At 43.1% G+C, this 72,089-nt stretch overlaps 1 protein-coding gene across 1 annotated transcript; it reads right to left on the bottom strand.

The window, feature by feature from the left end:
* Positions 1 to 19,608: 19,608 nt before the first annotated feature.
* SPCS3 (signal peptidase complex subunit 3) lies at positions 19,609 to 56,906 on the bottom strand. The gene is made up of 5 exons (XM_089684062.1): positions 56,640 to 56,906; positions 42,204 to 42,277; positions 38,111 to 38,187; positions 24,130 to 24,245; positions 19,609 to 20,206 (listed from the first exon to the last, which is right to left on the bottom strand). The coding sequence occupies exons 1-5, from the start codon at positions 56,780 to 56,782 to the stop codon at positions 20,074 to 20,076; spliced, it is 543 nt and encodes a 180-aa protein (XP_089540188.1). The 5' UTR covers positions 56,783 to 56,906; the 3' UTR covers positions 19,609 to 20,073.
* Between the last annotated feature and the right edge of the window lie 15,183 nt (positions 56,907 to 72,089).

The raw sequence follows: 72,089 nt of genomic DNA, 5'->3' as shown, positions 1-72,089 counted from the left end.
CATAGTCCAGTTTTCTCTTTCGTTCCTTGACTCACACAGCCTCTCCATATTCTTAACCAGACAGGGAAATCCCAAAGCAGTGCCATAAAGAGGGGTGGGCGAAGAACCCAGAAATCAAACAGGCAAAATGTACCAACACGCCAAACAACCCCAAAAAGATCCCAGGCAAAAAGTTCAAACAGTAGCCTGCAAAACTATGGCAAAAACTTACATTTGGGATGCCAAAACAACAACCTTGTAAAATTTTGTAAAGGTGTGCACAGACGACCAAGTCGTTGTCTTGCAGACCTGGGAGACAGATGCTTGATGTCGGAAGACCCAGGAGGTATTAATCGCCCTGGTGGAATGTGCAGCAACAGGGAAGGGAGGTTTTCACCCCATAATGGCATACGCCTGAACAATTGTCTGCTGAATCCAATGGGAAATAGTGGCAGTGGAGACCGCCAACCCTTTCCTTGGACTGTTCATGAGCACAAAGAGAGAATCGGACCTTTAGAAGGTGGCCGTTGCAGATAAATACACCATTGTGGTCCGGACCACATCCAAGGAGTGCAGGGCCACCTCCTTAGGGTGCAAAGGCCAGGGACAAAATCCCTGGAATCCCAGCAGAACAATATCCGTAACCACTAGGGGACCACCCACAGTATATATACTGCGGCAAAGCAACCCCTGTAGGCAGGATCACGTATATAAACGTGATCCTTGTTTACATGCTAGGTAGTGCACGCAAGGCACGCAACCGCCCTGCCCGCGACACTGATCGCGGCCGTGGGTGTCAATCACCGGGTCCTGGCCAGTGATTACCTGCCAGATCCCGCTGATTGCCGGCAAACATTGACACAGAGCACAGCTGCATTGTTTTCAACGCAGCTCTGCTCCCTGTCAGTTCCCAGCTCACTGTTCTGGAGAGCAGAGCTTAGCTTTCTGGGACAGCGTGCAACAGTGAAGTACACTCCGCCGCCCACTAGTATTATTATTATAGGTACTTATATAGTGCCGTCAATTTATGCAGTTCTTTACATATATATTGCACATTCACATCAGTCCCTAACCCTCAAGGGGCGTACAATCTAAGGTAAAACACCAATCTACCTCTGAAGAAGTGCGTGTGCATGAAACGCGTTAGAGGGAGCCAAGACGCCATGACATCACTTCACCGGAGCCACGTGAAGACCCGGCAGCCATCTTACTTTCTGGACGGTTAGTCCATACTGCAATACCTGACGCTTCTTGTTTTTAACATTTCTGAATTTGCAAATTCGTTCTATTAATAAATACTTGATTTACCTACTATGGGCATTCTTTATGGTCTCCTGTGAGGAGCTATTTATTTGTAGAGCCCACCTGATCCAGCTATCTGCAGTATCCAGAGAATGGAGTTCCTGTAAGCAGGCATCTGCATCCCATCCATCCCTTAAAGGGACCTCTGGCCAGCTGGATCCTTTACCTTCTGTGAGCTCCTGACAGCACCACCTTGCCTAGAGGGAGGACTATCCTCGACCAGGATCATATCCAACTCCTAAAAGGGACCTCTACTGATTCATTTAATGCGTATATACATTACGCATCTGGTGAGTGCGTAATTTTACCACACTATTTGGAGCACCAATACTGGATTCTACTGTTATTCCGCACCATAGATCTGCACAGACTGTCACCTTCAATTTGATATATGTTTGGCATATAATTTTATTTATATATTTATAGACAGATATTTATAATACTCATTACTTCTAGTGCTGCACTTATTTATTTTGTGTATGTCAGTGCTGATTTTTAAATGCAATTGCTGTCTTTTTTTTTTTTTTTTTTTCACTGTAACTCACAACATGAACTGTCAGTTTCCCTGAATCTAAAGGATACTTTGGATCTTTTAAGAAACTGAAAGGAAACAGTGTTTCTTTTGGGGAAATAAACTTAAAGAAACTTTCTCTCTTTTAGCTGGAGGGGGAAAGTGACAGATGAATTTCTGAACTACTGTATAGTGAAGAAAAAAAAAAACGGTAATTACATTTAAAAACTGGCACCTGACAGCTGAGTATAAAATATTTTTTTTAATTGCCAGCAATTAATTTACATTCAGCTGTCAGTGGGAAACCCCGCTGACAGCTGAAACATTAACACGTGGTTGTCACTACTAAAATACTGCATGAGTTATTTTATTAACTCATGCTGTATTTTAGTAGCGTTTACTGTTTTTCTGACCTTGAGAATGGATTCATTGGTTTTCAATGCATTCCTATGGGAAACGGTGTTTCGTCACTATACGAAATGTCCTGCAGAACGAATTAAATTCGTAATCCGAGGTATTACTGTATACCCAACAAGGACCAGCGACGTACTGGTACATCACTGGACTTTGAATGGTTATACCAGGATGATGCCTACAGCTGCAGGCATTATCCTGGTATCGTTGTTTTCAGCCGGCGATCAGCGTTCATTTAGAAGCAATCCTAGTGGCTAATTAGCTGCAGGATTGCTTTTACAAGTAGCGGGAGACGATGCCCCCACTGCCTTCCACGGCCTTCTCGTGCAGTCCCGTGCCATTGGGGGAACCTGAGAATGCAGCCGGTGTTTCTGCCAGCTGACCATAGAGCTGATTGGAGACCAGAATGGTGCCAATCATCTCTATAGTCTAAGAAATCGGAAGCTACGAGCATTTCATCACTTCAGTTTCACAAGTTATAAACAGTTCTATTTGTAAATTGGGAAAGCATCTGATCACACCGATCTTGATTTGATTAGATAATGTAAAGGGCAGAGGAGATATTTAGAGTCTAAAATTTCTCAAAAAAGAATATATGACAATGCCCATTGAAGTTATAGGGGATATTTGAAGTGATAAAAAAAATGAAGGGGGCAGTGTTAAAATAATTTAAAAAAATCAAAATAACTCAAAAAAAAAAAGTACCCTCCCCCGCCCACGCATCTGCGTTCGTGAGCATTGACCCTGTGCCAGTATGGAAACAGCGGTTGCACCATGCATGTGAGGTATCGCCACGAACGTCAGATCAAGGACAGTAATTCTAACACTAGACCTCCTCTGTAAATCTAAAATGATAGCTAGCAAAGGCTTTTAAAACGTTGCCTATGGATATTAAAAACGTATGCAGTTTGTCGCCATCACACGCAGCATGCGCAGTTTTAAAGCATGTCATGTTTGGTATCTATTTACTCGGCATACCATCATCTTTTATATTTTACCAAATAAATGGCCAATATTTTGTGTTTTTGTGCATTAAAAGTAAAAAAAGTGTATTTTTTTTTTTTTACATTTCGTTTGAAAAATTGCTGCGCGAGTACTATATGACATAAAAAATTGCAACACCCACCATTTTATTCACTAGTGTGTTTGCTTTAAAAAAAATATAGATAAATAAAAAAAAATATAGAATGTTTGGGGTTTAAATTAATTTCCTAGCAAAAAATACAGATTTTTTTCATGTGAACAAAAAGTGTCAGAAAAGGCTTGATCTTCAGGTGGTTAGAAGAGTGAGTGATGTGTGGCATAAACCTCTAATGCTGGGCACAAAATGCCACCACCCCCCAAAACGACCCCTTTTTTGGAATGTAGACACCCCAAACAATTTGCTGAGAGGCATGTTGAATCAATAGAAGAATTTATTTTTTATCACAAGTTTTTGGAAAATGACAAACACAAAATTGTCACTTAAATGATTTATTGCTCACACATGCCATGGGTATCTGTGGAATTACTCCCCAAAATACATTCTGCTACTTATCCCGAGTATGGGGGTACCATATGTGAGAGACATTTTGGCAGCCAAGTACAGGACCCCAAAATCCAATAAGCACCACCAGGCTTTTAAAGGGCTTTATCTCCTCATTACACTTCCTGACTACCTATCACAGTTTTGGAGGTCCTGAAATCCCAGGATAGCACCAACCCCCCCCCCCCCCAAATGACCATCTTTTGGAAAATAGACACCCCAAGGAATTTCATAAGAAGCATGGTAAGTATTTTTCAGATCTCATTTGTGAAAACCTTCAGAGAAAAAATAAGATCTGCAAAATACTCACCATGCCTCTTTTTAAATTCCTTGGGGTGTCTACTTTCCAAAAAGGGGTCATTTGGGGGGGTTTGGTACTATCCTGGCATTTCAGGGCCTTCGAAACTGTGATAGGTAGTGAGGAAGTGAAATGAGGAAGTTACGCACCTTCAGGCTTTCAAAGTGGTCATTGGATTTCAGGCTCCTTTATGTGGCTAGCCTCCCAAAAAGTCTCACACATGTGGTACCCCCATACTCGGTAGAAGTAGCAGAATGTATTTTGGGGTGTAATTCCACATTTACCCATGGCTTGTGCGAGAAATATATCATTTAAATGACAACTTTGTGTAAAAAAAAAGTTTTTGTCATTTTCCAGAAACTTGTGGAAAAAAAAATAAATATTCCATGGACTCAATATGCCTATCAGCAGATAGCTTAGGGTGTCTACTTTCCGAAAAGGGGTCATTTGGGGGTGTTTGTACTATCCTGGTATTTTAGCACTTCAAGAAATGTGATGAGTAGTCAGAAAGTAAAAGCTGTGTAAATTCCATTATCTATACCATAGTTTGTAGACGCTATAACTTTCACACAAAGCAATCAATATACACTTATTGGGATTTTTTTAACCAAAAACATGTAGCAGAATACATTTTGGCCAAAATTTATGACGAAATTTTAGTTTTTTCAATATTTTTTATCACAGAAATGAGAAAATATTGTTTTTTAAAAAAAATTTTCTCAAAACTTTTTTGTTTATAGCGCCAAAAATAAAAAGCGCACGGGTGATCAAATACTACCAAAAGAAATCTCTATTTGTGTGAAAAAAAGGACAGAAATTTATGTACCATATTGCATGACCACGCAATTGTCAGTTAAACTAGTGCAGCGTTATAGAGCAAAAAAAATGGCGTAAATTACAGTATCTATACCAGGGGTGGGCAAACTTTTTGACTTGAGGGCCGCAATGGGTTCATATATTGGACCCGGGGGCCGGACCGAGAGTAGATGAATGATGTGTATGTGTCATCCATAGTAAGTATAGTAATATTCCCCCATAGTAATTCATCCCCCATATAGTAATTCATCCCCATATAGTAATTCATCCCCCCTATAGTAAATCATCCCCCATATAGTAATTCATCCCTCATATAGTAATTCATCCCCCATATAGTAATTCATCCCCCATATAGTAATTCATCCCCCATAGTAATTCATCCCCCATATAGTAATTCATCCCCCCTATAGTAAATCATCCCCCATATAGTAATTCATCCCCCATATAGTAATTCATCCCCCATAGTAATTCATCCCCCATATAGTAATTCATCCCCCATAGTAATTAATCCCCCATATAGTAATTCATCCCCCATAGTAATTCATCCCCCATATAGTAATTCATCCCCCATAGTAATTAATCCCCCATATAGTAATTCATCCCCCCTATAGCAATTCATCCCCCATAGTAATTCATCCCCCTTATAGTAATACATCCCCCATAGTAATTCATCCCCCATATTGTAATTCATCCCCCATAGTAATTCATCCCCCATATAGTAATTCATCCCCCATAGTAATTCATCCCCCATATAGTAATTCATCCCCCATAGTAATTCATCCCCCATATAGTAATTCATCCCCCATAAAGTAATTCACCCCCCATAGTAATTCATCCCCCATATAGTAATTCATCCCCCCTATAGTAATTCATTCCCCATATTAATTCATCCCCCATATAGTAATTCATCCCCCATAGTAATTCATCCCCCATAGTAATTCATCCCCCATATAGTAATTCATCCCCCATAGTAATTCATCCCCCCTATAGTAATTCACCCCCCATAGTAATTCATCCCCCATATAGTAATTCATCCCCCATATAGTAATTCATTCCCCATATTAATTCATCCCCCATATTAAGTCCCCCCTGTGTCAATTCACTTACCTTTGCTCCGCGCGTTCCTCTCGCCGTGTTCCCGCGCCGTTCCGGTGTAGCATGAAAATCTGTCTCCTATGAGGATCTGTCCCCCTCGACGTATCTGCGCCTGTGCCAGTTTCAGGCATTAGCAGCCGATGGGCGATCTCCGGCACATGCGCAGATACGTCGAGGGGGACAGATCCTCATAGGAGACAGATTTTCATGCTACACCGGTCTTCAGGGCGGACTGTGAGAGGAGCCTAGCTCCCCTCCCGTTCGTCACGCTGCCCCGCCTACACACATCCTGACAGCCATCCTGACAGTATCACGCTCTGCGGGCCGGATTAAAGGGTCCGCCGGGCCGTATACGGCCCGCGGGCCGTAGTTTGCCCATTGCTGATCTATACCATAGTTTGTAGATGCTATAACATTCACACAAAGCAATCAATATACAATTATTGGGATTTTTTACCAAAAACATGTAGCAGAATACATTTTGGCCTAAATTTATAACCAACTTTGAGTTTACTATATATTTTTTATAGCCAAAAGTAAAAATTGTTTTTCTTCAAAATTTTCAGTTTTTTATTGTTTATAGCGCAAAAAATAAAAAGCGCACAGATGATCAAATACCACCAAAAGAAAGATCTATTTGTGTGAAAAAAAGACATAAATTTTGTTTGGGTGCAGCATTGCATGACTGCGCAATTATCAGTTGAATTAGTGCAGTGCTGAGTAGCAAAAAGAGGCCTGGTCATTAAGGGGAGTAAATCCTCAGGAGGGCAAGTGGTTAATAGATGTATTGGTGCAGCGCTACCCTAAATAAACCTAAATATCAATCATATAAACCCAATAACAAATTTGAAAACCACTTAGAAAGTGACAAATTATACAAATGTTTATAAGGTAAAAATATGATCATAAAGTGAAATGATCCTTAAGCGGATCTAAAAGTGAAAAATGCATAAACAAAAATGATAAAAAATAGTGAAACTGAAATAAGTCCAAATGGACTAACAATGATGTGAAAAAATATATATGTACAATATAAAAGTGAACCCTATAAATGGGATCAAGATCTTCACAAGAAAACGTGACCAACAGGCTTTGAATGTGCCAGAATAATTTGTGAAAAAACAGTGTGAGCTGTTCACATGCTGCAGCTCTAGAGGAGAGAGTAGTACGCTTGAGGGTCCCTGAGACCACCCCCATCAGCTACAGGCTGTTAGGGAAAAACAAGATGTCTACCGCCTTTGGCTACGAAAGCATGGTCGCCAATCTGTTCAGCCAGCCCCCATTGAAAGTGTATGGGCTTGGTCACCCACATTATGGCTGCCAGAATCATCAAAAACATGGCCGCCAACTGATGCAAAAATGCATGGTGGCCCCAGGGGAGAACAGCCGTACCCTCTGAAGAAAGGAACGCCCAAGGAACCCCAGTAGGTGGTTCCTAGAGAGGCCAGGCAGCACCGGACTAACCAACAGCCAGGAGGAGGTCGCAGTCAGAGGGAGGAGGCAGGAGAGAACACAGTATTCAGGCGGGAGGAGGGGACCCTGCAGGACCAACCATGCCAAGAGGTTCCCGTGCCCCACACTGAGTCCAGGGAGGGAAAGGGGGAGCAGATTATTTACCAAACCTAGGGGTCAATTCACTAAGAGTTAACGCAATAATTACTGTATATTTTCATGCAGTAATTTATCACACAGTAACTGGTTTTTAAGGAAGCCAGCCCTTAGCAACAGATTACTCATCAGCTGTCAGCGGGTTTCCCGAGGACAGCTGAATGTAAAAAATAAGAATTACAAGCAAATATAGATTAAATAAAAAAATGGCGTGGGGTCCCCCCCCCCCTCCATCCATACCAAGCCCTTTGGGTCTGGTATGGATTTTGAGGGGAACCCCCACGCCAAAATACTTTTTAAAATGGCATATGGGTCCCCTCAAAATCCATACCAGACACTTATCCGAGCATGCAGCCCGGCAGGTCAGGAAAGGGGGGGATGAGCAAGCACCCCCCCTCCTGAACCATATCAGGCCACATACCCTTCAACATGGGGGGGTGCTTTGGGGCAGGAGGAGTGCCCCCCCCAAAGCACCTTGCCCCCATGTTGATGGGGACAAGAGCTTCTTACCCACAACTTTGGCTGTTGGTTGTGGGGGTCTGTGGGTGGGTGGCTTATCAGAATCTGGAAGGGGGCCCCCAGATTTTGGCCCCCCCATGTGAATAAATATGGGGTACATGGTACTGCTATTGATTCACAAAAAAAAGTGCAGTGTAAAAAACCACAGTAGGCTGTCTTTGACAAGTCCTTATGAAAAGAAAGTGTAGATCCATTGTCAATCATGATGCCCAGCACCGCCGATCCGAAAAAAGAAAAAAAGAAAAAAAAAAGGCTTCCCCTTTCCTGACCTGCATGCTTGGATAAGGGTCTGGTATGGATTTTGGGGGGCACACCATTTTTATTTTTCAAATTTTGTCGTGGGGGTTCCCCTCAAAATCCATACAGACCCAAAGAGATTGCTATGGATGGGGGGGAACCCCACGCATTTTTTAAAATGAATCTATAATTGCCAGCAATTCTTGTTTTTACATTCAGTTGTCATGGGGAAACCCACTGGCAGCTGATGAGTCATCTGTTGTTAAGGGCTCGGCCGCGGCTTTCTTAACAACCAGCTCTGATATGTGATACCGCCAGAAAACTCCTGACTGGTGGTAAATATCACATTTTTTTATATTTGGTTCCATTTGCGAAACTTAACAGCTTACAGCATGCTTCTTTTTGCGGTATTTACCGGCACATGCGTTAAATAACACATAATCATTTTTTTTTGTGAATTGGACATTTTATTACCGAATGCGATAATTTATGCAAATGAGTCACGTGACTGTATTATCGCATGCGGTAAACTTTAGTGAATTGACCTGTCAAAGAACATAAGGGAAATAACTTGCCAGAAATGAAGTGTCCTTTTCACTTCCTGTGAGTGGCACAGAAGAATATCTTTGTTTTTAGCTATCTTTTATAAACAACCAATTGCCCTGCCCTCCATGTAACGGAGATGAAGAGATATGGACATATTTCTATATCAGTCCACCCACCAAGAACTAGTAAGCAATATACTGTACTACATTTTTGGTTTTGGGTTTAGGTACACTTTAACCAGTTAAGCTCCACCCTATAGCAGGTTTACTGCTACAGGGCGGACTCCCTGCACAAAATCATGTATATAAACATGATCCACGCTCCCACGCCTGGATCGGATGAGTGATCATTGCCTTATCACAGATCTTCCTGTGCCTGTATTTAGATTATACAGGCACAGGAAATGATGCAATCTTCTCTCCCTGTCCGTTCCAGAGAGAGAAGAAAGCAGATCCCATAAGTTAAAGTACTACGCTTTTACAGTAAAACCACTGATAGGTCACATTTAACCCCCTGATAGCACCTCCCCTTAACCCCTTCACTGCCCTGTCACCATTTTCATTAGTACAGATTATTATACTGATCACTGTATTAGTGTCACAGGCGACTTCAGATAGCGTTAGCGTCAGTTAGCGTCCCTCCCAGATAGCATCAGATTGCCCGCCACTATATCAGTCATCACATTTACCCTTTGATTGCCAGGAACATGCTCACATATACAATAAACCTCCATTGCTAGTATAGTGTCTGAACGGATCCATATCTTTGATCAGATCAGCACTATACCAGTGTTTGCAATAGTATAGTGTCCCCCAAAAATGCAGCATTAATGGGACAGCCTCGGCACCTGCCAGAAGCTGCGTTAGCCCCTACACTTACGCCCCCCTTTCTTGCTCAGCAAGTGCAGTGTCAGTAGATCACTGTCACTTGATATATTGCACACAAAACTGCAGGGTTAGCAAAATCAAGCCTGATGTTTGCTAGCACTAGCAGGTACATTTTTTTGTAGTGGCTCAAGCACCAACGGTCTAGTACAGGGGTGGGCAAACTTTTTGACTTGAGGGCCGCAATGGGTTCATATATTGGACCCGGGGGCCGGACCAAAAGTAAATGAATGATGTGTATGTGTCATCCATAGTAAGCATAGTAATTAATCCCCCATATAGTAATTCATCCCCCATATTAATTAATTCATCCCCCATATAGTAATTCATCCCCCCTATAGTAATTCATCCCCCATATTAAGTCCCCAAGTCCCCCCTGTGTCAATTCACTTACCTTTGCTCCGCGCGTTCCTCTCGCCGTGTTCCCGCGCCGTTCCGGTGTAGCATGAAAATCTGTCTCCTATGAGGATCTGTCCCCCTCGACGTATCTGCGCATGTGCCAGTTTCAGGCATTAGCAGCCGATCGGCGATCTCCGGCACATGCGCAGATACGTCGAGGGGAACAGATCCTCATAGGAGACAGATTTTCATGCTACACCGGTCTTCAGAGCGGACTGTGAGAGGAGCCTAGCGGGAGCCTAGCTCCGCAGGCCGGATTAAAAGGTCCGCCGGGCCGTAGTTTGCCCATTGCTGGTCTAGTACATCCTGGTCTTTTTCATCACTGCAGTATCACTTGGTGACATGACGAAACCCATAACTGCAGTACAAGCTGGTGCGGTGGTGAGCGCAAATAGTGTCCCGCAGCCACCAACAATTCGCACACAGGCCCGTAGAGCCCAGTGTTCTTCTGGATGTGCTTGCAAATCTTGATTGGCAGCCCACAAATACTGCAGCACTTGTACTTCCCCCATTCACTGCCTAACCCTCAATTCAGGGGGAATCAGCAAATTAAACTACTCCCCTTGATTTTTTGGAGTGTTTTTCAGAAAAGATCTGTATGCATTATTTGTGGATCAAAGCAATTTATATGCACAATTTATTGCTGCCAACCCAAATTCAAACCTTGCCAGACCATTTGCATGGACATCTATTACAGTTTCCAAATGTAAAGTTTTTTTGGGCCTAACCCTCAACATGGGCTTTACTAAAAAAAATTAATTGCGGTTGTATTGGTCCACAGAAGCAATTCATCATACTGTATGTCCGTGTTCTCTGCTGCCATGGCCAGGCATTGATATGAGAATATAACGCGATTTATGCATTTCAATGTCAATACACTCTGTCACCCTCAGGGTGACCCTGAATTTGACCAGCTCCACAAAATGTGGCCCCTTGTAAATCACCTTAACCAGAAATTTTCAGATGTGTATACTGCCCGACAAAACATCTGCGTTGATGAGTCCATCATTAATTTTTCTGGCCGCCTTGCATTCAAAAAATTTCTCCCCAGCAAATGTGCCAGATATGGGGTCAAAATGTATAAGATCTGTGAGAGGGCAACAGGCTATACATGTAATTTTCGAATTTATGAGGGAAAAGATAATGTGGAGCCCCCCAGATGCCCAGACTTCATGGGGAGCAGTGGCAAGATAGTTTGGGACTTGGTGTCATCCTCTTTCAATATGGGTTACCATTTATACATGGACAATTTTTATACAAGCGTGCCACTATTTAGACATTTATACAATCTTGAAATTAGCGCATGTGGCACCGTGCGATCCAATCACTGGGGGCTTCCTCCGACAGCTTGTAAATTCCTGTCTTAGAAAGGGGGTAAAGCCTGCTTGAAAAATTATGAATTGCTCGCAGTGAAGTGGAATAAAACAGGATGTTTTCGTCCTGTCTTCCATTCACGCAGACACGACCATCCAAATTTCCACGGCAGAAGCCTCATGTCCACGACTATAACCGTAACATGGGAGGGGTGGACTTCAACGACTAGATGTTGAATCCGTACTTAGTCTCCCTTAAAGCCAGATGCTGGTACAAAAAAAAGTGTCTGTATATTTATTTCAATTGACTCTGTACAACGCTTTTGTGCTTTACAAAGGAACTGGAAATACATCCTTCCTAAAATTCCGGCAAGAGATCATCATGGCCATTTTGAGGGGGGTGGAGCCTAATCATGGCGGTTGACGAGAGCCCGATGTAGGAGCTCTCGGATAAGCTTCTTCACCCACCTCCCCAAACCCCTACCTGTGATGTGGAGCTGCGGTGTGGTGGTCCCCCTTGGATCGATGGAGGAACCCTGTGGGAGAGCTGATCTCTGAGAAGGGATTCGGCTCCGGTGCTCGGGGTGAAGGTGTGTCGGGCAGATAAGGTGGAGCGGTGCAGTCACGTGGCCGGCCGCTAAGCACCACTGGGAAACCAGGAAGCCGGCCGGTGTTTGATGCAGAGAGAGAGGAGCTGATCGGCTTGTGAATTTTCCCCTGGGAGCACGGCTGCCGACCTAATACCTGGTCCCTTGTTTTAGCACCGATAGTCTGGTGCTCTGCTGGTAGGCTCACTGCGCGGAGCTCTGCATCCTAGCCCAGTGCTCAGAACCCTGTCAGCCGGTATCTGCCCGGAGCTCTGACTGCCGACTTGCTGGCTGAGACCTTAATTGTTGCAGGACTGCTGGGGGTCGTGCTGGTCGGTTCGTTGTTTGGGGCCCTGTTGGTTGGCCCATTGCTCTGAGTCCTGCTTCTGAAGGAGGAGAGACACGGGGGATTGGAGAGAGAAAGGAGGAGGATTATGCTGGAGGAACCCCTGAAACGGACACACTGCCCAGCCGAAGGACGGAGAGAAATGCTGGTCGGGCCCCGAGAAGAAGAGAGATACGAGCAGGGTGAGTGACTCTGACCGAGTCTCAATAAAAGTACATGCTTCTTGTGGGCTGTTGGGAGAGGCAGTGTGTGAGAGAAGAGAGGGGATCCCCTTGAGTGGGAATTATAAAGCAGTGAAAAGGAGAAGAGGAAAGACGAATGATAAGCTTGAAAACCAAATGAATGGATAAGTTGTGCTGTATATATTATTAGTTATCTCTCCTTAACCCCTGAGCTTATAAAGAAGAAAAAGAGCAATAGAAGAATGAAAAATAAAAGCGCAAAAGGAAGTGGGCTAAAAGGGACTCAGACTGGTACTATTAAAAAATACACTTCCCAGGGAAATATAACCCCAGAAAGGACTCAGGGCAAAAGTGGAAAAGGTGAAGTAGATCTAAGCCTGGAAAGCAGCCCTAGACTATCACTAGGCCTTGATATTAGCAGCCAACAAATATCGGCTAATACAGAGATGGAGACAGAGCTACAAATACCAAACAAAAAAGAAATGGCAGAAATGTTCAAAGATCTAGAGAAAACAATAAAACAAGAAATTGTAAATATTCGAAATGATTTGGGACACCTTTTGGTGAGAGTGGAAGAAACGGAGGAAAAAGTCAAAAATCAGTCCCAAATTATTGCCGAATTGGAAAAAGAAATAATTAACATGGGGAAAGCCCAAGAAAAACTGCTTTATAAGGCTGAGATACAAGAAAATAGGAACAGGAGGAGAAATATTAGGATACGTGGAGTCCCAGAGAATTCTAAAGGAGAAAATTTGCAAGAGATGGTCTGTAAAATATTAAATTCCATAATGGACAGCACTAGTATGGAAAAAACTAAAATAGAAGGAATCTCTAGACAAGGAAAATTCCAAGGAAATTCGGGAAAGGACAGGCCACGAGATATACTTGTCAAATTTTGTGAATTCCTAGATAAAGATAAAATTTGGAAGAGGATAAAGGGAAAAGCAGTAATTATGTACGAAGGAAAGGACTTACAGATATATGCGGACTTGTCACCAGAGACTTTATGGAGAAGGAGAACCCTTAGACCTCTATTGGAAAGATTGAAAGAACAAAAGGTGCAATATAGATGGGGGACTCCTGAGTGCCTAATAGGATGGAGAAGTGGAAATACAGCATATCTTAGGTTCCCAGAAGATTTGAAAAATTTTTGCGACAGACTCAATCTACAAAGAATGGAGATTCCTGGCTGGGAAGAAGAACACTGGGAAATCAGAACGAAAAGAAAAGAGGACTGGCAATTGGTTGATGGGGGGGGGCGGAGGGAGAGAGAGAGAGAAATAGTGGTTTTTTTTTTTTTTTTTTTTTTTTTTTGTCTCTCTCTCTTGCCCTCCTGTCTCCCTCCGCCTTGTCCCTGCCGCCCTCAAACCACTGTTATTGAGATATTTTGGTAGGACTTAGGGGTTAAAGGGGAGGGGGGGAAGGGTGGAAAGCTGTCCAGGGCTGGAGTTTTGCCCCTATAGATTAAATCAAAAGTGGATAGTATTACCACAAATGATCGGTAGGCAATCAATAGGCCTAAAAAGAGGGGAGGGGGAGGAAGGGGGGTGGGATGGGAAAATGGGTGGGAGGGGGGAGGGGATGGGAGTTGGGTGGGACGGGAGTTGGGAGGGAGGGTGGGGAGGAGGTATTGGGTTAATACTCTGCAGGACAGAAGGGACAAAGAGGAAGAGGCATCTGGAAGAGAGATGGAGTTAAGTGGGAAAGATGGAAGAAATACAGTTTATAACTTATAATGTGAATGGGCTGAGTTGTCCAGGGAAGAGGTTTAGGTTGTTTAATGAGTTACATCATAGGGCGACGTCAGTGGTATTTTTACAGGAGACGCATTTTGAGATAGAGGCAAATGTGAAATTGAAATCTAAACACTACCCAATATGGTACTATGCAGATTCTCCAATTAAAAGAGCAAAAGGGGTTGCAATAGGTTTGGCAAAGAATATGAGATTTGAGCTGGAGGATAGAAGAACCGACCCGGAGGGGAGGTTTTTATTCTTAAAAGGTAGACTTCAGGGGATAGAGTGTACTTTAGCCAATATATACTGCCCTAATAAAAACCCGGAGATATATATGAAGGGCCTGTTGAAAAAATTAATGGAATTCAAAAAAGGGCGCTTGATAGTAGCTGGAGACCTAAATTTCTGTATGGATCCACAAAGGGATAATACCTCTTCTGTGCAGAGAGAGGGGAGTAGGTCCCTGAGAGCTTTGAAGAAAGCGATGTATGAATGTCAACTAGTGGATACCTGGAGAATAACGCATATGAAAGACAGAGACTATACCTTCTTCTCTAATGCACATGAGATATACTCGAGATTAGATTACATCTTAATAGACCATCAACTTATAGATCACCTGGTTAAAATTGACATAGAGACAAGGACGTTCTCGGACCATGCTCCGGTCGTAATGAAAATGGGATGGGGAAGAAGGTGGACTGGAGGATTAGGGTGGAGGTTAAATGAGGTTCTTCTTCTAGATGAGGAGGTAGTTCAGAAAATCGAGGAAGAGATTAAGGTATACTTTAAGGAGAACGAAACAGAGGAAGTATCGATAGCCACAGTCTGGGAAAGCCATAAGGTATTCATAAGAGGAATCTTGATTGCGGCAGGAGCAAGGAAAAAAAAGGAAAGAAGAGAGAGGGTCAGTGGGCTATTAAAAGAAATATTGGATTTAGAGCAGATACATAAAAAGAAAATAACAAATGATACGAGACAGAAGTTATTGGATAAAAAAGATGAACTAGAGAGGTTGATGGATGAGGAGAAGAGAAGAGTATACAACAGGGTTATGAACGAGAGATATAGATGGGGGGACAGACCAGGAAGATATCTAATGAGAGCTTTGAATAAAAAGAAAAATAGGAACTATATAGAAAAGATCAAAAGCTCAAAGGGGGAGTTGGTCCACTCAAATAAAGAGATTATTAAAGTGTTTACGGAGTATTATAAAAAGTTATATAATATTAGTCCCCAAGGCCCTCTAAAAGAAACTCAAGAGGGAATTAAGAAAAAAAAGATGACATACTTAAAAAATGCGGGATTACCAAAACTAAGTGAAGCAAAGTTGAATTCCTTAGACGCAGAAATTTCCCAGGAAGAAATTAAAACAGCATTAAAAAGCACAGGGGGGGGAAAAAGCCCAGGCCCGGATGGTTATACAGTTAAGTACTATAAGAAATTTAGTGAAGTACTGTTACCCAAGCTGGAGAAATATATGAATGCTCTGGGAGGTGGGATGGAAGTGAGGAGAGAATCCCTACAGGCCCATGTAGTGCTTATTCACAAGGAGGGAAAAGATCCATCTCAGTGCTCCAGCTATAGACCTATCTCATTATTGAACACTGACACTAAACTATATGCAAAGGTGTTAGCAAACAGGTTGAGGGACTTGATGCCTGAATGGATACATGGAGATCAGGTGGGCTTTGTACCGGGGAGAGAAGGTAGAGATAACGGCTTGAGAACCCTCATGCTTATCCAGAAAAGTAGAAAAGGGAAAGCCCCGGTGGTGCTCTTGTCGATTGACGCAGAGAAGGCATTCGATAGAGTGGACTGGGGCTTTATGATGGACAACTTAAAAGTCCTGGGGATAGGCGATAGAATGCGAGAGTGGATAAGTAAATTATATAGGGAGCCTACTGCAATCATCACGGTAAATGGGGAGAGATCAGAACCCATTGGAATGTCTAATGGTACAAGACAAGGTTGCCCACTATCCCCCCTGCTATATGTATTGTCACTCGAACCCTTGTTGTCAATAATAAGAAATAGTGGATCGGTAAAGGGAATTCAGATAGAATCCATAGAGCATAGAGTAGCGGCCTTTGCGGACGACTTATTGTTCTATGTGGGGAACCCCCGAATAACTCTCCCAAATATAATGAAGATTCTGAAGGAGTATGGTGAACTATCAAATTTAAAAATTAATCCAACGAAAACAGAGATCCTGAATATTAATATATCAAAGAACGAAAAAGAAAAACTACAAAAAGAATTCCCCTTTATATGGAGAGAAAAAGAGATAAAATACCTAGGAATAAAACTCACTGCCTCATCCAAGCATCTGTATAGATTAAACTATATCTCTTTGATAAATGAGATCAGGGAAGATTTAAAAAGATTGGAAGGAGGAAATCCATCCTGGATAGGACGTATAAACTTAGTCAAAATGGTAATTATGCCTAAAATACTGTATAGATTTCAAATGGTACCAATTAAAATCCCAGAAGCCTTCTTTAAGATAATGAAAAAAACGCTAACAAGATACATATGGAAGAATAAAAAACCCAGAATAGCATATGAAACATTGAGTAGGACTAAAGAGAAAGGGGGATTGGGTCTACCAGATGTCAAGAGATACTATAAAGCAGTGGTTTTAGCAAGAATATATGACTGGACATTTAACCATAAGGGGAAAAGTTGGGTAACAATTGAAAATGATCTAAGTGGCATTAGATTGAACCAGATGATATGGGTTCCACCACAGTTTAGGGGAATCAAAGAAAGCACAAGTATCTACACTCTAAATGTTCTTAGGATATGGGACAATTTACACAAAAATATGAAATGGGAATTTAATTCTATATTAATGCCTCTCATAAATACTGATTACTTTCCTCCGGGAAAAAATAAGATATCAGGGAGATGGTTTAGAAAAGAGGATACCCAACTGAGAGAAGTTTTGGTGGAGGGGGAATTGAGACCACTTAAAGATTTGATAGAGAATAAGGGAGATATTTTTATTAGAATAGATGAATGGAAATATCATCAATTGAAATGTTTTATTGGAAATCTACCGAAACCCCTGAGAGTAAAACAGGAGTGGAATATGTTTGAAAGGTTGTTAGAGACACGAAGGGATGGGAAGCACGGTATTTCAAAAGTGTATAGAATACTCACAGAATTGGACACAAACACAAAGCCAATTTTTATCACAAAATGGGAAAGAGATATGGGAGTGGGGTTTGATGAAGATAGACAGAGAAAGATGTTTAGACTGATACACGATAATGTGAGTATGAGAGAGGTTGAGGTTAATTATAAGTGTGTAACACGATGGCACATTACACCGAGTGTAGAGCACAAGATGAATGGGGAGAACTCAAATAAGTGTTGGAGAGGGTGTGGAGGGATGGGCACGGTGTTTCACATATGGTGGGAATGTCCGAAAATCCAGGCTTTTTGGAAGATAATAGTCAAATTGATCAAAGAAATAACTGAAATTGACATAGGGTTAGACCCAACGACGTGCCTCCTACACAATGTGGAGACATCAGTAAATAAATATAAAGACTCAGGTATTTGGTATTTCTTGAATGCGGCGAAAGGGTTGATACCTAAGTTTTGGCGGAAGGCTGAGGTACCGAAGGAGGAAGACTGGATTAATAGAGTAAACCAGATAGGTAGAATGGAAAGATCATACCATATACAGGAAGATAAGATGAGAGTTTATTTCAGGAGATGGGAAAAATGGGAAAGAGCAGGATTGAAAGAGAAATATAGGAAAATATGAACTAGGATGTTAGCAAAAAATTAATAAGCCTCAAGAAAGTAGAATGGGCTGGAGTCTGCAGAGGGGGAGGAGGGGGGATGAGGGGTGGGAAGGGGGGGTAGTGGGATGGGAATGAAAAGAGATTTTAGTAAGGGAAAGATAGAAATGTTATAAATGTTTATTTGTTTGAGAATTTTTTTCCCTTTTTGGGTTTTTGTATTAATATGAAAAATTTAATAAATATTTAAATTTAAAAAAAAAAAAAAAAAAAAAAAAAGAGATCATCATGGCCCTTTTGTATCCAGATGGTGCTGTGGCCCAAACCCCCAACCCAGATGCAGTGAGCCAGCTGCATGACAGGCATTTTTCTGATGCCATTCCTGGTACCTCAACCCAAAAGTCACCCCAAAAAAGATGTTGCATCTGTAGCAGACATGGATTAAGGCATGACACCTGCTTTTTTTGTCCTTCCTGTCCTTGCCAACCTGGTCTCTACTTCAAGGACTGCTTCCGTCGCTAACTTACACTAGTGGAGTATTAGTATAGGGTATAGCACGGCACATAGAGTCAGGTCCATAAATATTGGGACATCGACACAATTCTAACATTTTTGGCTCTATACATCACAATGGATTTGAAATGAAACAAACAAGATGTGCTTTAACTGCAGACTGTCAGCTTTAATTTGAGGGTATTTACATCCAAATCAGGTTAACGGTGTAGGAATTGCAACAGTTTGCATATGTGCCTCCCACTTGTTAAGGGACCAAAAGTAATGGGACAATTGGCTTCTCAGCTGTTCCATGGCCAGGTGTGTGTTATTCCCTCATTATCCCAATTACAATGAGCAGGTAAAAGGTCCAGAGTTCATTTCAAGTGTGCTATTTGCATTTGGAATCTGTTGCTGTCAACTGTTGCTGTCAACTCTCTTTGCTGAAAATTTAGAGACCGATCTGCTGACAGCCTGAAGAATTACTGCTGCTCGGGGGGGGGGGGATCTGTGTTTCAGCAAAATGGCAGCCTACAGGAAGAAGAAACAGGAGCAATGTTGGAGGCAATTTACGGCATAATTGTGGTTGCATACTTATTAACATAGAATGTATGTTCCTTGCTAAAAAAGCATTTTTTTATCGAGTTGTTATCGGTAAAGTTCCGCTTTAATAAGATCTCCTTTAAATTAAATCTCTACATTGGCGGGAGATACAGCAAAAAAATGGCAGAGAGATAACAAGGATAAACACAGATTTAAACTATAGACCCTACAGTTGTTCCTCTGTTGCTAGGCGCCCTTTGAGTCCACAAGTGCTATTGGATACTGCAATAGTCAATCACAGACAGCTATAGAGAGATTCCCCAAAACTCAGCAAGCTGCACCAAAAAACAGGAAATGAGCTATACAGTAAGAACATGCATGCAGTACTTTTACAGTGGAAGAATCTCTTGATGTAGAATTGTAACCCACAGATTTCCTTTAAATTCATGTAGGAGAGCTTTGAACAGCAGTTAGCAATCTACACTATGACTACAAAGAAAAGTCAGCAAGGAATCTGTACACCATGTTGGATAGTTTTATTTGAAAACAGTGTTTGGACTGCTCACATTGGTCAATAGATGACAGCATAATGTATTTCCAGAAAGATTATCCTAATAAAAAACCAATACATTCATCACATTTACTCAGCTGGCTCAGCCATTATGAAAGAAAAATGATTGCATTGCTCGTAACAGATGGGTACAACGTGCGTTTCCCCCAAATAACCAGGGAGACAAACACACAAGAATAGCTCAAAATAAAAAAATAAAAAAAAAAACTGTGGCTTCTTACCAGTATTTACAGTGATGCTGTTACCCACATGGCCATTACATTTCAGAATAAAACGCTTTATTGCCAAGTGCAGTTTTTTCTTTTTTGTAAATAAAACATGTCTCTTTATTTTGGTAGGAAAATTAGGCAGGCTATTTTCAAGATGTACAGGAACAAATATATAAAAAATCAAGTTAGGAAAACATTGCAATAACTTAATAGTTCATTGTGGTTTTATAGGTGTCAGGGAATGGAACAGAAATATGGCCTGATCCAGTGACCAAAGGAAGGATGCCAGCATTTGGGACAACATTCCAGGACAGAGTCAGTGTTATATTCCGATTACCCCTAGAAGAAAAAAAGATTACGAATATGAGAAACTACAGTTGCAACTATCAAACACAGCCTTACTTAACATTACAAGTGTTCAGGACGTTAATTTGGAAACAAGTTCCTGCTCACATCGATGGTGAGTGAAGGACATGAGTGGCACTGACAATTGATGCCAGCACTGTTTATGTCAGAGGGAACACCAAGGACTTATAACTACTCAGTCTACTGCTTCCCCAAAAGTAGCCAGCATGCATGGTTGGGGGACTACATCAGAATGCAGCACAATCTAGCTGACGGGAGATAAATTGGGTTATTAATTTGATGCTATGCATAGCAGAGAGAAAGCATTTCTCAAACCTGTCCACAAGTCCTACTAACGTGTTTTCTCCCATATGTGCCACAATTAGGAGCAGTGTTAATAGGTTCTCTAAGAACTACAGAACCTTGCCTCACTAGGTTAGGGAGAAAAGGAGAGGGGTGGGGTTCCAGAGTCCTATGATGTTTCTATTGTCCTGATACAGAATTGATAGTGAGTATTGTCTTCCTAGGACTGGAAATGTGTTAGTGGACATATCACCACGTTCAGATACTTTTTAACCACATAGTAATAGTAAACTAAGGTTTTCTAATCTGGTGATAATAAAGACTGGCACAAAAAGCGATACTAAAAGGTTAATTTTTTTTTTTATTTTAAATAACAAACATGACTATATTTACCTGCTTTGTTTAGCGGTTTTGCACAAAACAGCCTGGATCCTCCTCTTCTCTGGTCCCCCACAGGCTCTCCTGGCTCCACCTTTCTTTTGGGTGATCCCAGAGCAAGCAGCTTGCTATGGGGGTACCCGCTGTAACATGTCCATTCACATACGGAGACTTGGCTTGCCACCCCCCCTCTCCTCATTGGCTGACCGGCTGTGATTGACAGCAGCGGGAGCCAATGAGGAGGCAGCTGTCATGCACTTTGCTGAATCTTGATAGGGCTTAGGTAAGTATTGAGGGCGCTGCTGGGAACAGCTGCACACAGGGTTTTTTTTACCTTCATGCATAGAATGCATGAAGGTAAAAAACCTAGAGCCTTTACTACAACTTTAAATATTTATTAATAGTTAAAGCAACATTGAACCCAAAAACAAAAATGTAACCCATTGCAGTTACCAATCTATAAATGCAGTGGCTACATTCATTTTCCATTTTGTTTAAAGACTTTTTCCCGTTATGTTCACCTGGTGACAGCCCATTTTCCTTTAATAAATCAACACCTTCCTGTCTTAAAGCAGTATTAAACCTAAAAGCAAACATTCATTATATTGCAGCTTATCAATTCCTAGATATGACGACTGCATTTCTTTTCTTTTTTATGCTTTCAACTCCTGATCTAGCCAGCAGCATGCTCTCCTACAAATGTAGCAGTTTAGAGTGTTGGGACAAATCATTTAGCACTAAGAGGGGTGCTTACTATGATGAGCTTTTATTTATTCATGTAAAACCTTTACTCAAAGAAAAAAAAAAAAAAAAAAACGTTGCTTGCGTAACTTCATTGTGAGCTGGGGTCTGCCTTTAATTTGTTAGTGTATCTAAATCTACTAGTACATCTAACACGCCCAACCTCTCAGATTAACAATATTGCTATCTGCTGTGCCCCATGTGATCCTTCATCCAGAGTGGGACACTAATACAGAAAGTGTGTTATTGGCCAGATCATCAGGTGAAAATAGGAGGGAATAAAAAGGTTACAAAAATAAATCGAATGCAGCCAGCACATCTAAAAGACTTGTAAATTGCAACATATTAAGATTTTGGTTTTGGGTTTAATACAGATTTAAGGAATCTCCAATCCACCTGAAGAGACATCTTTGCACAGCAGCGAAGTCAATCTCAGGAGGGGGTAGGGTTAGACACACTAGCAGATCAAAGCCAAACTCCTGTAAACACTTTTAAGCAGTTACAGCAACAGTTTCATTGCTTTGAGCCTAAAATAGTTACCGTATTTTTCGCTCCATAAGACGCACTTTTTTCCCCCCCAAAAAAAGGGGGGAAAATGTCAATGTCAGTCACCGACACCATGTCAGAATACCATGCTGGCCATTTGGCTCTTCTCTGCAGCAGGACCTTACCTGATCCTCAGTCCAGTCTTCCCGCGCCGGCATTTTTAGTGTGGGAAACCGGCTGTGACAGCCAGGTGCCCACTGCGCATGTGCGAGAAGCGCTGCGCTTTGTGAATGCCCGGCGTCTTCTCGTAGCGCTTCTCGTGCTTCCCAGCTGTCACAGCCCAGTGCCCACACTGAAGGGAGGACAACTCCGCGGAAGTGGGAGCGGGTACCTGTCAAATTCAGGTACCCGCTACTCCTCCCTCCCCAGAAGTTCACAGTCTCTGGTGTACTGTCGGCAGTCTCTTGGTCATCCCCTGTACTGTGTCCGCAGTCTCTTGGTCATCCCCTGTACTGTGTCCGCAGTCTCTTGGTCATCCCCTGTACTGTGTCCGCAGTCTCTTGGTCATCCCCTGTACTGTGTCCGCAGTCTCTTGGTCATCCCCTGTACTGTGTCCGCAGTCTCTTGGTCATCCCCTGTACTGTGTCCGCAGTCTCTTGGTCATCCCCTGTACTGTGTCCGCAGTCTCTTGGTCATCCCCTGTACTATGTCCATCCGCAGTCTCTGGTCATCCCCTGTACTATGTCTGTCCGGAGTCTCTGGTCATCCCCCGTACTATGTCTGTCCGCAGTCTCTGGTCATCCCCTGTACTATGTCTGTCCGCAGTCTCTGGTCATCCCCTGTACTATGTCTGTCCGCAGTCTCTGGTCCTCCCCTATACTATGTCTGTCCGCAGTCTCTGGTCCTCCCCTATACTATGTCTGTCCGCAGTCTCTGGTCCTCCCCTATACTATGTCTGTCCGCAGTCTCTGGTCCTCCCCTATACTATGTCTGTCCGCAGTCTCTGGTCCTCCCCTGTACTACGTCCGCAGTCTCTGGTCCTCCCCTGTACTATGCCCGCAGTCTCTGGTCATCTCCTGTACTATGCCCGCAGTCTCTGGTCATCTCCTGTACTATTTCCGCAGTCTCTGGTCATCTCCTGTACTATGTCTGCAATCCATTGGTTCAGAATATTTTTTTTCTGGTTTTTCTCCTCTAAAACCTAGGTGCGTCTTATGGTCAGGTGCGTCTTATGGAGCAAAAAATACGGTAATCATAAATGGATAAAAGCTGACCATTTTAAGCACCCCATTTAACAGCTGATCTCAACACACTGCCACTTTTCCTGGACAGCTTGGATTGTTACAGGAAGTTAAAAAATAGCAGACTTGTTAGTCAGAACAGGTGTAAACAAAAGAAACACAAAAAGCAAACTAATATGACCACCACGAGCACAGATAATAAAGCTCCTGTTTTTTTTGTTTGTTTCTGCATTATACATCATTCAAAGCTGTATATAAAAGGCAACAGCAGTATATCAATACTGCTCACATTTCCCTGTGTGGTTTGTTTGCATTCATTTAGAAGTTGCATTTAGCTACAGAATAAAAAAACAAAACAAAACAATAAAATGCTTTTTCTGTTATTTAAGACTCGTATGTCATTTTTTACATGCCCTCTATATCACTACTATACTGATGGGAGGAGCCTATAGGTCACTTATCTATTTTCCCGATCATTCGTTTCATATTTCAACAAGTAACACCATGCTTGTTCAGAAATGCGAAGTACAAGGAATATCAAATAATGATAATTAAACAGCGCCACATTAAAGTACTTCTGACATCCTGATCTTGTACAGAACCCTTCCTTCTGTCACCACAAATCAATCACTAAACTTTCTGGCGCCAATGAGTAAACAGAAATCAGCTTTTTCTGTCAGCTTTCACCTTATAAATTTTATCTCTTGCATTCGCTTCTTGGGGAGAGCACAACTTAATAAAAACAATATATTTTTTCCAGATGCTTACTTCAGGCCGTTTCCATCATCGAAGAAAAAATACTTTGATTTCATCTCCTTTAAAGACAATTTTGGGTTATCACCCCGGAGGATGATTTTGTCCCATAGCACAACCTGGTTTAAAGCCTAAAATGAAATCAGCAAGACATTCAGCATTAATATTTCACAGATTTTATGACAGTGCATACAAATAATCATGCATATTAGTAAAGTAAAAACTGTGATCAATATTTTAATATAAGGTTTAAACCAAAATACCTAATAATAAAGTTATAATTTTCAACAAATATGTGCACAGTACAAAATAAAGGTCCAAGTGCTGTTTAACCCCTTCCCACCGACCATACGCATATATGTGGCCGCACAGAACTGGGCCTTTTCCTGTGGGGCCGCATATATAAAAATATCTGTCTTTGTGCTAGCAGAGCGCTGCACAGCGTGCTCCCAGTACAAACACCAGGCTGTAACCACTCAATGTTTTGGGTCGCCTGATCGCTGTTGGCTATCACAGCGATCAGTCACTGTGAAACTCTGCCGTGTTTTTTTTCCCCTCTCTGCATAGAGGGATAGATACAACACATCTCTCTCTCCTTGCAGAGAGAACTAATTTTTTTTAAAAAGCATTTTTAAAATTATTATTAGTGTCAGTTACTGTCAGTGTGTTTTAGGTAGGATTAAAAAAAAAAAAAAAAAAAAAAAAAAAAAAGCAAAGTGTGCACTATTGTTTTGGGGCCCTACTACGGGTACAAACAACAAATAACACAAACATATGTGGTATTATTGCAACGGCTAGGAGTAGGATAATTTATTTTGGGTTGTTCTTTGGTGGTAGGTTTCAGTTGTAGCAGGAAGTATGCAGCTAACATTTTTTACTATTTTGGGCCAGTTTTCCTTTGATAAAAAAAAAAAAATGGAAAAAAAAAAAAAAAATCAGGAGATATCGGTTACCATTTATCACCGCGCTGTGCAGCGCTCTGCTAGCACAAAGACAGATATTTTTATATATGCGGCCCCACAGGAAAAGGCCCAGTTCTGTGCGGCCACATATATGCGTATGGTCGGTGGGAAGGGGTTAAACAGCACTTGGACCAAGGTATAATCCACCTGGATGCACAAATTAGTTGTGATGATATGTACAGTTTAACATATCAAAGTTGCAAAATTGTGTTCAGGCATTAAGGTTTGTTTTATCCTCAGTCACTAAGTGGTTAAAATAGTTAAAACACATTCTGCCCACAATTTTATTGGGTTTATAGATTATGTTACCCCAACATTTTATGTTCCTGCTGTACCATGTACTTGTATGAAAAAGCATCCTGTTCCCTTTGTATTGTTTCTCTTATATGAAATATCTGGTGATCCTGCTAGTCCCTCTGCTTTCCTATTGACAGCACAGCATGGTCAGTTTTTTTTGCTGTGCTGAGAACTCAACCTGCTCTCCTCCAATGATTACACTTGTGCTGACACGACCCCTGTAAAGCCATTCACTGGGAAGACCAGTGTGCCGTTTCTCCTCCCCTAGCTCTTGGAATTCTTTATGCATCTGAGAAAAGAGGGCTTATGAACACAAAAAAAAGAAGGGGGGGGGGGATATATTTACAATTTTTTTTAATGTTGAATTCTAAACCAAAATGAGACTTTTTAAAATAGAATGCCAGCAAATCCCATTTTTTAGTATTTGATACAGTAGAGACCTCTATCAGGTTCTTATTGATGTTTTCATCTTTCCTGGGAAGAGTTCCCCTCCCATCCTGTTTTAGTGCCTCTGTGTGCTGTGACCTGCCCTATAGCGTAGTAACATGGTAGTTAACTGAAAGGGTTTCAGTGGCTGTAGAGCCAAAATCTTTGCTTCAGAACTAAACTGCTGCTAAAGAGTCTTATTAAGAACGTAGGGTAAAAACTGGAAAGTCCTTTCAGAATAATTTCATATATACATGTATATTTTTTTTAGAAATGTAAAAAGCTCAGATTGGCATGGGTTGTATCCTTTGAGTTTACGGAGACAGATTTCAGCATCAGGAGGCAGTATATTTCATACAATAAGCTATATGTTATAAAAAAGAATCCAACACAAAAGTTTGCTGAGTGTTAGGGTATAGGGTATAGAAGATTAAAACCTCTGTAAGGTTTTTCAGTTGCCATCTTTGATAGCCCAGAGTGAAGCTTAACATCAGGATGGTGCAATTCTATAGCACATACAGTATGTGGAAATGGTATCATTACATGCCACCCTATAGTTAAGGGAGAAGGCACAGGAAAAAAAAAAAAAGGAGAAGCTTTAACCTCCCTAGCGGTATGATTATATCCATATTTCTGTGCTGAAAGCGGTACATTTTTTTGCATGGAAATATGTATTTTTTTTTATTGTAGGCCTGTAATTTTTAGGAATAACTCACTGAAATCTGTCCAAACAAGAGTCTAGTAAACATTCCGGGTATGATAATACTTGAAACACAAAATCATAAATTATAATTTAATAAATTATCATAAAAATAATATAATAAATTTAATTCAATAAATTAATCAAACCAAAAACACTGAAATTTGAAATATAGCGCCAAGTTCGCACATCGCTGAGCAAAGTCGCAAAATTGTTTTCAGTGTCTGATGACGAATTTCCCCACAAATCATTATCACTCAATTCTGCAAGTGGTTCTGATTTACTATCGCTGTTCTCTAGCTGGCCTAAAACCACTTTTGACCAAAAGGGACGCTTTTTGGACGCCATGGACTTTTCTAAGTTTCCAGGCAGAAAGAACAGTCAAAATGCAGGCAGGGCGCAGGACAAAGCAGTAGGGACAAATTGTATGTGAAATGGTTTGATACAGTAATGTTTTACTATGCCAAATTCATTTATTTGAAAATGACAGTTTCTAAAAATTTTTAAATTTGCTGCCGTTCCAGCCCCCGTACATCCCGACGCTCGCAGGGACCGGAACACAGAAGCCGGATGCCGGCATCAGTCGGGGACGCATTGCCGGAGTGAAGGACAAGGTAAGCGCTGCAGGGAATCCCGGAACAGCGCTGCATGGTAAGCCCGAGTGTACCTCAGGGTTACCGCTTTTGGTACTGAAACTTTACCCCGAGCTATACTCAGGAATACCACTAGGGAGGTTAAACAAATATGGCACCAGTGGCTGTGGAGCAGCAAGAGAGCACAGAACTGCATTGGGGGAAACAAAAGCAACCTGGAGGCAAGTTTTGCCATAATGTTGCAAGCATGCTTTAGTTCCATTTTAGCTCGAACAGGTAGTGAGAATACTTCCTGTTGGGGATACTAACAGCAATAAAGGAGATGTTCTAACACTTCCACACTCTATTCATCTTCCTTTACTTTCTTGTATACACAAAGACAAGAAGCAGTAATAAGGCTGGGTATAGATAGTTCGTTTATTGGCTGAAGGAGAAAAAAAAACAAAAAAAAAAAAAAACACACAAACAAAATGGAATCCCCCATCCACACATTCAAGGTAGATAGAGGAATCCCCTCCCGCCAGGGCATTGTATTCTAAACAGTGGAACTCTCAGTTGTCAGAAAACACTGATCAGAGGCTGCAACCACTAATTGATGAACATTTTACAGCAAAATCTTTCAACAGATGTTGGTCTAGCAATCGACTTTTGTCAAACAGGGAGGGTCTAAATTCAGCTAATCCCTAATGAACTGGTCAAATTTTGATCTATCTGTACCAAAGCCTTGGTTTGTGGAATAAAGTCTGCTCTTATACAAGCGTGCATAAAGTAAAAAGTTTGATAAACACTGCTCTTTAATGTACAATAGACAAAGTATTGAAGTGATACTAGTCAGATAAGTATTAATTGCCATATTCCATTCATCATATATAGTATGCTGCTGTATATTGCTTTCCTCAAAGTTCCTTTGTGCTGCCACGCAGCTTTACTGTTTAGCAGTTGTTATTTACATGTTATATTATAATGTTATTTGGTATCATCCACACACCCCTGCTGTTTCTGACTAGTTGGTTGCTTCCACCTTCATTTCCTGTTGTAACACCATTTTAGTTTAGTGGTTATCAAGATGCTGTAGAGTGAGGAGGCTATGTGACAGCACTGGAAATTTACCTATGAAAACACCTTTATGTTCACACCTTTGTTACCTTGAAGTATAAAGAAGCATTGGAAAATACCTCTGAAGTTGTTATTCATTGAGTAAACTATCTGTTAAGGCGATCATTCAACTTGCTGCACACATTCTGACAGACTGGGTCTAAACGAATCTCGCCACAAGTACAACCGATGCCAAGACAGAACAGTAAATTTCCAGTAAATCTCAATGAGAATCCATCACACAGCCATCTCTGCAGCTTCAGAACTGTGAGTAACCATTCTCCTGTATGAAGAACAGTAATCTTGTCTGTGCACTGAGTGAAGCATTCAGTGTGAGCCAGGCTGCTGCTCTAGCTGCCTCATTGCAATAGACATTCAGCTCCCCAGCTCAGCCTGCTTGCAAATAAAAGTAACTACTTACAGAGCTGAGCTTCTGCAGATTTCCAACAAGACACTAAAACTACAGCACTTGTCATTATGTCTGACAGAGATCCCACTGATGAGTCACCTGCATGTAATCAAGATAAAACAGACACCATGCTGCATTCTGCCCGTCCTGTTAGAGCCCCTCATCCATCTTTGAAGGCAAGGGAGGCTTATGATGCAAGTAAGGGACATACAGTAACCTGACTGCATTATGGGAGAAAACTTTAAGTTGTATAACAGCCAGTAATGAAACTAGCAACAATTCTGAGCAATTGAACACTGCCCTCTCAAGGGTTAAGAAGGCATTTGAGAATTATAAAAGACTTTCTGAAAAGTACTCTTCCCTTTTGTCACATTCCAATGTAGAGGAAGCTTCAATAGAATTAAAGAACTTTATTTCTACTGACCAGCAGAGACATACCACTTATCTTGAAGCAAAGACACAGATAGAGGGTAGATTAGCACAACTACATGAAACTACATCCTGTATATCTGCTTCTTCCAGACACTCAGGAAAATCAAATAGATCTGCCCGCTCATATCATAAATCATCTTCTAAGTCATTGTGGTCCTGCTCTGTAAGGTCAACACTGAGCGACCAAATACTCAAAGCTCGCCAAAAGGTTGCAGTAGCCCAGGTTCAAGCCACCTGTACTGAAAGAGAAGCAGCCTTCAAGGCAGAAGCTAAATGCAAGGAAGCAGAAGCTAAATGCAAGGAAGCAGCCTTCGAAGCAGAAGCTAAACGCATTCAAGCAAGAATACAAGCAGAATCAGAGGCTCAGCTAGAAATCCTTCAGAAAAATAGAGAAAAGGAAGTAGCCTTAGTGGAATTATCCGTCTTGGAACAAGCCCTTTTAGAAGAAGAACGAGCATATTGTCCCAGCTTGGCTGCTTGTCAAGACCCTGTTGAAAGGACCCTACAGTTTGTCTTAACCCAGAACCACGACGATACAGTTCCACCTACAGTTGGAGATTCTTCCCATAATCATCCAGCAAGTCAATCAGAAGGCAACATGCCGTCAAAGCAAGCTGATCAACCAGACGCACCTTCCAACAGAGACACTCCACAACTACCACGTGCCACAAAATTAAGTGTACCAACCTATCCAGCTCATGTGCCACCACAAACATATGTGAATAGAGATTACAAGGGCACAACAGAAGACTACAGAGTGAACTATATACCTCCTGTAATACAGTTAACTTCAACTTCAAACGCACAGAGATCTTCAGACACCAGACCCTTACCTGGATTGAACCCATCTGCAATACCTTTCTCTCCACCTATCAGCCAGCATCAGATACCAACCATGATTCAAGATGGTGCACCATCAGTATCACCTGTGGATGTAAAAACTGAAAGGGTTGATATTGCAGAGTTCAGCAAGTACATGATTCGGCGAGAGTTAATTACTACTGGACTGTCTAGATTCGACGATCACCCAGAGAACTATAGGAGTTGGAGATCTACATTTAAGGCGGTAACCAAGAACTTGGACATTGAACCTCAAGCAGAACTTGACTTACTAATAAGGTGGTTGGGGCGTCAATCTTCAGAACAAGTAAAGAGACTTAAATCTACATTTATAACTTTGAAGCAGGCCTCAATGCTGCCTGGGAACGTCTGGAACAAGACTATGGGAGCCCCGAAGTCATTGAATCTGCCTTATTCCAGAGACTAAAGGAATTTCCTAAGATTTCTGTTAAGGACAATCATAGGCTTAGAGAGTTAGGTGACCTCCTTCATGAACTTGAAATTGCTAAGTCAGATCCTAGTTTGCCAGGTCTTAGCTATTTAGACACTGCTCAGGGTGTAAATCCTATTGTAGCAAAGTTGCCTAGTTATCTCCAGGGAAAGTGGACTAGCGTAGGATCAAAGTATAAATATGAACACCATGTTTCTTTTCCCCCCTTTTCCTATTTTGCAGAGTTCGTCAGGAAGATCGCAAGAACCAAGAATGATCCAAGCTTCTTATATCCAGATACAACCATCTTTCCTTCAACTACTTCAAAGGGTATTGCCACCAACAGTAAATTCAGGGACTTAAGGCATCCTATTGCCGTGAGGAAGACCGCTATCACGTCCAACGTCTTGGCTACAGACACTAAATTACAAGATACCAAGGCAAGTAATCTTGATCAACAGTGTCCCATTCATAATGCACCACATTCTCTCTCCAAATGTCGTGCATTTAAGGACAAGCCTATTGAAGAACGCAAGACATTTCTCAAAGAACATAATATCTGTTTTAAGTGTTGTGCATCCTCCGATCATTTCGCTAGAGACTGTAAGATCGCCATCAGATGTTCCCTGTGCAACAGTGCGAGGCATGTGGACGCACTCCATGCAGACCTGTTCAAAAGGAAACCTTCACCCGGCAGCAACCCCAAGACCACCTCAGATGATGGCGGGGAGAGAACTGAGCAACATGCTGACCCCGTAACCACAAGATGTACAGAGGTGTGTGGAGAAGGGCTTCATAGCAAGTCTTGCAGCAAGATATGTCTTGTAAGGGTTTTTCCTGAAGGATGTCCACAAAATGCCATAAAAATGTATGCCATACTAAACGATCAGAGCAATCGCTCATTGGCAAGTACAGAATTCTTTGACTTATTCAACATTCATGGAGAGGCCTGGTCCTATACCTTGCAGACATGCGCAGGAAGGGTCAATACTTCTGGAAGAAGGGCCCATGGCTTTATAGTGGCATCAGAATATGAGAACATAGAGTTTCCTCTTCCTGCTCTAATCGAATGTGATCAACTACCGAACAACAGAGAAGAGATTCCCACACCTGAGGTTGTACGTCATCAACCTCATTTGAGCCACATTGCTAAATGCATTCCTACACTTAACAAGGATGCGAAGATCTTGATTCTTCTAGGGAGAGACATTCCTAGAGTTCATAAAATAAGAGAGTTATGCAACGGTCCAGATGATGCTCCTTATGCCCAGAAACTTGATCTTGGATGGGTGATAATAGGAGAAGTTTGTTTAGAACGATCTCACAAACTCTTGGATGTAGCTTCTTACAAAACTAATGTGGAGGGATCATACACCTATCGATCGATGAAATGTCCATTGCACTATTATGTGAAGGAAAGACTTGATTTCAGTCCTGAAGTTCCATATCAAGTACTCCAAGGCATTACTTGCAAGCTCACTTCTCACAAGGATCTTGGTGATGCAGTGTACCAGACTACTTGTGATGACAACAAGATTGCTCCTTCGGTCGAAGACAAGGAGTTCATCAAGATTATGAATGAAGAGTTCTTCAAGGACAACTCCAACAGTTGGGTAGCTCCATTACCTTTTCGTGTACCAAGGCCTACTCTCCCTAACAATCGAGAACAAGCTTTAGCCAGATTTGCTGCACTTAAGAGAACTCTACGCAACAAACCTGAGATGCAAGATCACTTTCTAGCATTCATGCAGAAGATTCTAGATAACCATCATGCCGAGCCAGCACCAGATCTTGTAGAAGGCGAAGAATGCTGGTACCTTCCATCCTTTGGAGTCTACCATCCTCGTAAACCGGAGCAAATCAGAATCGTCTTCGACTCAAGCGCTCAGTTCAAAGGAACTTCTTTAAACAACGTTCTTCTAACAGGTCCAAATCTAACGAACAACCTTGTAGGAGTGTTGATACGGTTCAGGAAGGAACCCATTGCTGTGACAGCTGACATCCAACAGATGTTCCACTGTTTCGTAGTCAAAGAAGACCACAGAAATTATCTCAGATTCTTGTGGCACCGCAACAATGACATTAAGGATCAGGTGATAGATTATCGCATGAGAGTCCATGTCTTTGGCAGTAGTCCATCTCTGCCGTGGCAACTTATGGACTGAGAAGAACAGCACAGGAAGGTGAAAAGGAATTTGGATTTGCCACCAGGCAATTCATTGAGAGAGATTTCTATGTAGATGATGGTCTGAAATCCTTCCCAACACCTGAAGAAGCCATCAATCTGATAAAAAGAACTCAACAGCTCCTGTTGACTGCTAACTTAAGGCTTCATAAGATCGCATCTAATAGCAGTGAAGTAATGAAGGCTTTTAATCCAGAAGATAATGCTAAAGATTTGAAGGATTTGGATTTGGGAGTAGATGCCCTACCCACGCAAAGGAGTCTCGGTCTACTCTGGAATGTAACTTCAGATGCATTCACCTTTCAGGTCTCTGACACCAAGAAGCCATTCACCAGACGAGGAGTCCTGTCAACTGTAAATAGCCTTTACGATCCCCTAGGCTTCGTGACTCCAGTTACCGTCCAAGGGAGATCCATACTTCGTCAGCTTACTGAGAGAGTGACAGATTGGGATGCCCCTCTACCAGTAGACCTACTACCTAAATGGGAGAAATGGAGAGACTCCTTGAAAGTATTGGAAGAACTTAATATCCCACGCTGCTATTCACCTACTTCAACTTCAAGAAGTCAGAGGAAAGAGATTCATATCCTTTGTGATGCGTCCACCGAGGCTATAGCGGCCGTGGCTTATCTCAAGATCATAGATTCCTCCGGGAGATCCCATGTCGGGTTTCTTCTAGGAAGAGCCAAGTTAGCTCCAACACCGGCTCACACTATTCCAAGATTAGAATTGTGTGGAGCAACCCTAGCTGTCGAAGTTGCAGAATTCCTGCAAAATGAAATGGACACTGAAATTGATCAGGTTAAGTACTATACTGACAGCAAGGTCGTACTTGGCTACATATGCAACAGTGTAAGAAGGTTCTATGTGTACGTGGCTAACAGGGTAGAACGAATAAGAAAAGTCAGTAGACCTGAACAATGGAACTATGTCCCGACTGGTTTGAATCCCGCCGACATTGCCACGAGGTCAGTGCCAGCAGTTGTCCTCACGCAAACCATTTGGTTTACAGGACCCAAGTTTTTAACAGATCAGTCTTCTACAAACTCAGAAGAAGATATCGATTTCTACCTGGTGGATCCAGACACTGATCAAGAAATCCGCCCTGAAGTTATAACATTGAGTTCTAACATCTGCTCAAGAAGAAACTTGGAAGTAAGACGTTTTGAACGTTTCTCTTCTTGGAAAAGATTGGTGAAGACTATAGCAAGATTGAGTCATATTGCACAGATTTTCCACAAGTCCAACCAGACATCGTCTTGTCATGGATGGCACACTTGCAAGGAGTCACCCAATGCGTTAGAGTATGAGAAGGCAGAGTTATTTATCATACGTCGTGTGCAAGAAGAAGTCTTTGCAGAAGAGATTAAGTGTTTGAGAGGCAATAGACCAGTCTCAAGGGGTAGCCCACTATTCAAACTGAACCCAATAATCGACAATGAAGGCATGCTTAGAGTTGGGGGACGACTGAATAAGTCAAACCTGCTAAGAAGGGAACAGAACCCTTTGATAGTACCAAGAAACCACCATTTGGCAACCTTGATTATCCGGCATTACCATGAGAGAGTCAGACATCAAGGAAGACACTATACTGAAGGTACCATCAGAGTTGCAGGGTTCTGGATAATTGGAGTGAAAAGACAAATAGCCACGATTATTCATAACTGTGTCAAATGTCAGAAGTTGAGAGGTAGACAGCAGTATCAACAGATGGCTGACCTACCCGCAGACAGACTGAGTGAAGATGCACCCTTTACATATGTTGGAATCGATGTGTTTGGACCATGGATAGTAATGGCCAGAAGAACTCGTGGTGGTGAAGTTAACAGCAAAAGATGGGCTGTAATGTTCACTTGCTTAAGTATAAGAGCTGTACATATTGAAGTGATTGAGTCAATGGACACTTCAAGTTTTATCAACGCTCTAAGGAGATTTATTGCTCTAAGAGGTCCTGTGAAGTTGTTGAGATCAGATTGTGGAACTAATTTCATTGGTGCTTGCAGAGAGTTACAGATAGACCAACAACAAGTTGGAAATTATTTGAGTGATCAAGGCTGCGTATGGAAATTCAACCCACCACACTCTTCGCACATGGGCGGAGCATGGGAACGCATGATTGGGATGGCAAGGCGCATACTGGACTCAATGTTGCTTGACGTAAGTTCTTCACGCCTTACCCATGAGGTGCTCACCACATTCCTTGCTGAGGTCGCAGCAGTAATCAACTCAAGACCATTGACTGCCGTATCTACAGACCCAGAATTTCCGACTATCTTAACTCCAGCTACATTATTGAGCCAGAAGATTGGACAGATTCCAGTGCCAAAGGGTATTTTCGATGAAAAGGACATATATAAACGTCAGTGGAGATACGCACAATACCTTGCAGATCGTTTCTGGGACAGATGGAGGAAGGAATACCTCACTCTTCTCCAAGGACGTAAAAAGTGGCAAACCCAGAAGCCCAACTTAAAGGAAGGGGACCTGGTCCTGCTAAAAGACCAGCAAACTCATCGGATCCAGTGGCCAGTTGGACTTATTATAAAAGCCATTGCCAGTGATGATGGAAGAGTCCGAAGTGTGGAAGTTAGGATCGTTAAGGACGGAGACTCAAAAACCTTCCTCAGACCAGTTACTGAGATTGTCCTAATTATGCCTGCTTCTAGTAATTCTGATTCAGTGTTATGTGAGGGAGTCACTTAAGACCTCTAATATAGCTAACTTGCAGATTTGAGAAGGTTAGATAGTATTTTACTGTATGCAATGTTAATAGTATTTTAAAAGGAAGAAAATAATTGTGTAGTGGTATCTCTCGATACCAGACGGGGAGTGTGCTGCCACGCAGCTTTACTGTTTAGCAGTTGTTATTTACATGTTATATTATAATGTTATTTGGTATCATCCACACACCCCTGCTGTTTCTGACTAGTTGGTTGCTTCCACCTTCATTTCCTGTTGTAACGCCATTTTAGTTTAGTGGTTATCAAGATGCTGTAGAGTGAGGAGGCTATGTGACAGCACTGGAAATTTACCTATGAAAACACCTTTATGTTCACACCTTTGTTACCTTGAAGTATAAAGAAGCATTGGAAAATACCTCTGAAGTTGTTATTCATTGAGTAAACTATCTGTTAAGGCGATCATTCAACTTGCTGCACACATTCTGACAGACTGGGTCTAAACAAATCTCGCCACAAGTACAACCGATGCCAAGACAGAACATCCTTATTCCTAAAAAGCTGTTCTGTGGTCACATGAGGTTTCCCTGTTCATTTCATTGGTATCTGCAGGGAAACTTCCTAGGAAGGGGCTTCTATTAATACAGCATGAGTCTGTCTGGACAGCCCTGATTGGTGCAGTGCCCAGTCACATCAGTAACAAAAGAAAAACCGTTTCAGAAGCACAACTCATATTAAATTATAAATATAAAACGGTTTTATAGCTCCCTATAATTATTTATTGCAGATCAAATGCGTATGTTGTGTACACTAACCGCTTCCCAATCGCTCTATAGCAGAAATACTGCTACATGGCGGCACGGGTCCACAAAATCACATACACATATATACACACATACACACACATTACCGAGCATCTCCAACGGGGAGGACCGTTTTGTTTACTAACAGTTCTCCTCACTGGGGCACACTGCTTTGGATGGCTGTGCACACCAAAAGGCATATCTCATCACAGCCATCCAAAGCAGTGTGCTTACAGCCATCCAAAGCAGTGTGCTTACAGTGAAGCACACAGACACCGCCCCATAGTAAATCACTCCCTGCACAGAGTTAACTGTTTGATCACCCCTCATGTTAACCCCTTCCTGCTCAGTGCCATTAGTATAGTGTCAGTGCTTTTTTTTTTTTTTTTTTTTAGCACTGATCACTGTATTGGTGTCGCTGGGGATGTCAGCGACACCAAGTCAGTTCCCCCCCAGTGCCAGAATGTCCGCCGCAGTCCCGCTATAATTAGCTGATCGCCACCATTACTAGTAAAGAAAAGTATCTATACCGCCATTTGTAAAAGCTATATCTTTCATGTAAACCAATTCATTTACACGTATTGGGATTTTTTTTTAGCAAAGACATGTAGCAGAATACATTTTGGCCTAAATATAGGACAATTAGATTTTTTAAATTTTTTTACTGGACATGTTTAATAGCAAAAATATTGTTTTTTTTTCCCTCAAAATTGTCAGGTTTTTTTTTTTATAGCGCAAAAAATAAAAACCACACAGGCGCTCAAATATAACCAAAAGAAAGCTCAATTCGTGGGGAAAAAAAAGGAAGTAAATTTCATTTGGGTGTAGCGTTGCACGACCGCGCAATTGTCAGTTAAAGTAACAGCGCCGTAACACAAAAAATGGCCTGGTCAGGAAGGGGGGTAAATCCTCAGGAGGGCAAGTGGTTAATATGTTGTAAGCGAAGTCAAAGATGATTGACAAAAGCTTTCATTATGTTCAGACAGCATCTGCATCCAAGGCTCTTTTATACTTCATAAGTATACATTTGATATTTAATACAACTTTATATTAAAACTAAGCGTTTTTGTGAATGTAATCAACCAGCATACGATATCCCGCCCCCATAGTGTTTAGCAATAGGAAGACATGGAGGAGGAGGGAAGGAATGTCATTTACCACTGTGTATATGCAGTCACATGAGTGACTCTATAGTCATGTAGGCTGCGCAGGAAAGAAAAAGGAGGAAATGAAGAGCTTAGAAGGGAAATTAAATATGATCATGCTCAATAGAGGACACCGGCTTGTCTACACAATCTCAGGCTGCAGTGGGGACACACAGAAGATGGGAGAGACAGCTGAAGGCTACACAAAACAAATGCTTTAGTGGCTTTGTGAGTATGCACACTCTGGTATATAGCATGTAATTAGAGTTTTTCATAGTCTGAGTTTAATGACACTTTATTGAAATGCAATATTGGCTTTTTGAATACATTTTTTTCTTTTTTTTCCCTAAGTGAACAAAAAATAATTAGTGGTTGTAGCATGACATGACAGTAGTAAAAAAATCTCATCTGCAAGTACATGTTTCTTGACTGATATCTTCAAACTGACTAATAAACACAGCCACGGGAATTTTGGGGAATGTTAGCTCAAACTGAACTGAGGGGGGGATAAAAAAATTGCCAGGAAGGAGAGATTTTTGGTAGAAGAGGCTTGCAGCATACACGCTCTGCTTTTGCTGACTATGGAGCTGGATGTCAGGATACTGGAACTTCTACACACACGCGCAAGAATTGCAACACTGTCCTCACAATGGCTAGTCCGAAAAAACAGGACAGGAAGAGCAGCAAGCAGAGATCTGTAATTTCTAAAGAAGAGAAAAACTAAGAGGCAAGCCTGCCATACTGTGCAAGATGCCTGCTTTCACCAGCAGGTAAAAGCACTGTCACATGGAAGTCACATGCCCCTGCTACCTGAAAGCCCCATTCTGTTAAACAGGGCTCACACAGTGCAGGAAGGCAGCAGAAACTAATGGTTGGGTAAGTATACATGTCAGGAGAATGGGTAATTTACAGTGACTCTCACTTTGCCATGAATGTTTCTTTAGGTCGATTTATTCAGCAAACAGACAGCCTATAATCACAAAGAAGACAATCATACTTACATTACTTTTAGTGGCATATTCTGCAGACAGATATATAAACAGCTGCTTGACATTCCAGTCAAATATTGGCTGCAAATGTAAGGTAATTAAGGAAAACAACAAAATGTTATGGTTATCCTTTTCTAGGGAATTTATAGCAACTACTCTTCCACACAGGCGTAATCTACCATTTTCTTTTATCTAAAATAATGAAGGATAAATGATTATAAAAATTTACTATTAAAAGGAAGCAAAGCACAAAACCATTTTGTTTTTAGTATAATGGAACATTTGTTGTTAGGTTTGAGAAACAAATTTTCCCTGTTATGAATTCATAACACAAAATCAAAGTTAAAGAAGTCCAATACCAATCTTATACTGGCAAAAATGAAAAGAAAAAAAACAAAAAACAAACAACACACGTTGGCCAGACATGTATAATCCCTCCCATTTGTGGTATGCTTAAATTTTTAGAGAAAAGCAGTATGTAAGAGTAGATCATCAACAAAGACGTGTAAAACTTGTGTCCCTTAATATATAACTGAAGGAAAAACATTTTTTTTTTGTTTTAGGTAGAGCTGAGAGGGAATAGAACACCTATCAGTTTTTTTATTGCTGTCTGTGTCCCCATTAGGGAGATTCACCCTATTTGTCCTGGTGGCTGCTATCACCAAATGTGAGAATAAAAAAAAAATCCCACATTTTGAGTGGTTACCATAACAGGTATTTAGGGGAAAGTTTCCAATGGGGACACTAGTTCTGTTGACTACCAGAGATTTCCCTCACTTTGGAAGGATTTCTTCTCACCTCATGTTGTGGTTATGGACAGGAAATGAAGAGAATTTCCCCCTAAAGGGATACAGATGGAAAAAGAAAACATTAAAACTGATGGAGTATAAACCCTTTCTTTACTCTATTCCAAATAAAAACAGTGAAGGGTAAAAAGTTTACCTTTCAGGTCTACATTATTGAACGTCAAAAACGTCAAAATTTATGATAAGCACAAAAAAATCCTGTTTTGAAATCAAATTTTGATTAGGTTTTGGTCATAGTCTGTTGAATATAATGCCATTTTAGTTTTAGTCATATTTTAGTCATCTGAATTGTTTTTGTCTAAAATCTCCAGTACATTTTAGTCAACTGAAATCTAATGGGTTTAGTTAAATTGTAATGCATTATTTAAGCATTTCTCTAGAATTTCCAAACTCATTATATACTCCTGGAGTAAAAATCGAATATGTTATATATGGTAGTAAGGTTTAAACATGCACTATAGATACAGAGTTAGGCTACAAGTGGGAATAAAGGAGTGACAGGGCAGAGAACTGGACGGTCTGGGGAGGATGTAATTTTACACAGTGCTAAGCACTGCTACCTTGCTAAGAGAGGAAACACTCACCACGTCATGTCCAGACAGACACGAATCCGACGGGAGTTTCTCTTGTGTGGTTTGCAAGGCATTGTTCCAGAACTTTCAGGGAGCAACCAGACAGTGGAAGCCTGAGTCCCTCAGCCAGTAAAGATTGCCAATAGAGTCAGGGGGCTGAGGCTTTAACAGGCAGGTGGAACTCCAAGGAAAGAGAAAGTTCAGGTGGGTAAACTTTCCCGTTCTCACTTTTTCGTTCCATTTTATTCGTTGTCAAAAATTAATTGATTTTCATTTAGTTTTCCTCACTGAATACATGCAGCTGACTTAGAATAAGACGAAAATATTTTAGTCAACGTAATTAACACTGCACAGAATCAGTAGCAATTATGAGACAACAGGGACATCCAAAGCAGTCCAACTGAGGGGTAGGCAACGCAGGAAATAAAACTAGAACAAACTGAGGAATGCCTGCAGCTCCAAGAGCCACGTAAAACACCTTACTCCTGAAGACGATATCAGAAGAGGCCTGAACATCCAGATGTGAACAAAACAGGTGGCAGCTTTGCAAATCTGGGAAACAGCTGTCTGATGCCAGAAAGCCTAAGAAGCACTCTAGTCTAGTAGAAGTCTAGTAGAGTTTTCCATGGTAGGAATAAGTTGGGACCTTTATTCTTCAGACCAAAAGCTTGTATGATGGATTTGTTTGAGCCACCTAGAGATGGTGGAATGAGAAGTCTGAGCCCATTTAGGCCTGGTTCACATCTATGCATTTTTGTGCTTTTTGCAGAAATGCACTACAGTTCATTTAACATAGTTTTCTATGGGACACGTTGACATCTATGAGTTTTCAGCCTCTGCATTTTTGGTAAGGGTCAGGGACTTTTTTTTCTGCAGCAGATTGCAACACTCATAGGTGCAAACCAGGCCTAAAAACACATGGGTGTGAACCAGGCCTTACAAGGACCATGAGAAATGACAAAAGGGAGTCCGTTTTCCTGATGAGAGCAGAGGCAAAGAGATAAACATGAACAGTGTGACCCACATCTAGTCACTGGAGGAGAAAAATCTCCTTGTGATGAACGTGAGCTAGACCAGTGGTGTTAAACCTTTTGATTATCCTAGGCTACAATGGAAGAAAAGGAATAGTCTAGTGCCACACAAATTATACATGAACAATAAGGATAGCTAATGAGCAGAAAAAGTCAGGCAATAAAAGAGGGCAACATAAAACTAGTACAATATTTTACATTGTTTTTGATAAACTAACACATCAATATCTGGTTTGATGGATGTAGTAGCAATTCTCAATGAATTCTCAAGGTGCTCATCAGATATTTTGCCCTTCATATGCTTCATCCTTGAAATAGTTGCTCACAAATATAGATGATGCCGAACACTGATGACATCAGTAAGGAGAGATTGTGAAGAGTGGGAGATTTTTCTTTGGGAAGATAAAACTTAAAAATTAAGTAAAGAGACACTGTAAAGTTCTCCTTAGGCCGCATGTGTTTGATAAGTGTAAACACATTTTTACAAATCATTCCAAAAAAAAAAAAAAAAACATTTTTAAGTAAGTTTTTGTGTTGGGCTACATGCAGCCCATGGGCCGGACACCCCTGAGCTAGACAAATGGATGGAAGAACAATGTCCTGATTAAGGTGAAGTACTTTGCAGTAGGAGTTTCATTTTGGCAAGACATTTTCTAAGACCCATCTATGCTTAAAAGGATGCAGACACTGTAGCTTTTCTTATTAAGATATTGATAACAAAATCCATACTATGTTAAATTAGCTTGGAAAGCTTATTCCCTTCAACCGTCTCATTTTAAGAGCAGTTTGAGGTGTAGGAAAGCATATCTAAGGTACAGAAGTACATCCAAATGGAGGAAAAACATGCATTTTGCTCCTTTTTGCTCCACTTGCTACTGCACAACTTATTCCTGTAAAAAGAATGTTTATTTGCCTCTGTCAATTTACAAAGTTTGAAAAAATAAGCACTCTAATGCTTTCCGAAGGTCTCCCTTCAGAACAGAATCAACCAAAGTGCAGAGGGGTACAGCCCACAAGGAGGAATAACGCCCTTCTGTGTGTACCTAAAGTGCACCCTGATCCAGGTAGGACTTAAACTCAAGAGGTTTGCTGTATCACACAGTAAAGGTTTACTAACTATTCTAGTTTTGAACAAAAAAATCTAAATAGCAATTGTCTAGAGGAAGAAAGTTGCTTTATTCTAGACTAAAAAATTAAACTTTTGACACACACACAAACTTCTGCCAAAGCAGGCCATCATGACTGGGAAGAGAAGAAACATGATTCTGCAGTCTAGGGAATGTAAAGTCCACAAGACTGACACTTATCACATATGCTGTGATAAGACACCTCTAGATAGTCAAACTTCAGGAAAACACACGTTTGAGAACCTTTAAGACATATTTCATATCTGTCTCCTTTCATTATAGCATTCTTGCCTTCATAAACCATTTAAAAAGCAATGCTCTAACATAACATCATGAGAAAAAAATTGTGTCTTGGCAGAGCAGCATATATGTTCAGAGTAAAGTAAACTCTGCTGCAATAATTTGCTGTATTTTTGGCAATGACAACAAAAGTAAACATAACCTTGGGATTTTGTGCCTGCAGAACATGTTATCAAAGGGATTAAGTTTATCAGCATTCAGACAGAGAATGTGGGGGGAATCATACAATAGCACATATAATAGCATTTTGCGTGCTTCATAAAGGATATCTGCATTTATATCAAATATGATGAATCCGAGGTCACTCCTTTCTCTTGGGCCGGTGAAGTCTTCCACATTCTCTCTAAAAGAAAATATCATAAAACATTACAGATGGTCAAATAAGGTTTTAATCAATAGCAGAATATTACATTCAAAACTGCTAGAAACTTTCAGTGTCCTTTATCTTTACTAACAAAATTACTGGAGGCGATTTATGAAAAGTAAAGTATTCTCCTTATTAGTTTGCCCGTGTTCACATTTAACACACAATCACGAGCAGATAAATTAAAATAAACCAACAAAGATCCTTTGCATTTATTAGGATGGTTGGGGTGTAAGTGACTTAACTAAAGTGGTCCATAGATGGATCAAAATTCGGCTGGTGCAGCAGGGACTGGCCAACTTTTTATTCATCTATGTCCGTTCCCGTTCCAGAGGAGTCAGTCTATTGGACTAAACTGTTGGTATATTTTCATTCCACCACCACTTGCAGCCAATCATCTACAGCACTGATCAGTATATTCTGACACCAGAGATGTCCCACTAACGGAATAAAATAGCACAGCTGAGAGGATTCCCCCATATACCTTATTTGTCAGTTATTTTTCTTACCCGCTGGCTGATAAAAAAAAAAAAAAAAGTCCTCTATGGTCATCTTAAAGAGTAACTCCACTTTCGTAAAGAAAAAAAAAACAAAAACATTCCCCTCTGGGTGATCTATGTATGTTGCAAAGATTTTAACAAACTTTGTTGCAGTTTTCTACCTTTTGTTAATCTGAAGAGAGAACCATTTGTTTGTCTGTGTCCATGTGCAAAGTGATTCTGTATGGGAGTGGTTTCATAATCATTCAGCTGCCGTACCTGCAGAGTCTGCATCCTTTTAGATGTACTTTCCTATTGGGAGCATCTCACCAAAAATTACATTTTTGTTGCAGGAGACACCTGAAATCTGACTTAGTGCAGACTTCTGGGAAAACCAGTGAGCCAATCACACAAGGAGGAAATTACTTATCTGGGGAGCGTTGTGTACACCATATGTGTACAGAACACCTCCAGGTAGCCTTATTGCAATGCAGAAGATTAGAACACTGTAGATTGACAAGGAAAAGTCATTTCTAATAACATTCAATTACAATATGACTTGTGTTGCAATTGTATATGCTATAATTTATTTGCTCTTTTTTTCCCCATGAAAGTGGAGTTATCCTTTAAGCTAAGCAAACATGTGCTCCTTTATTAACTTAACCCCAGTGACCCAAAGTAGTAGATATCATGTGCTGACCATACATGCCAGTATCCTGTCACTGCTTAACTAATGTACCTAATATGATCCGTCATTAGGAACGCAAGATAATCCATCTTTCGTATTGTGGCATACCTCAAAAGAGCACATATTTTGGCAGGACAAGCATGGTTTTCAGGTCATCCAAGGAAGGGAGGCTTAGATAAAATCGATGCTTGTTCTCATTTTCTTTAATTGCTAGGAGACTATGTATTTTTGGCCTAACTTTAGACTAGGCTAGATTTAAACCCGCTTCTATCCATTGAATTAGATGGTTTGATTCTCAGATTGGAGTTGTGCTTACTGTGCCCCCAATAAAGTGTTACTAAATCCAGGACCCTGCATTCACTATATCTGGTCTCCCACAGCACACAGAACATGGAAGTGCAATTATTTTAGTAAATATAAACTATTAAATACCTTTTCTCATCAGAAGTTAGTGGCTTCTATCTGTGTCCATCGCAGCACTAGCTAAAGCTTGTAGGAGGAGTTTTCTTTCTGTTCTAGGAGGATGGAAATCCCTGACCTCTGTCTGGACAGTGCCGATTGGCCCTGTGCTGATCACATGCACTCAAGGAAAAAAAAAAAACCTCCCTAGCAATACACACCAAACCGAGCATGTGCATGCCTACAGTTCAGTCTGGAGATAAGTGGTGGTTGCTTGAAAAAGGGGAGGAACAGAGAAGAAAGGATCAAACAGCATTTTTACACAATGCAGAGGATTAACCCTTTAGGTTCCACAGTGAGTATAACAAGCATGCTTTACTGCATATACAGGCTGGTTTTACTGTTGTGAGTTTAGGAACATTTTAGCCATTGCACATATCACATCTGTATTGGCCTCTCCCAACACAAATATTAGAAGGAAGGATTAATTAAAAACAGAGTTTAAGCTATCTTGGACACAGTGTTTCAGCATTTTTGCCCCACCTGAGTAGTTCAGATAATGCGTAGACATAGACCCATAGACACAAATGACTGTACACAGCTGTACTCTATTTTCTAATTCTTGTATACACCCATATGCTATACAAGTATTTATACGAGTATCAAAGTAAACCTCAGTACAGTTGCGCACAGCCATTCATGTCTATGGGTGGCTGTACACAACACCTGTGCTGCCCAGGCAGGAGGAAAACCCCAGGATTTTTCTTGAATGGATTCAGATATCCGAACGCAACAGATCTTTCATTACATTAACTTTTCCCAAGCAAAACAGAAATACAAAAAGAACCTACAACAAAAGATGAGAATATAATAGTGGGATGGGACTGGGAGGCAGCACAGGATGGGCCTTAATATATCCACTATATTTTACAATGAAGGAATATGAAACAAATTCCTTTAAATATACTGAAGCTTTCTAAAGAGGACTATTATACCTTCTGTAAATAAAGTAGCACATTTTGATAAAACATATGTTTTACTGGCAGTTGTACAATTACAAACATATTACTTGGATAACCAGATTACATAGCAACTTTATCCAAAAATGCACTGCTTAAAAAGGAGCAGATCCCAGTCCTGCTGATGGGTTAAGGACCTTCTATGGCCCTGTCCAACTCTCCTAGAGTAACTGCCTGTCTCCTGGAATCTCCTCCATGCTCTTGAGACTGTGTTGGGAGACACAGCAAACCTTCTGGCAATGACATGTATTGATGTGCCATCCTGGAGGGGTTGGACTGCCTGTGCAACCTCTGTAGGATCTGGGTATCGCCTCATGCTACCAGTAGTGACAATGACCCTAGCGAAATGCAAAACTAGTGAAAAATAGTCAGTGTTGCCCATGTAGTGCACCTGTTAATTCCATTAACACCAAAGCAGCTGAAACTGATCAACAACCACCTCTGCTACTTAACTGACCAGATCAATATCCCAGGCGTTTAGTTGACTTTATACTATACTCCGATTAAAAAGTGTTCCTTTAAATTTTTTGAGCAGTGTATTTTCTGAAATCGGGAAACTATCAAAGAAAAGCAATAAGATGTGAACAGAAAACATAACTTTACAAGAACTTCACAAATTGTGCTGCATGTCTGAACATTGAGAATAATCAAGTTTAAATCCTAAGCCAAAAAAAAAATAAAAAATCTACTTTTGCTGTGGTGTGTCCCTTGTATGCTGTCGGCTGCAGGAATTTACAAGGCCCCCTCTACCCCAGCCACCAAAATCCTCTGGTGTGGCAGAGCTGTGGTAGCTATGACCAGCACTCATCAAGACTGCCCGACTATGCCCACCATTTTACTTGGTGTAAGCAGGAAGGTGATGTTAGAGGGGACCTTTTACATATTAAGAAATGATAAACAAGCGTTTCACATGCTTGGTATTCAGCAACAGCAATCTTCAAAACACTGCTTGAAAGAAGTTATTACAGAGTGACTTTCTGCATAAGCATTTGAAATTCCTGTTTACAGGTATTAAACCCAAAGGCATACAATATATTGCACTGTACCAATTCTTAAAGGTGTTGGCTGCACTAGTTTCCTTCATTAGGCTCTATTTATAATTGCTGTAACCAATTAGAAACTATTAGCTGGAGTTCAGCTTCAATTTGTTAGCGTACTTAAATCTACTAGTACTTCTAACACTCTCCTCCGCCCAGACTGAAAATGCTGCTGTCCATATCTGCGCCCTGTGCTCATTCATCTAGAGTGGGGGCACTCTAACACGGGGGAATGGGTGTTACTGGTCAGATCACCAGGTGAAAACAGCAGGGAGAAAAGTCTAAAAAAAGGAAAACTAACAATCACCACCATCAACTGATTGGTGAACTGCAATATATTTAATTTCTGGTTTTGGGTTTAAAGTGTTACTAAACTCACAACTGTAAAATCAGTCTGTATATGCAGTAAAGCACGCTTGTTATACTCACTGTGGAACCTACGGGGTTAATCCTCCGCATTAAGTAAAAAGGCTGTTTGATCCTGTCTTCTCTGATCCTCCCCTTTTTCTACTGTCCCCAATCCATCTGCTGATAGTACGGAGCTTTTTTTTTTTTTCTTTGGGAAGGTGCATGTGATCAGCACAGGGCCAATCAGCACTGTCCAGACAGAGGTTCAGGGTTCATGCAACATCATAGGACAGTCAGAGGAGAATGAAAACTCCTCCAACAAAATTAACCAGTGCTCGGCCAGACACGGATAGAAGTGACAAGACTGCTATATACCGCTGATGAGAAAAGGTATTTAGCAGTTTATATTAACTAAAATAATGGCATTTCCATGATGTGTGTACTGTGGGAGACCAGATATAGTGAATGCAGGGTCCTGGGTTTTGTAATACTGTAATATTGCTTTAAATTACTGCACCATTATGAGCCACTAATGAAAAAGGGATTGTGGTAATTGTGCGCTTAGACACAGACGCTGGCAACCATATTGTTATGTCTACCATTTTGTCTCGATTCTCCCTCCATCCCCCCTCCCTTTGGAATGGAATGTGGTCTGTAAATGAACTGGGGTCGAAAGTGCATATCATACTCCTGGCTGTAAATCCCTAATTAGCCTGGTTCCAGAATGTCTGCTTGACAACCACTTTCCTCTGCCCGGTCGTAAAACCATAACTCAGTCGGTCACGACCTGTAAGCATTACAGCAGAGGGTGCGATAAAACGTACATCCCACGTGAGTCATTTTTCATACAAATTCATATACTTCAGCAGGAACTGGGCACATTGATATGAAGAATATATTCAAATCATTTTAATATGAGTCACATGACACCTTACATCCCTATGTAGCACCTACAAGAGGGTAGAAAGCAATATCTTTTATCCAGAGTGGCAGGATATGCTACAGTTTGGTATCTGTGCGTTTGGAATATGATTCTACATATTAATCTGCCAGTTGCTAGGATGCTACCTGTACCTATTGACCGTAGTATGAACTTGTAAGGGATTTGGTCCTAACCGTGGTCACTGCCTAACACCCATCCCCAAATGAGGCGATTGTCTATTTGCTCTCAGGAGACACCCCTTTGAGATAATAGAAAAAAGACTGACATGCCTAGAGAAAGTAAGATCTCTCCCTTTTAACATCAGGAACCATCTTTGGGAGAAAGGCAACCTTTTTGTTCGGACGATTGGACTCTGCTCAAACCAAGGACTTTTGCAAGTATCCTGCCTTCTGAAACTTCTTTCTTTTATTTTTCTGTTGTTTTATTGCTCTCTTTATTGTTACATGTTTTTCTGTAAATATTTTAATTGCACCATTTTGACCTTTTTAGTAATAAATCCTATTTTCTGAAAAGTGTTGAACAGTTTCTAAAGCTCTTAATGCAAACTAAGAATAGCCATCTCTGAAGAGTGCTGCTGTATGTATTAATCCTCTGAATACATCTGTCTATGGTGAGTGTGTGTTACAGACGCTTATACTAATATAGTGTTGCTGCTAAGATTTGTGAGTTTCCTCCTTTTTACCACCTCTGTAAAAAGGTGGTGGTGGCAGTGTGAAGGGTTAATTGCATAATTAATCTGGCCCAGTAACAATCGCTCTCAGGCTGCTGGCACATAGATTGTGGCCCTGCGGGCTGGAAAATCTTTGTGCAAGTCGCAGCTGAGAGTGGCATTGTTACGCAAGTGAGAGCGGTTTGAGATCGGCTGGCCCTTCGGTCACAAGTTGGTGAGAAGGGCTGGGGTCTGACACTGCACACCGCCACAGGGATGACATGTCAAACATTAGAACTAGAGCTGCTTCAGGGCACAACATCTACAAATAATACCAAGACTTGGGTTTGTACAGTATAAGCTACAAATGTTTAAAAGGACAACTGCTACATGTATTATTTTAATGACTGCCTTGTACAGTTCTGCTTGAACATGTTTTTGCCAAGTTCTCTTCAGCCAACAACATATTTATGCCACGGCCATATTCATTCCTATATTCATTCATTCCTATACTAAGAGCCATATTTTGCAGGATCACTGGAGACCGCCATGGCTGTACCTACCTACTTACTAAATGGTGAAGTTAGGATTAATACGGTAGCGCCAAAGCCTGCACCTTAAACAAGATGTTGCAATATTAGCTCCAATATGCCAATCATCACAGGTTCTACTTATAGATTAAGAGAGTATGTTTACAGATAACTCAGAAAAAGAAATCCCCAATATTTAGGAACCAAATATTGAGATTTGTTCAGAGCCAAGGTAACCACAGATTGCATCAACAGTAACCTTTATAATAAATAAATAAAATACACAAACACCCTTGACACACATACACTCACTGGCCACTTTATTAGGTACACCTGGTCAATTGCTTGGTAACACAAACTGCTAATTAGTCAATCACATGGCAGCAACTCAATGCATTTAGGCATGTAGACGTGGTGAAGACGACTTGCTGAAGTTCAAACTGAGCGTCAAAATATTGAAGAAAGGGGATTTAAGTGACTTTGAATGTGGCATGGTTGTTGGTACTAGAAAGGTTGGTCTAAGTATTTCAAAAACTGATGATCTACTGGTATTTTCACACACAACCATCTCTAGGGTTTCCAGAGAATGGTCCAACAAAGAGAAAATATTCAGTGAGTGGCAGTTGTGTGGAGGAAAATGCCTTGTTGATGTCACAGGAAAATGAGCAGATGACAGCAAGGCAAAAGTAACTCAAATAACCATTAGTTACAACCAAGGTATGCAGAGCACCATCTATGAATGCATAACAAATCAAACCTTGAAGCAGATGGGCTACAGCAGCAGAAGACTATACAGGGCACCACTCCTGTCAGATAAGAACAAGAAAAAGAGCCTACAATTCGCACAAGCTCACGAAAATTGGACAATAGCAGATTGGGAAAACGTTGCCTGGTCTGATAGATCTCGATTTCAGCTGCGACATTCAGATGGTATGGTCAGAATTTGGTGAAAAAACAAGAAAGCATGGATCCAACCTGCCTTGCATCAACGTTTCAGGCTGCTGCTGGTGGTGTAATGTTGGGGATATTTTCTTGGAACACTTTGGGCCCCTTAGTACCAATTGAGCATCGTTCAAATGCCACGACCTACCTGAGTATTGTTGCTGACCATGTCCATCCCTTTATGACTACAGTGTACCCATCTTCTGATGGTTACTTCCAGCAGGATAATGCACCATGTCACAAAACTCAAATCATTTCAACCTGGTTTCTTGAACAGGACAATGAGGTCACTGTACTCCAATGACCTCCACAGTCACCAGATGTCAATCCAATAGAGCACCTTTGGGATGTGGTAGGAGTGGGAGATTCGCATCATGGGTGTGCAGCCGATAAATCCATGATGCTAATAAGTCAATAATGACCAAAATCTCTGAGGAATGTTTCCAACACCTTTGTTGAATCTATGCCATGAATTAAGAAAGTTCTGAAAGCAAAAGGAGGAACAACCCAGTACTAGCAAAGGTGTACCTAATTAAGTGGTCAGTAAGTGTACATACTGGTTTAACATTTAGTATCAAATTTGCTTTGAGTCTAGGAGCCAGCTAAAAAAGTTAGGAGACCGTTTTTTAAAAATCAACTGCCGGAACTGCGAGAAAGAAAAGAAAAAAAAAGAAAAAAAAAGGAAGTAGGTGCACAGGCATGACACACTCAAAGTGTAAGTTCACCTTTACAGAAAATCTGTAAGGTGACCTTACATTATATCCCCCCAACCCAGTCCCACTGTACCAGTATCTCGCGATCCCCCACTTCACCAGTCCCAAGATTTGAAATCCACATGACTTTCTCTCCTCTCCTCCAAGCACTGACAGGACGGGCTGGACGGATTTTGATTGGTCAGCTCTGTCCACGTTACGGTGGTACCCCTTGAAATTTTCCACATTTTGTCAAGTTACAACCAAAAACATTGGTTTCTGTGATAGACCAATCTCTGCAGCTCCTCCAGAGTTCCCATGGGCCTTTTGGCTGCTTCTCTTATTAATGCTCTCTTTGCCCGGCCTGTCAGTTTAGGTGGACGGCCATGTCTTGGTAGATTTGCAGTTGTGCCATACTCTTTCCATTTTTGGATGATGGATTAAACAGTACTCCGTGGGATGTTCAAGGCTTGGGATATTTTTTTTTATCCTAACCCTGCTTTAAACTTCTCCACTTCCTGACATGTCTTATGTGTTCCTTGGCCTTCATGATGCTGTTTGTTCACTAATGTTCTCTAGAAAACCTCTGAGGGCTTCACAGAACAGCTGTAGGTATACTCAGATTAAATTATACACAGGTGGACTCTATTTACTAATTAGGTGACTTCTGAAGGCAGCTGGTTCCACTAGATTTTAGTTACGGGTATCAGAGTAAAGGGAGCAGAATACAAATGCACGCCACACTTTTCAGATATTTATTTGTAAAGAATTTTGAAAAACATTTATCATTTTCCTTCTACGTCACAATTATGTGCCACTTTGTGTTGGTCTATCACATATAATCCCAATAAAATACAATTGAGTTTTTGGTTGTAACATGACAAAATGTTCAAAATTTCAAGGGGTATGAATATACTTTTTCAAGGCATTGTACGAGCCACCGAAAATTATCGCCCGAAAATAGGGTTATCTGCATTTTGCCAATAATGATAATTGACTTCAATGCAAAAACGCTCCCCATTGACTTCAACGCTGCATGGAGAATGCATGGAGGTAAAAAATCTTGAGCCTTTACAACCACTTTAAAGTGTTACTAAACCCAGGACCCTGCATTTGCTGTATCTGGTCTCCCACAGTACACAGAACATGGAAATGCAATGATTTTAGTAGATATAAACTGCAGAATACCTTTTCTCATCAGCTATTAGAGCAGTCTTGTTACTTCTATCAGAGTCCAGGAGAGCACTGGTTAAAGCTTGTATGAAGAGTTTTAATTTTGCTCTAGGAGGATGCAGAACCCCTGACCTCTGTCTGGACAGTGCTGATTGGCCGTGCTGATCACATGCACTCTCCCAAGTAAAAAAAAAACCTCTCTACCAACACACACCAAACTGAGCATGTGCAGAGTGACTCCACACGATATGTCTTTTCAGGAGATAAGAGGGGGCGACACAAAGAAGGGGAGAATAAGAGAAATCAGGATCAAACAGTGTTTTTACACAGTGCAGAGGATTAACCCCTAAGCATAACAAGAATACTTTACTGCAGATACAGACTGATTTTACTGTTGTGGGTTTAGTAACACTGTAATGAAGGAAAAGTGCAATGACAACACCACACCTGTAAGGCCTCGTTCACAATGATGTACAATTGTGTACACACATGCAAGAAAAGTGTTCACCTGCAAAGGTGTTCCATGCATCCCCATTCATTTCAATTGGGACGCAACATGCACAGTTACAACCACTGCTCCCACTTTGACAGCTGTGTGGGTGTAGGTGCACTGCCCGCACGGCTGTTCAACTGGGAGCAGAGGCAGTTTCCTTGCAGCTGCTGCATCCCAACTGACATGAATGGTACTGCCTGCATAAGGATGCATGGAACACCTGGGCATCCCTATGTGGGTAAAAACACAGCCCTTGGATGGGCGTATACTGCAGTACACCAGTGTGAACGAGGGCTGATCCATTCATACTCCCTCCTGCTGTGCTGCTGAAGGTCCCAGTACAGAGCAGGGGCTGGAGGACAGAACACTGCACCCATAATCCACTGCAATACCTTGCAGGCTCCAATGCAATGAAATAATAATTGCACATGTTTGCAATATAGCTGCATTTATTATTTATTTGCAAAAGGTTTTGACTGAAAGGATACGGGGGGGGGGGGCTGAGCGACAGAAGGGATATCGGGGGGAGGGTCTGAGCGACAGAAGGGATACGGACGGGGGGGGGCTGAGCGACAGGAGGGATATCGGGGGGGGGGGGGTCTGAGCGACAGAAGGGCAGAAAGGCTACGGGGGGGGGGTCTGAGGGACAGAAGGGACACGGAGGGGGGGGGGGGTCTGAGCGACAGAGGGGATACGGGGGGAGGAATGGGGGGTGTCTGAGCGACAGAAGGGATACGGGGGGGGGGGTCTGAGCGACAGAAGGGATACGGGGGGGGGGGGTCTGAGCGACAGAAGGGATACGGGGGGGGGGGGGGTCTGAGCGACAGAAGGGATACGGGGGGGGGGGGTCTGAGCGACAGAAGGGATACGGGGGGGGGGGTCTGAGCGACAGAAGGGATACGGGGGGGGGGGTCTGAGCGACAGAAGGGATACGGGGGGGGGGGTCTGAGCGACAGAAAGGATACGGGGGGGGGTCTGAGCGACAGAAGGGATACGGGGGGGGGGTCTGAGCGACAGAAAGGATACGGGGGGGGGGTCTGAGCGACAGAAAGGATACGGGGGGGGGGGTCTGAGCGACAGAAGGGATACGGGGGGGGGGGTCTGAGCGACAGAAGGGATACGGGGGGGGGTCTGAGCGACAGAAGGGATACGGGGGGGGGGGGGTCTGAGCGACAGAAGGGCAGAAAGGCTACGGGGGGGGGTCTGAGGGACAGAAGGGACACGGAGGGGGGGGGGGTCTGAGCGACAGAGGGGATACGGGGGGAGGAATGGGGGGTGTCTGAGCGACAGAAGGGATACGGGGGGGGGTCTGAATGACAGAAGGGATACGGGGGGGGGGGTCTGAGCGACAGAAGGGATACGGGGGGGGGGGGGGGGTCTGAGCGACAGAAGGGATACGGGGGGGGGGGGGGGGTCTGAGCGACAGAAGGGATACGGGGGGGGGGGTCTGAGCGACAGAAGGGATACGGGGGGGGGGGTCTGAGCGACAGAAGGGATACGGGGGGGGGGTCTGAGCGACAGAAAGGATACGGGGGGGGGGGTCTGAGCGACAGAAAGGATACGGGGGGGGGGTCTGAGCGACAGAAGGGATACGGGGGGGGGGTCTGAGCGACAGAAGGGATACGGGGGGGGGGGGTCTGAGCGACAGAAGGGATACGGGGGGGGGGGGGGGGGTCTGAGCGACAGAAGGGATACGGGGGGGGGGGGGTCTGAGCGACAGAAGGGATACGGGGGGGGGGGGGGTCTGAGCGACAGAAGGGATACGGGGGGGGGGGTCTGAGAGACAGAAGGGATACGGGGGGGGGGGTCTGAGCGACAGAAGGGATACGGGGGGGGGGGTCTGAGCGACAGAAGGGATACGGGGGGGGGGGGTCTGAGCGACAGAAGGGATACGGGGGGGGGGGGTCTGAGCGACAGAAGGGTTACGGGGGGGGGTCTGAGCGACAGAAGGGTTACGGGGGGGGGTCTGAGCGACAGAAGGGTTACGGGGGGGGGTCTGAGTGACAGAAGGGTTACGGGGGGGGGGTCTGAGCGACAGAAGGGTTACGGGGGGGGTCTGAGCGACAGAAGGGTTACGGGGGGGGTGTCTGAGCGACAGAAGGGTTACGGGGGGGGGGGGGTCTGAGCGACAGAAGGGTTACGGGGGGGGGGGGGTCTGAGCGACAGAAGGGTTACGGTGGAAGGGGGTCTGAGCGACAGAAGGGTTACGGTGGGGGGGGGGGCGGGTCTGAGCGACAGAAGGGTTACGGGGGGGGGGGGTCTGAGCGACAGAAGGGATACGGGGGGGGGGGTCTGAGCGACAGAAGGGTTACGGGGGGGGGGGGACTGAGCGACAGAAGGGTTACGGGGAGGGTCTGAGCGACAGAAGGGTTACGGGGGGGGGGGGGGTCTGAGCGACAGAAGGGTTACGGGGGGGGGGGGGGGTCTGAGCGACAGAAGGGTTACGGGGGGGGGGGGGGTCTGAGCGACAGAAGGGTTACGGGGGGGGGGGGGGGGTCTGAGCGACAGAAGGGTTACGGGGGGGGGGGGGGTCTGAGCGACAGAAGGGTTACGGGGGGGGGGGGGTCTGAGCGACAGAAGGGTTACGGTGGGGGGGGGGGCGGGTCTGAGCGACAGAAGGGTTACGGGGGGGGGGGGGTCTGAGCGACAGAAGGGATACGGGGGGGGGGGTCTGAGCGACAGAAGGGTTACGGGGGGGGGGGGACTGAGCGACAGAAGGGTTACGGGGAGGGTCTGAGCGACAGAAGGGTTACGGGGGGGGGGGGGTCTGAGCGACAGAAGGGTTACGGGGGGGGGGGTCTGAGCGACAGAAGGGTTACGGGGGGGGGGGTCTGAGCGACAGAAGGGTTACGGGGGGGGGGGGGTCTGAGCGACAGAAGGGTTACGGGGGGGGGGGGGGGTCTGAGCGACAGAAGGGTTACGGGGGGGGGGGGGGGTCTGAGCGACAGAAGGGTTACGGGGGGGGGGGGGGTCTGAGCGACAGAAGGGTTACGGGGGGGGGGGGGGGTCTGAGCGACAGAAGGGTTACGGGGGGGTGGGGGTCTGAGCTACAGAAGGGTTACGGGGGGGGGGTCTGAGCGACAGAAGGGTTACGGGGGGGGTCTGAGCGACAGAAGGGTTATGGTGGAAGGGGGTCTGAGCGACAGTAGGGTTACGGTGGAAGGGGGTCTGAGCGACAGAAGGGTTACGGGGGGGGGGGGGGGTCTGAGCGACAGAAGGGTTACGGTGGGGGGGGGGGGTCTGAGCGACAGAAGGGTTACGGTGGGGGGGGGGGTCTGAGCGACAGAAGGGTTACGGTGGGGGGGGGGGGGTCTGAGCGACAGAAGGGTTACGGTGGGGGGGGGGGGGGGTCTGAGCGACAGAAGGGTTACGGTGGGGGGGGGGTCTGAGCGACAGAAGGGTTACGGTGGGGGGGGGGTCTGAGCGACAGAAGGGTTACGGTGGGGGGGGGGGGTCTGAGCGACAGAAGGGTTACGGTGGGGGGGGGGGTCTGAGCGACAGAAGGGTTACGGTGGGGGGGGCTGTCTGAGCGACAGAAGGGATACGGGGGGGGGGGGGTCTGAGCGACAGAAGGGTTACGGGGGGGGGGGGGGTCTGAGCGACAGAAGGGATACGGGGGGGGGGGTCTGAGCGACAGAAGGGTTACGGGGGGGGGGGGACTGAGCGACAGAAGGGTTACGGGGAGGGTCTGAGCGACAGAAGGGTTACGGGGGGGGGGGGTCTGAGCGACAGAAGGGTTACGGGGGGGGGGGTCTGAGCGACAGAAGGGTTACGGGGGGGGGGGGGTCTGAGCGACAGAAGGGTTACGGGGGGGGGGGGTCTGAGCGACAGAAGGGTTACGGGGGGGTGGGGGTCTGAGCTACAGAAGGGTTACGGGGGGGGGGTCTGAGCGACAGAAGGGTTACGGGGGGGGTCTGAGCGACAGAAGGGTTACGGGGGGGGTCTGAGCGACAGAAGGGTTACGGTGGAAGGGGGTCTGAGCGACAGTAGGGTTACGGTGGAAGGGGGTCTGAGCGACAGAAGGGTTACGGGGGGGGGGGGGGGTCTGAGCGACAGAAGGGTTACGGTGGGGGGGGGGGTCTGAGCGACAGAAGGGTTACGGTGGGGGGGGGGTCTGAGCGACAGAAGGGTTACGGTGGGGGGGGGGGGGTCCGAGCGACAGAAGGGTTACGGTGGGGGGGGGGGGGGGTCTGAGCGACAGAAGGGTTACGGTGGGGGGGGGGTCTGAGCGACAGAAGGGTTACGGTGGGGGGGGGGGTCTGAGCGACAGAAGGGTTACGGTGGGGGGGGGGGGGGTCTGAGCGACAGAAGGGTTACGGTGGGGGGGGGGTCTGAGCGACAGAAGGGTTACGGTGGGGGGGGCTGTCTGAGCGACAGAAGGGATACGGAGGGAGGGGGGCTGAGCGACTGACGGGATACGGGGGGAGGGGGGCTAAGCGACTGACGGGACACGGGGGGGGGGGGGCTGAGCGACTGACGGGACACGGAGGGGGGGGGGCTGAGCGACTGACGGGACACGGGGGGGACTGAACGACTGACGGGATACGGGGGGGGCTGAACGACTGACGGGATACGGGGGGGGGGGCTGAGTGACCGACGGGATACGGGGGGGCTGAGCGACTGACAGGCAGAGTGTAGGGTTGCCACTTCCTTCTCTTTAAAACCGAACACATACTGATTACACAGGTTCTGTGGCTGATTACGGTTGTCATTAAACTCACTTTGTGCCTTACCTGCAATAAACATGCCTCAGAACCTGTGTAATTCATACGTGTTTGGTTTTAAGGGGATGAGGTGACAACCCTAGCAAGGAGTCTGGGTTGTCTGGGGATGTAGTCACATATGGGGAGGATGCTGGAGGTGTACACACAGCCTGGAGCAGGGAGGACAGAACCGAGGGGTGTCCACACACACAGAGCCCCCTCCCTCATACACGGACAGGTACTCACAGTGTGACCCGGGACACATGGATGTTTACAGGCACCACTCGCTCTTTGAAGGCGGTAGTAATGAAGCAGCCGAAGGTGAGTGCAGCCATCACACTGAGGGAGAAGGCGAAGAGGGAATTGGCCCGGGACAGAACGGTGTTCATGGTGCTGAGATGACAGGGCCGGACGGACACAGCTCTTCCTGTCACTGGGTACCAGCGAAGCCGGGGCTCATACACAGGAAGCCGGGCTAACGCTGAGCTGTCTGTCTGAGCCGAGCGGACCTCCGTACAACCTCACTTCCGCCCGGGCTTTACGTACACGTAAGGATCCTCAGTTCATATGACTGAAGGCACTGCGCCATCTTGGAATTGGCGGGCTGACTGACTATCCATACGTGTGGTAGTTGTGTGCTCTGACGGACTCTCTTGCAGTTCTGCTTTGGTAGACAATGTAACTACAAAGACGACTAATTATCATCTGAGGGTTAAACTGGTTACATTTGTGTCAGTGTGGACGGCCGGGGACAATACCTCATTGAATAGTGTTTAAAGCTGATCTCCATATTTACATGGATTTAAAGGAGACATTTTTATGTTCATTTTTGATAAGAGTAATGGTTTATACACACGATGAAATTGTACGAAAATGTTCATATGAGGATTGATTGGCCAATAATCTGATCATAAGTACACAGCTTTCAAGAGCCAATCACGACAATTCATGTGACAATATCTAAAGGGACACACATGACATTTTTACCGTACCAGATGACATATAATACCAGATTGTATCATTTGTATTTAATCAGTACAGTGGTTACTGTATTTTTCGCTCCATAAGACGCACTTTTTTCCCCCAAAAAAAATGGGGAAAGTGTGCATCTTATGGAGCGGTCGGCCCGATATTCCCGATTGCGCCATGTTAGAATACCGGGCCAGACACTCAGCTCTTCTGTGCAGCAGAACCTGCTCCTCGGTCCAGCGGTGTGTTCACTGTCTTCTCTCCCCGGCTCTGGCATCTTTAGTGTGGGCACCCGGCTTTGACAGCCCCTTCCACTCTCCAAAGGTCTGCAGTCTCTGGTCATCTCCTGTACTGTGTCCGCAGTCTCTGGTCGTCACCTGTACTGTGTCCGCAGTCTCTGGTCGTCACCTGTACTGTGTCCGCAGTCTCTGGTCGTCACCTGTACTGTGTCCGCAGTCTCTGGTCGTCACCTGTACTGTGTCCGCAGTCTCTGGTCGTCACCTGTACTGTGTCCGCAGTCTCTGGTCGTCACCTGTACTGTGTCCGCAGTCTCTGGTCGTCACCTGTACTGTGTCCGCAGTCTCTGGTCATCTCCTGTACTATGTGCGCAGTCTCTGGTCGTCTCCTGTACTATGTCCGCAGTCTCTGGCCGTCTCCTGTACTATGTGCGCAGTCTCTGGCCGTCTCCTGTAGTATGTCCGCAGTCTCTGGTCGTCACCTGTACTGTGTCCGCAGTCTCTGGTCGTCTCCTGTACTGTGTGCGCAGTCTCTGGTCGTCTCCTGTACTGCGTCCGCAGTCTCTGGTCGTCTCCTGTACTGCGCCCGTAGTCTCTGGTCGTCACCTGTACTGTGCCCGCAGTCTCTGGTCGTCTCCTGTACTGTGTCCGCAGTCTCTGGCCATCTCCTGTAGTATGTCCGCAGTCTCTGGCCATCTCCTGTAGTATGTCCGCAGTCTCGGGTCATCTCCTGTACTGTGTCCGTAGTCTCTGGTCATCTCCTGTACTATGTCTACAGTCCATTGGTTCAGAATATTTCTTTTCTTGTTTTCCTCCTCTAAAACCTAGGTGCGTCTTATGGTCAGGTGCATCTTATGGAGTGAAAAATAGGGTACATAGTCTGGCTGAAGAAAAGACAAAAGTCTATCCAGTTCAACCACTAAAAAAAAAAAAGTTATAATCCTATACCCACAGTTGATCCAGAGGAAGGCAAAAAACCCCAGCAAAGCATGATCCAATTTGCTCCTGCAGGGGAAAAAATTTCCCTGCATCAACTTTACCTATAAATGTTAGTATCCAGTTATATTCTGTGTATCTAAGAAACAATCCAGGCCTTTTTTAAAGCAATCCACTGAGCTGACCAGAACCAACTCTTGAGGGAGCCTATTCCACATTCTCACAGCTCTCACTGTGAAGAAACCTTTCTGTGTTTGGAGACTAAATTTCTTCCAGACGTAAAGAGTGCCCCCTTGTCCTCTGTGATGACCTCAGGGTGAATAACTCTACACTGAGTTCACTATATGAACCACTGATGTACTTATACATGTTGTTTGAAAATACAATACATGACATCAATTTCTAAATTCTTTTCTTTCGTACAAGAAATTTCATAAGTTTAGTATAGTCCCCTTTATTCCTGCTCTAGAGACAACCCAAAATATGGGATTTTCATTTACTTTCATTTCAAACTGACAGGTGTAATCCTTCTCTATCCAAAAGTAAAAAAAAGTTTTCCTTTAGAGATACTTTAAACTGCTTCACCTCCGCTCTATAGCAGGAATACTGTTACAGGGCGGCAGGGGTGTGCAAAATCACACACGTATATATATATATATATATATTGTGAGAACTCGCTTCAAAATGGTAGAGCTTCTTCAAAGCACACAGCAACTCGCTTCTTTTTAAGGGCCTTTTTGCCCAATTTTATTTGAAAGAAAAAGTTCCTTAAATCTTCCCAGGCAGGGGTATCCACATCAAACAAATGCAAATGATATTCAGCCTTCTGGCTGGTACACCGATTTCCATCTGTCTACTGCAGACTCTATCCAAAAATGGCTTCCCCGCACACAGGTAGCCAATCGCACACAGCTTGTCTGGCTTCCACCTCTACTAGGTGAAGCCACCTGACTCCAAGGCAGAGACCTCCTGTCTGCCGAAGAGTAGCCCTCCTGACTCCTGTCTGCCGGGGTGGAGCCCTCCTGTCTGCTGGGGTGGAGCTCATAATCATGACCTGGCCTCCACAAAAGACCCGCACACACCTGTGCAATCATCGCGCTGGCTGCTCTCAAAATATGGGCCCAGGATTGGAGATTTCATCCCTCCCAAATCTCTTAGAAATCTCCAGGCTACAGGTCCCAAAACAGGCTTTACAAACCAAAGAGGAAACGTATAAACCAGTTACCTCTGCATTATGAGAACTGCCTGGAGCCCCTCAACCTGTATGGTTGAGAATCCTGGGTCTCCATCATGATTTCCACTGTGGCAGGATACCGCACTGCGCATTCAATATACGCTTCTGGTAAGTGCATACTTCGACTGGTTTCTCGTCATCCGAAGTCACCAGCACGGAGCACAGATCTATTTCACCATTCAGACTTATGCCACTTACTTGAATTTTCCATACTTGTCACTTAGTGTGTTGCTCTTGCTATATTTAAGCGTCACTACTGGATGCAGTCACTATTTCACTGTAGAAGTGCCTCAACAGCGCCCACTGTTTAGTACCATCTTTTATTTTTTACTACCTACCTTTTACGATTTTTACTATCTATTACTTAGCGCTGCATATTATTATTCTATATACTGTCTTTTAGAGGTGCAGAGGTTTGCCTTTTTTATGCTAGCTGCTTATTATCTACTGTGCGCATGCAACTACCTCTATTTACACATATATATATATGTATATATATATGTGATTTTGCAGTTCCGGGTAGGGATTGCGCGCGGCCTCGGCTGTCAATCACCAGGTCCCAGTAGGTGATTACTCGCCGTCACCCGGTGATCACCGAGTATCTCTGATGGGGGAGAGACCTGTATTTAAACAATACAGACCTCTCCCCTGTCAGCTCCTGCACACTGCTTTGTAATGTTCTGCATAGCAGAGCCATACAAAACAGTGTACTTACAGTGAAACACACACAGCCCATGTAGTAAAACAACACACAGTCAACCCTTTGATCGCCCCACATGTTAACCCCTTCCTGCCCAGTGCCATTAGTACAGTGTTAGTGCTTTTTATTAGCACTGATCACTGTATTGGTGTCACTGGGGATGTCAGCGACACCAAATTAGTTCCCCCCAGTGTTAGAATGCCTGCCGCAGTCCCGCTATAAGTCGCTGATTGCCGCCATTACTAGTAGAAAAAAAAATTCCAGTATCTATACCGCCATTTGTGAATGCTATAACTTTCACATAAACCAATTAATTTACACATATTGGGATTTTTTTTAGCAAAGACATGCAATAGCAAAAAGTCAAAAATACTGTTTTTTCTCAAAATTGTTGTTTTTTTTTGTTTATAGTGCAAAAAATAAAAACCGCAAAAGCGATCAAATACCACCGAAAGAAAGTTCTATTTGTGGAAAAAAAGGTGCAGTGTTGCATGACTGCTCAATTGTCAGTTAAAGTAACGCAGTGCCGTTAAAAAATGGCCTGGTCAGGAAGGGGGGGGGGGGGGGGGGTGGTGAATCCTCTGGAGGGCAAGTGGTTAAAGTGAAACTTTAACCAGAAAATTAAGTCCTGTTAGATCACTCCAGGCTGGCCTATTTTGGAGTTATAGCTATATAACATTATTAATAAGTGTCTATACTGTTTAAAATCTAGTAATACACTGACTCACCCTGTTCTGCACATGCTCATTTGCTCTCTATTTTGTGTCACTGCCAAAAATGTAGAGGTCAGTCTGCTGACAGCCTAAAAATCTACTGCTGCTCAGAGACTGTGGGCTTCAGCAAAATGGTAGTCTCCAGTAAGAAGAAACCACAATAATGCTGGAGGTAATTTACACCATACACTAATTTTGGAAGGATAATTATTAATGTGGAATGTATGTTCCTTGATCAAGAACATTATTTTTATCAAGTAAAATTCCACTTTAAATTGAGGTTTAAATTGGGCAAAAGTGCTCATTGAAAGTAAAAGAAATGCCAACTTTTGGGTCGTCCTGAGACAAGGAAATCTTCTAATGGGGACATTTGTTCTGACAACCAGGTATTCCCTCACTTTGGAGGGATTTCCACTTCCAGTTTTGGCTTTGGGATAGGAAGTGAAGGGAAATCTCCCCAGCGGGACACAGGTGACAAAACTGATAGGGGTTAAAACTAGAGATGTAAAATTTCCAGAAATTTTGAATCTATAGAAAAATAAATGCAGTGTGTACATAAGTATTATGCCTGAAATAAAAAGTTTATTCAGTAAATAAACTAAACTTGCTTTTTACAATTTTATTTTTTTAAATTACAAATGGAGTTACAAGGACTGTAGATGATAAGAACATTTCAACTATACATGAGAACAGGTAACCCCCCCCCCCCTTTCCCTTATAATTTAAAAGCTTCCTGCTAATATGATTTATAAGTTATTAACAATGCTGATCTAGAAGCATCCGTTGCTCTTGCAAGAGCTTGATCAATGTTCTTCTGATTTTCAGGTGTCATTTTATCCATAAATGGAGGGATTGTGTATTTTGGGGAGGCAGTGGGTTGCAACACTTTCTTACTTGAAGATGCTGCTGGTGAAGCAACACTTTGTGATGATCCAGAAGTGGCAGAAAGAGTGCGTCTGGAATGAGAACACTGGAGGGAAAAGCTACTTGCACATTCATTATGGTCCTCATCATTTCATTCTATAAAGTATTTTTTAAAGGCTAAGTTCACCTTTTCTGGCAGAATTTCACTTTTCATAATAAATAGAATCCTTTTGTAATATCATTTCTACCCCATCCATTCCAATGTTCTTATATGTCACTTCATCCACGGAAGCCTTGAAATATCATGTTTCTGTATGAGGTTTAAAAAATGATTTCTGCTTGCATAACTTCCTGTAGTCATCTCCCATCATTCACTGTGTTGTTGCATCACAGAAAAGGGTGTGATATTGTGTGTATTACCAGACTGGACCACACCTCCCTCATTACTATACCACCACCACATGGACTTTAACTGTACTGTTTTATTTAAGCACACGAGACTCCATCTCGAATCTTGAAATGTGTCTGTGCCCTTCAACTAACACACAGACTAAATTTTCTCTCTTGCTCTCTCCCCCTTCTTTCTCAAGGTTTTAGTTTTGCAACTCTTAGGCATAGCTGATGACATGAAATGTAACATTATTCTATTCGCTAGTTTTTAATAACATCTCACACCACTCCCTTTCTTATCTTCTGTATAAAATAGAATGTAATAATAAAATGTGTTAGAATGGATACTTTTAACACAGTGATTGTGTCCTGTGAATCTGTTCCTGCATATGCAGAATTAAGTTTTATTTGTAAGTGTCTTAACTAGAAATATCCATAACAGGCTTTGCGAGTCAGATACCAAGAGTCTCTAGAAGGAACTGTGCTCTGATCAGGACCATGGGGAATGCAGCCCTCTAAATGCTGACTAGGTTGGTGTCTTGCAGAAAGGATTGATTGTGGAGGTTAGTATACTGTATATTTATGTATTGTTTATTAGAAGGTATTTCATGCATATTGGTAAATGTTTATACAGGGTGCAGCAACATAACTTCCTTTTTTGAAATGCGTGCCATTCAGGCTGTAGCGGCCATAGTGGGGCGGGAGTGGTCTCAGGCGACAGGCGTAGTTCTAAAGTTTTTGAAATCAATTGTTACGTGGGTCACTACGTTCAGACAAACCGCGAGTACGACAAGACGAAGAGCTGGAGTCCCTCGACCCATCAGATCACCAGAGAACATCGAAGCAGTGAGAGCTTCAATCTTGCGATCCCCGCAGCGTTCTGCGCGCAAACATGCGTCTGCCCTTGGACTTTCGGATTGTTCAGTGAGGCGAATTCTTCACGATGACCTTCATTACCATCCGTACAAGTTGGCGATTGTGCAGGAACTCTCCGAACGCGACTTCAATTCTCGGAGGAATGCATGTGAGGCAGTACTCGAAAACGTCCCTGAGGACGCAATTGTTTTTTACAGTGATGAAGCCCATTTTCACTTGACTGGATGCGTCAACAAACAGAACATGCGCTACTGGACCGACACCAATCCTTGAGAATTGCATCAAAGGCCTTTGCATTCATCTAAAGTCACAGTGTGGTGTGCAATTGCCTCAGCTGGGATTATTGGTCCCTGGTTCTTTGAAGAAAATGAGGTTACAGTGACAGTGAATTCAGACCGGTATGTGAACATGTTGGAGGAATTTGTTTTTCCACAACTTGATGAATTGGACTTAGGGGACATTTGGTTCCAACAGGACGGAGCAACGGCTCACACTTCATAAGCATCAATGGCTGTTTTAAGGGAACAATTCCCGGAGCGCCTCAACTCAATAAGGGGCGATTTGGAGTGGCCAGCCCGCTCCCCCGATTTGGCCCCTTGCGACTTTTTTTTGTGTTTTTTTTTTAAATCCCGCGTTTATGTAAACCGTCCAAGGACCCTAGAAGACCTGAAGGCCAACATCCGTGCAGAAATTGCCAACATACCCGCTGCTATGCTGGTAAGGGTCATGAAACGCCAGAAATCGGCTTATTCAGTGTATGGACAATGGGGGGCGTCACCTACCTGATATGATTTTCAAAACTGTGTAAAACAGAACTTTAGATATGTACCTACATTATTAAAGACAATAAAAACAATTCTGATTCATAAAATGGGTTTTATTGCGTTTTGAAAAAAGGAAGTTATGTTGCCTCACCCTGTATCTGTCACCCTTTTAAGATGGAGGCAATAAGACATTTGTTGGAATTTATAAACTATAAGCCAAGGGTACCAGTCTTGGTAGTAGGGGATATCAGTATGGTGATAGATGTTTCCCCCTGGGAGGATGGCTTGGCAGGGCCTATTTACTCCATTATATAAGGTACTGGTTGAAGCGAGTCTGAAGGATATTTGCTGGATGCGCCACCCAGCAGACCAGTTTTTTTTTATGGTATTCTCGTACTTACTCTATGCTCTCCAGAATAGACTTGACGTTTGGGAACGAAAGTCTTTTACCACTGGTTATGGATATACGGTACATAGCTAGAGGGGTGTCAGATGACTCCCCCCTGGTCCTGTCAGTGGGTTTAGGGGGGTGTTAACAGTTAAGGGAATGGAAAGAGTGAATCCCTTTTGGTTAAGTTTGATTATACCTAAGGAGTTTATGATAGTCTGGGGGAGCTTCTACAGTATAATAGAACTTTAGTACCCCAGGGAATGGTTTGGCATTCATGTAAGGCCTATTTTAGGGGGCTCTTAATCCAGCAAAATTTCTAAAATAAAAAAAGTTACAAAGGATTGGGAGCTGTCAATCATGAAAGAGGTAGCTGAGGTGGAATTACTATAACATGCTCAAAAAAATTAAAGGAACACTTTTTAATCAGAGTATATCATCAAGTCAATTAAACTCCTGGGATATTTATCTGGTCAGTTAAGTAACAGAGGGGGTTGTTAATCAGTTTCAGCTGCTTTGGTGTTAATGAAATTAACAATAGGTGTTCTAGATGGGCAACAAAACAGGAAATGTTTTACAGGTGGAGGCCACTGACATTTTTTCCCTACTTATCGTTTCTGACTGTTTTTCACTAGTTTTGCATTTGGCTAGGGTCAGGGTCACTAATGGTAGCATGAGGCGATACCTAGACCCTACAGAGGTTGCACGGGCAGTCCAACTCCTCCAAGATGGCACATCAATACGTGCCACTGCCAGAAGGTTTGCTGTGTCTCCCAGCACAGACTCAAGAGCATGGAGGAGATTCCAGGAGGCAGGCAGTTACTCTAGGAGAGCTGGACAGGGCTGTAGAAGGTCCTTAACCCGTCAGCAGGACTGGTATCTGCTCCTTTGTGCAAGGAGGAGCAGAATGAGCGCACAAAATGACCTCCAGTAGGCCATTGGTGTTAATGTCTCTGACCAAACAATCAGAAACAGACTTCATGAGGGTGGCCTAAAGGCTCGACGTCCTCTAGTGGGCCCTGTGCTCACTGTCTGGCACCACAGAGCTTGATTGGCATTTGCCATTGAGCACTAGAATTGGCAGGTCTGCCACTGACGCCCTGTGCTTTTCACAGATGAGAGCCGGTTCACTGTGAGCACATGCGACAGACGTTAAAGGGTCTGGAGAAGCCATGGAGAATGTTATGCTGCCTGTAACATCACTCAGCATGACCGTTTTGGTGGTGGGTCAGTGATGGTCTGGGGAGGCATATCCATGGAAGGATGCACAGACCTCTACAGGCTAGACAATGGAACCCTGACTGCCATTAGGTATCTGGATGGAATCCTTTTACCCATTGTCAGACCCTACGCTGGTGCTGAGAGTCTTGGGTTCCTCCTGACAATGCCCTGCCTCATGTGACGAGGATAATGAGCCAGTTCCTGGAGGATGAAGGAATTGATACCACTGAATGGCCCCCATGCTCGCCTGACCTAAATCCAATAGAACACCTCTGGGATATCCTGTTTCGGTCTATCCGGCACTGCCAGGTTATACCTAAGACTGTCCAGGAGCTCAGTGGTGCCCTGGTCCAGATCTGGGAGGAAATACCCCAGGAGATCATCCGTCGTCTCATTAGGAACATACCCCGATGTTGTCAGGCATTCAGACAAGCAGATCGGGGCCATACAAAGTACTGAGTATAATTTTGAGTTGATGCAATTAAATTTCAGCAAAATGGACTAGCCTGCTGCATCATTTTTTTACTTTGATTTTCGGGGTGTCTTTGAATTCAGTCCTCTGTAGGTTGATCATTTTCATTTCCATCAAACGATGGGGCATTCTTACGTTTCTAACATATTACCCAGTCCATATCAGTATAGATATCTGTGATGGGCACGGCGTCAGACCCCAGCCCTTCTCACCGACTTGTGACCAAAGGGATAGCCAATCTAAAACCGCGCTGCAACTTGCGTAACAATGCCACTCTCAGCTGCACCCTGCACAGAGATTTTCTGGCTCACTGGACCACAATCTATGTGCCAGCCACCTGAGAGTGATTGTTACTGGGTCAGGTTAATTACGCAATTAACCCTTCACACTGCCACCACCACCTTTTTACAGAGAAGGAGGAAACTCACAAATCTCAGCAGTAACACTATGATGTTCAAATATGCGTCACCGCAGACTGATGTATCCAGAGGTTTTAAAACACACAGTAGCACTCTTCAGAGACAGGGATTCTTAGTTTGCATTAAAGAACTTTAGAAACAGTTCAACACTTTTCAGAAAATAGGATTTATTACTAAAAAGGTCAAATTGGTGCATTAAAAATTTTTACAGAAAAGATGTAACCAATATATATATATATAAATAGAGAGAGCAATAGCACAAGAGAGAGATTCAATTAAGAAGTTTAAGAAGGTAGAATACTTGCAGAAGTCCTTGGTTTAAGCAGAGTTCAAGTGTCCTGAACAAAAGGGTACCTTTTCTCCCAAAGTTGGTTCCTGATGTTAAAAGGGAGAATCTCTTCATTCCTCTCTCTCCAGACATGACTCTCTCTGCAGGCATGACTGCTTTTCTAGTGTCCCAGCAGGGGGTGTCTACTGAAGCCAAGGGCCAATCGCCTCATTTGGGGAGGGGGGGTTAGGCGGAGACCCAGGCTGTGACCCAAATCCCTCCCAAGTTTATACCATGGTCAATAACCTTCCATAGGTGCATGCAGCAGCCTAGCCACTGGCAGGTTAATATGCATAATGATATTCTGAACGTCCAGACACCAAATATGACATATCCGGCTGTGATGGATAACAAGATATTGCTTTCTACTCTCTGGTAGACGTTATCTTGGGGTGTAAGGTATCGGGTGACTCGCATTAAACTGACCTATCTGAATATATGCTTTGTTTTATTGTACCTTGTTCCTGCTGGGATTTATGAAATTGTATGAAAAAGTGGTTTCAAGTGGGATGTCTGTTTTACTGCCACTCTGGAATGCTTTCATGTCCAGTGACTGACTGGTGTATAGCTTTACGACCAGGCCAAGGCAAGGGTCTGACAGACATCATGGAACCAGCTAATTGGGTTTACAACCATGACGCATATCCAGCTGTTCCCGATGCCTTTGTGACCCCAGCATACGCACACACCACATGCCATTCAAAAATAAGGGAGGGGGAAAACTGATTTGGAGTGAGAATGACATTTGCAGAGTATGGTTGTCATTGTTCATATCTTTGCGCACAATTATTACAATATCCAGAACTATATTTTTCCCCATTTAGATCTGATTTGTTTTCAAAATGTTCCTTTAATTTTTTTGAGCAGTGTATATTGAAGATCAATTCCCAGATAATCTGTATGGTCTGAGATGCCATGGTGTCCTTAACAAGGGCTAAGACTAAAAGGTCCTTTATAAGGCAGCAATATTATGAAGAGGGGGAAAGGTACAAGACATATGTTGGCCCTTTTGGTGAGAGACCATAATGCCTCTACTATTATGTCATCTATTGGTACTGGTTCTGGAAAGGTCACCAAATGTCCTTCTGAAATAATAGACACATTTAAAAACTATTATATAGATCTATATAGTTCTTGAACCCAGGAGGTGAAAAGGGAGATGGGGGACTTCTTTCATGGCCTTGGAATTCCATCTTTCTCAGATGAGGATAGGAACATGTTGGAAGCCCTCATCGTTATTGAGGAGCTTTAGTGTGCAGTGGAAGCTTCTACTAATCAAAAAGCAGTAGGTCTAGATGGGCTGCCAATGGAAATATACAAGCATTATGGAGAAATATCACTTCCAGAGCTTTTTAGACAGTTAAATTGGGCACTCGATAAGGGAGAATTACTACCATCTATGACCGAAGCTACGGTCATAATGGGACATTATATGAAAGAGGGAAAAGACCCCCTCCAGCCCTCGTCGTAGAGACCAATCTCTTTGCTCTGTGCGGGTGTTAAGTTGCTGGTGAGGGTTTTGGTTTTTAGACTGAGTACGATTGTATATACTTTGGTCCACCCAGATCAATCTGAGTTTATCCCTTGAAGGTCAGCAGCTCTGAATATTAGAAGAGTATTTTTAAATTTACAAATTCCAATGGATGTGAGGGGATCAAGAGCCATTTTTTTCCTTAAAGCTCCCAAACATTTGGCATTACCTATGGCAAGTTTTGTCAGTATTTAAATTCAATCCCTTATTTATGAAGTGGGTGAGACTGCTCTATACTACCCCTAAGGTGAGGGTAAAGATCAATGATGGCTTTTCAGATTATTTTTCCTTGACTTGGGGAACAAGGCAGGCTTTTTGTCACCCCTGCTTTTCGCCTTGGAACCATTAGCTATAGCCATTAGAGCAGCAGCAAGTAATGTACAGGGTTTTTGGCGAGAGGCTAGTGAGAAAAAAATTGTGCTATATGCGGATGATATGCTTCTGTTCCTGAAGGATACAAGCCAATCATTGACTTTACTTCCATTGAATCCAGTAGAAGAAGCATTGCTTGATAGTGCCAGATCTTTGCAGGTGATGGAAACGTTTAAATACCTGGGAATAAATCTAACAGTAAACCCTAAATTCTATATTTTGAACAACTTAATGCCTGTATTGACTGTATTTAGAGAAAAATGTAAGACATGGGGTCGCCTTCCCCTGTCAGTAGTGGGTCATTTTAGTTTAAGATGGTGTGGTTACCCCAACTGCTGTATTATTTGCATAACTGACCAGTATGGATTACTGGAGTTTGGTTTAGGAAGATAGAAGCCTTATTTAATGAAATGGTGTGGAGATGGGGATAGGCCAGGATGCATCTCTGTGTACTGCATCTGCCAAGAGATAAGGGTGGTTTAGCTATGCCACATGCTTGGAGTTATTTCTTGGCAGCTGAGCTGCAGCATTTATGGGGCTGTGCACTGGGGGAGGATATCGTTGGTTATAGTGCACGTACAGTATATTGCTGGCCTGTACAATGCACTCTACATTGGTTGAAGCATTGGAGGCAGAGTCATTGAAGACGGAGTTGAAGTGCCCCACATTTCATTTGTTAGTGAAGTTGTGGTGGACAATACATTCTTTGCTTGCATATACTGTACAGGGTTTACAGAATATGCCCCCAGATGGGATAGTAAAAATTTACAAGAGCTTGAGAGGGTTAGAGAATTTGTGCTACTTCTACTAAAGGGTTAATATCTAAGCTATATACTAAGATACATCTAGTTGCACTAGAAAAAGAAATGGCTCTCCCATGTAGCGTAAGGTGGGTAGAAGATGTGGCAGTGCTGACTGATGAGTAGTGGAACTGTATCTTAAAATAAGTAGATATAATATTATTGTCTCTGTCACAAACATTAACGCAGATGTTTATAATACACAGGGCATATTATACGCCATGGAAATTGTTCTTATTTATGAGGCGTCCACATGCATCATGTTCCAGGTGTGGGGATACATCTGGAGGTTTCTTTCATATGTTCTGGATATGCCCCAAATTATATACAGTTATAGGTAAAATAACAATTATCTGCATTTCTGTCAGATAATTAATATTCTACTAATTGTGCATTTATTATGCGCATCTGGTGAGTACACATTTTTTTCATATCCCCTGCACTTTGCTGAATGGATTATTATCACATGGAATTCATTTGAATTCACTTGGGCAGGGGATCTCCTCGTAGCACCATTATCTGACTGATGTCAGATTTTCACCAACACATGAACTTTAATTTTGTGTGTATTGACTTTTTGTTAATTGCACTTAATATATAGTGCTTAGTGTCTTTACAGAGGACTTTATATATTCATTGTTTTTTGCATTTAATTTATTTTCATATATTTTGGCACATCATTAACCCTATAGCGCTGCACTCATTGAATTTATATGTTATTTAGGGTCTTTTGGGCTCCTTTTTAGTGCATTTGCTGCTGACTTTATTTAAATCTTGAGCGCTCGCTAATTTCTTTGTCACATACCTTAGTTCTACAAAGTATTGACTCGGGCTGAATACAAATGCACGCCATACTATTCAGATATTTATTTGTTAAAAAAATTGAAAACCATTTATCATTTTTCTTCCACTTCACAATTATGTGCCACTTTGTGTTGGTCTATCATATAAAATCCCAATAAAATACATTTACATTTTTGGTTGTAGCATGACAAAATTTTGAAAATTTCAAGGGTTATGAATACTTTTTCAAGGCACTGTACAAGTATGACTAACTTTTCTGTACAGTTATGGCCCCTACTGTGCAGTGTAAGAACATGGAGAAGAGCTTGTGCATGGGAGACAGAAGCTAAATTAGTAAAGGAAACTGGCCTGATGGAGATGCTAAATAAAAGTACTGACCAGAAGACTCTGTAGAGGAGGACCCCCTAACATATGTGGCTGCCAGTTTGGCTTTAAGAGGTCCACTCACAAAAGCACAAGAACCAGATTATTTGTAATACCAAAAAGATTAGCTGTGCAATATAGTACAGTGCAGAGGTTTAACAGCCCCTTATCAACCTTCTAAAATGGATTTGGCTAATATCCTTGAAAAAGATGATTGGCATAAATCAAAAGGCTCATAAGCAAAACTAGATCCTTCTGAACTTAAAGCTTTGACCGGAGAAAAAGATATAGAGCCTGAACTTCTGGGGCAAACCATCATTTCCAACTTGTGGCAGCAAGATGAAGTAAAAAAGAATGGAGAAGCCGTCCGGTCTGCCCCTGTCACAGAGCAATCTGTTGCAGTCTATCTGGTCAGAACCCAATTAGTTTTTGAAGGAAAGTGGTCCAGAGGCCAGAGTAAAAGTATTGTTACAAGAACTCCCCTGTCCTTGAGGAGAAACAAAATTAACCCATTTAGTAGACACTTATGTAAATGTTATTTAATATAAACAATTTACCTCCAGGAGTATTATCTGAAATTGTTATCTCTAAAATTGCCCTAACTGGGACCTCTACTGATTTGGTTGAGTCCAAGTCACCTAAACACTAAGCTAGGGCAGAAAACAGAAATTGTCACTAAAGAGTTAGTTTCAGATACAGTTCCTACTAATCTCTTAGGAGCTGATATTCTGAGCCAAACTTTAGCAAACATAGGCATACATTCCTAAATGCGTACAAGTGGTCAGCAGTCTGCTGGGAAAAGTTTTAAATTCTGCCTGTGGAGTATTTATAATCCTAGACTCCCCTTTGCCTTTCCCACCAGAATTGGATGTGCTTCCCACTTATTTATGGGCCTCCAGTAAGTATGATGTAGGTCTGCTGGATTGCACACCAGCTATGATAGAAATTAAACCAGGTGCCCATCTCCCACAGATTAAGCAGTATCCACTGAGTATTGCTCAGACTAAGGGGTTAAAGAATCAGATCACTCAATTGGAAGCAGCAGGGGTTATTGCACCAATTAAGTCCCAAGCCAATATACCCCAGTTCCCAGTTTCAAAGAAACCAGATAAGAGCAGTGGGCAAATGACATACTGCATGGTGCATGACTTAACCACTTGCCTACTGTCGCACTTTGAATGACAATTGCAAGGTCATGCAACACTGTACCCATATTACATTTTTATCATTTTCTCACACAAATAGAGCTTTGTTTTGGTGGTATTTAATCACCACTGGGCGTTTTATTTTTTGCTAAACAACGAAAAAAGACCAAA

Source organism: Staurois parvus, unplaced genomic scaffold (genome assembly GCF_062004578.1).
Source record: "Staurois parvus isolate SC_StPar_1 unplaced genomic scaffold, SC_StPar_1.0 ptg000334l, whole genome shotgun sequence".
Classification (NCBI taxonomy): domain Eukaryota; kingdom Metazoa; phylum Chordata; class Amphibia; order Anura; family Ranidae; genus Staurois; species Staurois parvus.
Note: the sequence above shows the minus strand (reverse complement) of the source record. Positions and strands in the feature narration are given on the sequence as shown.

Bases quoted from the DNA above. Each gene is read 5' to 3' on its own strand.
- SPCS3 (XM_089684062.1), bottom strand. From the start codon at position 56,782: ATGAACACCGTTCTGTCCCGGGCCAATTCCCTCTTCGCCTTCTCCCTC. The intron at 42,278-56,639 runs GTGAGTACCTGT...ATTTTCTTTTAG, and splicing joins CATGTGTCCCGGGTCACACT to AGAGAATGTGGAAGACTTCA. The intron at 38,188-42,203 runs ATATCCTTTATG...TAATTACCTTAC, and splicing joins CATATTTGATATAAATGCAG to ATTTGCAGCCAATATTTGAC.